We start from the raw sequence: 72,089 nt of genomic DNA on the forward strand, positions 1-72,089 counted from the left end.
GGGGCTCTGCTTGGCCAGCGGGCCGCCCCTCCATCCTGGCTCCCTCCCGCCAGTCCGTGGAGCATGCACTGCCTCTCCGCCCTTCCTACCCTCTTCCGTGGGCCTCTCGTCTGCGCTGGGCTCTGGATACTCCGTTCTGCTGGTCTTCTGGTGGTTTTCTGGGTTAGTTAGGCAGGTGTAGGTGGAATCTAAGTGATCAGCAGGACGTGCGGTGAGCCCAGCGTCCTCCTACGCCACCATCTTCCCCGAAAGTCTCTCTTTGGTTCATTTTGATGGGAGTTCTCTGTGCCTCCTAGATATGGTTATCTGTTCCCTTCCCTAGGTTAGGGAAGTTTTCAGCTATAATTTTCTCAAATAAACCTTCTGTCCCCTTTTCACTCTTCTTCTTTTACTGGGACTCCTATAATATGTTATTTTGTTTGATGAAGTCACTGAATTTGCTGTGTCTATTCTTGTTTTGCATATTTTTTTTCTCTCTTTTATTTGGCTTGATCAGTTTCCATTACTCTGTATTCTGTGTCATTAATTCGTTTCTCTGCTTCTTTCTGTCTGTTGTACATTCCATCAAATGTGTTTCTCATTTTGTTTATCGAGCCCTTTATCTCTATTATGTTATTTCTTATCTCTGTGTCAAGGGTCTCATTCATGACTTCCACTCTTTTTTCAAATCTAGTGAGTATACTTATGATCATTACTTTAAATTTTCTGTCACACATATTATTTATACCTCTTTTGCTTAGATCTCTGGCCATAGCCTTGTCCTGTTCCTTCATTTGGGATAAATTCTTCATCTTCTCATTTTGTCTGAGTCTCTGTCCCTGTTTCTGTGAGTCAGGAAAGTCAGCTATGTCTCCTCTTTTTGAGGGTAATGGCATTAGGAAGAAGAGGTCCTGTAGTGCCCTGCCATGTAGTGCCCCTGATCCTCAGAGCCTGGCACTTCTGGGAGTGCCTCCAATGTGTGCTGTGTATGCTATGCTGTTTTGTCCTGGCCCCTTTATCCTTCAGGTTGCTTGTCTGCAAGACTCTTTGCCTGCTGTAGATAGTGTTTGATACCTGGCCTGAATGTAGTACATTTCAATTAAATGTGCTCTGGTCTGCTTGTTAAATGAGACCTGCCACCACTGCCAATGGAGCTGTGTTTCTGCAAAACTCTGGTGTCTGTAGACTCATTGTGAGCAGAGATTTGGGCTGGTCTTCTAGGGGAGGAGGCCAACTGCCCTGGACTAAAGCAAGCATAACTAGAAGGGGCAGTTTCAGTGAAGCATTGGGTGTTGGGGCTTGGTGTTAGCAAGTTAGGTAGAAGTGTTGGTGAACTCATTCTCACTGGTGTTCTGATGCTTATGCTAAGGGATGGGGCGGGGAACTGGAACTGGCTTGTTCCTTTGTTGCTGGAGGTGTCTATCCATGAACTCCATCTCTTTGAGACCTGCTGCAAGATAAGTGAATAACCTCCCCCCTGTGTATCACAGGCATTCTTTAGATCACTGTTTCCCTGTTGTATGTCTGTGGGCTGTTTGCCTGCCTTCTCTCCAAGAGCAACCCCAATGTCCTATGAGGTCTCCTAGAGCCAAGCCCTTTAAAACTCCAGGTTTTAAGCCCAGCTGGTTGCAAGAACTCATGAAATTCAGTCCCTCTTGCTTTCCAAGTCAATTGCTATGGAGATTTGTTTTCTCATTGTGTTCCCCTGTGTGTTAGTCCATCACTCACCCTTTTCTGTGACTGTGGCTCCCTCCCCACTCTAGGGGCCATGATCCATTTCTCTACCAAACCACATATTTGCACTTCCTACCTTCTTTGATGTGACCTGTTCTCTACCTTTAGTTGTAGAGTTTGTTCTGCCAGTGTTCAGGTCAATTTCTGAGATATTTAGGATGATTCAATAGTTATCTAGTTGTATACATAGGATGAGGCAAGCCTAAGGTCCCTCTACTCTACCGCCATCTTCTGACCAGGATATCCTTGTATATTTAAAGGTGCAGGCATGAAGCTGCTTCAGTTTCCCTTTAGGAAATCATTATATGCTCAAAGTAATAGGTAAAGCCAGCTTTCCATCTCATTGAGTATCTTTGGAAATCTGGAGGGACCCTAATCTAGTGAAGTAAGGGGTATCTGTTAAAACCATGATTTAATCTAGTTTATTTTTCTTTCTCTCATGATAGGCTGATTGTATATGTGATCACATGCAAAGGAGTGTTAATACAGTGGCGAACTCTCTGCTATGTGCTCAATTATTTATTTATTCATTTACTTCTTGAGCAAACATTTATTGAGTGTCTGCTGGGCCCTTAGCAATATTAGGCTCCAAGGATCTAATATTGCAGTAGCCAAATATCCAAACTTTATAATGCAAAGAGATGCATTTTATATGAATATAACAGACATCCTACCTTCATTTTTGGTATCATCTACCTTCTGTAAATGTTTGTCAATAAAGAAGCAACATGTACATTTCAAGCAAATAGTTGCTTCCTCAAGGCTGATGTGAGAGGCAGAATACATCCAAGTAGCAGAAGTTCTCTTATTTATTAGAGGAATAAAGTCATTGGCCAGGATCTGAGTAGTAATTCCCAGCTATCTCTGTTAGCTCTGCAGGAGGATCTTTGCCTTTAGCACTGACAGATCAAAGAAAAGTGCAGCTTTAGCAAATCACCTAACCATTGTCTCGCAGCATCCTGATTTCAAATTATAAGGGAAAAATCATCACTATATAGATAGCTTTGAATGATTAATATCAGTTCTTTTATTTGTCCTATTAAAGTATCTAAGACTCAGGCATGAAAACAAGAGTTAATGCAGAAAAATAATACAAAATAGCAGAACTTGTTTAGCATTTTATACATTTTCATTCACCTAATTGTTTATGCATTCAGTGAGTGTGGATGGGTTGAACATACTTATTTTATTAGACACACTGTAGAGCAATAGAAACTGAGGCTCAGGGCTTAAAATTTAATTATTCTAAGTCACACAACTAATAGGTGGTGCAGCTTATATTTAAATTAGGTTTGACGAATCCAAGGCCTGTGATCAAAATCTATCCATTCTACTACTTTGAAGTGGAACTGAAAATAGTAAAGCTACAGGTATAATTTTGAGATTTGCTATTATTTTATAGGTTGTGATTTGAAAACTTAGATCTAGATTCAAAAATTCATATGTATAGGGCCAGTGGTGACACAGTGTATAAAGGAGGGCTGATAGAATCCCAGGCCCTCTTGAAATATCTTGTGGGTTAGAGACATGTATAAGAGAAACCTTTCACCTTCCCTTCAACTCTCTTATAGGAAGAGCAACAAGGCAAATATAATGTTAAAGTGTTCCCTGTCAAGGAGACAACAGAGAGGAAGGGACTGTGCTAAAATGGTTATGTGCAAGTGCTGTTACAGAGGAGCAGACATTATGACAACATGAAGCGCTTTTGTCACCAGATCATCTCATTTTTCCACAAGAGCCAAAAATAGATGTTGTAATGTGAAATTATGATTTCAGAGGCAGTATAGCACAGGGCATGTTTTAGAGCCTGAGACCCTGCATTTGAATAGTAGTCTGTGACTCTTTGGGGTTACTCTACTGCTCCATGTTTCAGTTTTCTCAATTGAAAATGGAGCTCAGAATAGTGCTGTCTCAAAGTCTATGAAGACTGAATCATGGTTGTTATGATGACCTGCATAGTTGTGGCACTGTCTACCTTGTAGGATTGTGTGAGGACTAAATGAGTAACATTCATGTAAGGCCCTATATAGTAAGCCCTTAATAATGTGCTTACTTAAATGTGTTACATTAATGTGTTACTTAAAGCTATCATTATTTGTAATGTTTAATTATTCTCTTAGTTATTTTTTTAATTATAAATACAATGTAGGCCGAACAAAAAAATTTACCAATTTGCAATCTTGATTAAATCTTATAGAAATTCTTTTATTTCCACTACTTTCCACATAATTTATATAAATATCTACCAGGAAGTTTGTAGTTTCTGGATTAAGCTCTTATTCCTAAAAAAAAAAAAACCCTAGCTTTTTATAGGTATGATGCTTATACTTTCTATGATACATCACTTTTCCCACTTGAGCGTGTTTTCACTGTAAAAGTAGAATTCTTAATTTAAACAACATAACTCTTACTCAAGTAGCACCATCCTTTGTTGGATTGTAAAGGAAATTGGACATAGATGGTAATGGAGAATCAAGAGAAGCTCACTCACATAAGAAATAAGAAGTTTTTGGAACAACATACACTAGGTGTGTATTTGGGAAGGCAATGGGTATGTATGTAATTTGTAATAGCTTCTTGGCCCAGCCATCTTTAGGTTCATATCTAAGTTTTATGAAAATTAGAGCGTTTGTAAGCAAAAAGGACTGAAAAATTATAAATTGTCAATCTTAAGCTACAGAATCAGAGTGTACTATAATGCAGCATAGACCAAAGGAGAGGGAAGCAGCCTTCTCCATTTTGCTAAAGAACACCATGGAGGTTTAGCATCTTAGTGGTGCCAATGACTCGACTGTAGAAGGAAATTACAGTGTCTGGTGGACTAGGAGGTACTCAGTGATAACTGACAAGAGATGATAGTTACTTGGCACACATAGCAGAATCTGGAGGACGCCAAGCAATTCAGCATCTGTGCATAATAAAAGAAGATCTTTTTCTGAGCATACATGATACCTCCTGAAATCTCCCAGAAGCAGTTGTGAAGACTTTGCCATGGAACTGGAAGTCCTTTGAAAGAAAAGGAATAAGAACAATATGAAATCTATTGCTATTAATGAGATTTTACTCCCATTAAGAAGCTCTTTAAGCTTGAGGAAGCTTAAACTATGCTTGTAACATATTTTATAAGTTTTATTTCAAGGTAAATATATATTTAAATTACAGAAAATCAGGGCATGAAAAGACAAACAACTCTGTACAATTAGATACATCTTTTGCAAGCAGTTAATGTTTATACATTTTGATCACTTCCTACATTTTAAACTCTTTCTATAATTTGCGGTACATTATCTTAAGCTCTAGATTGATATTACATAACTTAATGTTTGTATTTACTATTTCAGAGTAAGTTTTTTTTTTTTACATAGTACCTATGTGATATTTAAGTCTTCCATTCTTAAAGCCAGTAGAGTCAGTTCAGTAAAGTTTATTTCATTTTTTTTTCCTAAAAGAGTTCTACATGTTCATTTCTCAATTTGTGTAGAACAATTGTCCTGTGTAATTTCCCTTCACTGCACTTGTTTTTTTTAAATTTTTTTAATGTTTATTAATTTTTGAGAGAGAGAGAGAGAGAGAGTGAACAGGGGAGGAGCAGAGAGACAGGGAGACAGAATCAGAAGCAGGCTCCAGGCTCTGAGCTGTCAGCACAGAGCCTGATGCAGGGCTTAAACTCACAAGCTGTGAGATGAGCTGAAGTCGGACGCTTAACGACTGAGCCACCCTTGTGCCCCCACTGCACTTGTTAAATGATGAGATTTTTATTGTTTACAGCTAACCACTTCTATACTTTGGAGCAGCTTTCTGTACTGTAAAGCCAGAACTAGTTAAGTTTTAAATTATGGATAACTGTTGGTTATACACATTGGCTACCACCTGTCTTTGCTTCCTTTGGCAATCGTATGCTCTTTCTGGCAGTGTTTCTCCAAGTGTGGCACTCAGACCACCTGCATCAGAATTACTTAAGTTGCTTGTTAAAAACACAACTTTCTGAACTTATCACAGACTTCAAAAAACAAGTTCCCTTTGGCTTTTCCCACTAAAGTTTTTGAACCACTGCTACTGGCTTTATTGAAGCTTCTCCTTCTATGTTTTAAAAGGGATTTCTTGGAGCACCTGGGTGGCTCAATCTGTTAAGTGTCCAACTTTGGCTCAGGTCATGATCCCATGGTTCGTGAGTTCAAACCCCACAGTGGGCTCTGTGCTGACACCTCTGAGCCTGGAGCCTGCTTCGGATTCTGTGTCTCCCTCTCTCTCTGCTCCTCCCCTGCTAATGCTCTGTCTCTCTCTGTCTCTTCAAAAATAAATAAACATTAAAAAACTTTTTTAAATCATGAAATAAAAAGGGATTTCTCCCCTTTTGAAAATATGCAATTTAAATTAGCCCATACATTTTTATCCCTAAGTACCAATGCTGAATTTAAGTCTTATAATTCAGTGGAAATTAGCAAGAGGCTCAAGATGGTAATATAAAAGCAAAAGACAAATTAGGAAAATGAAAAAAAATTAATAAAGTGTCCTAAGCGTTCATCAGAGAAAGAGGCATAAATATACATTGGGGAAGAATAACCAAGGATTCGTGAAGGTAGCATCTTATATGGGACTTGAGGTACTTGGAAATTTAGATGTGGACATAAGGGTGGTCCACCAGGAGAGCAGTGGAGCAAAGGCACAAATGTGGACAGATGAGGAGGATAATCAATAGCAATTCATAAGTCCACTCAGCTGAAGCAGAAAATACAACCATGAAAGTCGTGGGTGACAAGGCTATAGATACAGGTTTAAATGTTATTGTGGAGAGTCTTGGAGGCCATGCTGAATAGTTGGCTTTTTTTTTGGCCCTTCTGAATTTCCACAACATTATGTGAGGGCTGTAGATTTAAGGTTTGAAGCCACACATTTGTGCATTGGAAGATAGGTTTTCTGATTTAATTAGCCATATTTACCAACTCAAATCAGAAGGGAGCCACACAGAGGAGAACATTTCGGCAAATTTCAGTGTAACTTCTTGGTCTCCAGGGAACCTAAGGAGGGCACACAGCATGCAGATGACACTCTCTTTATAAGATAGGGCCTTGAAAGTCCTGACAAGTTGAGTTCTTACTATATTACAGTCATTTTAAACTTTGGTATTGCAGCATCATTCATTAAGAGCTTACACAGTCTATGTGTTTCCATTGAATAGTGTGCTTGAGAAACAGCTTGGTCTTCTTTTGGGCTAAAGTCAGTGTCATTGTACTACATTTTCATCCTGGGCATGAGAAGATTGCTATATAAGGAGAAAGAGCATCTAGGGCACAGAATGTTTTCTTCCAACATGCTAGAAAATCACTGTCTTTACAGCACACTGCCTAGCACATTTAATATCTTCTTGGATTTCTGATCCTGACTTTCATCAAAAATTTGTAATAAGCCAATTTCCCTGTAATATGTTATCTTAGGAGGTATCTGGAACCTGTGGGACCTACATGGAGCAGTTAAGTAGGAAGAACAGAGAAGCCAGCCAGGTCAGCTTTCCCTGGATGACATTGCTGGCCTCCAGAGAGGCTGGTGTGAGGACTTCAGGATGTGTGTTAAGGTTTTGAAAAGATAAACATTGGCCAGCAGATAGAGAAAGATCCAAGGAAACCAAAAGCTGGCCATCACTCAGAGGTGTGCCCAGTCTTTGGGGGATACTACAGAATCCTACAGGAGTTTCTGGGACATGAAAATCATAAAGATAGCTCAAGTACAGGTGTCAGCATAAGAGCTAGAGGTTGAGTTCAGAGCAGAGAATCGTTTTTAAGCTTACCTGGAATTTGCACATACTGAAGTACCACTGTGCATTCCTGACCATGCTCATATATGTCAGAGATAACATGGGCCTGAGTTAGTTAAAAAATCATTTATAAAATGAGTCCACTTGGATGGATGGATGGATGATAAAAGTGATGAGCATTAAGGAGTACACTTGTGCTGAGCACCAGGTGTTGTATTAAGTGTTGAATCACTAAATTCTTTACCTGAAACAAATACTACATTGTATGTTAACTAACTTGAATTTAAATAAAAATTTGCAAGAAAAATGAGTCCATAAACTCATCTTCTAATTGAGTGTGTGTGTATGTATATATGTATGTGTACAAATACACACATATATATATGTGTGTGTGTGTGTATATATGTATGTGTATATATATGTATGTATATATACACGTATGTGTATATATATTTATGTATATACATACATATGTGCATATATATGTGTGTGTGTGTGTATACACACACACACACACACACATATATATATATGTATATGGAAATGAGGGGAGAAGTGGAACTCAAAGTACATATTGATTTTGGATATTTTTAGTGAAGTGGGGACTTGGAGGGAGATTTGGACTAGAGATATATACTTGTAATGAAAATCTTTAAATTAAGAAATACATTGAAACCTGCCATTTTCTGTTTTGGTAGTATTTTTGGTAGCACTACAAGTAGAAACACCATATCACCTCCTCCTAAATATAACCACATCTGCAGCATGATTGTTCTATGGATAGTCTGGGCCATAGGACATTTGTCCTTTTTTCTAAAATTAAAGTCATTCCCCCTTGCTGGAATACTATATTTAAAGGCAGTGTGCAGTGCTATTGGAATGCACATCATTAATGCGAGAGATGTCACCTTGGCCTGCACTCCTACATACAGTAAATTAATTTGGTATCTGTCTCTCAGCTACATCTCTTTACATGATTCCCTCATAGGGTGAGAGAATGATGTGTAAACTTCCCTTGACAGCCGACCTCTCATAGAATTCCTCACACACTGATGTATTTGACAGAATTAGCCACCTTAGTGAAGTTCACATACACAATCCACCCTTTTCCACAATCTGCCCATCACTACTCCTACTGCTGTCTACAGGGACTACTACATTGTAGGCTGTTCCCTGGCTGGCATGCAAATGCTCCTGCCTTGGTCTAAATGGGGAATTGACATAGATGACAATATTTTGCTGCAAGCTGTGTGTGAATGTGTCAGGTGATATTGGTTTTATGGAGAAAGTCCTTTTCAATCTACCTAGTCAACTCCTTAGGACACTCACAGCTGGGGTAGGCAAGAGGTTTCCTTCTAGAAACTGCTGAACATGAACTCTCCTCTTTCAGCAACATTTATGTGGCCATCAGGGCAAGAAGTGCTTGAGTTGCCATAAACATGAGAACCAGGAAAGAAGAATGCATAGGCTATAAAGAAAGGGAGCATTCAAAGAAAGGCTGATCAACAGCTTGAAATGTCAAGCATTCCCAGGTCATAAAATATCCTTTAGGTTTAGCAATTATAAAGTCATTAAGTAATGTATGAGGAGTAAAAGGGAGGTAGGAGTTACCTTGAGGAATGACTGAGGAAAAGGTCATGAACGCAGTGACTACTTTCTAAAGGAAAAGAATAAGAGATGAGAGACAGAGGGAAATGGTAAAGGATGTGATTTTTTTTTGAAGCAGCAACTTGAGGGAAAGAGTAGTTCAAGAGTAATCTAGTGAATATTAATATGAGTCTTTCATTGTTTTCATTCAGTTTCTATCTCATTACCTCCATCAACAAATATCTTTGAGCAAAGATCTGTCATATACTCTTAAATAGCAGAAAACTCTCTGTTCTTTATAGCTACAGAGTGTTATATTCAAACTTCTAAAAGGATTAAGTATTTTTTTCTCCTATGACTCACAGGTTGGCCATGCCCTTAAGTTGCATCACTTACTAGAAATAATATCAAGCCCCTGAGTGTTCACAGCTCCTGAAGTTTCTGTACTTCTCTAAATTGAGGGCAGTGGTTCTCCCTCCCTTGCCAGCCCCTGCTCTTGGTTTTGACACATTCCTTCATTGGATGGTATGAGACACACAGTTTTAAAACAAACAACCAGAGACAGAACATTATTATGTTTTTTTCTTATTCTGATGTTAAAAGGGTAAGTTCTTGATGCCTAGTTTAAAATGATCATATTTTTAAATTTTATTTATTTATTTTGAGAGAGAGAGAACCAGCGGGTAAGGGGCAGAGAGAGAGAGAAAACCAAGCAGACTCCGTGCTGACAGTACTTTATGCCATTGCGGGGCTAAAACTCACGAACTGTGAGATCGTGACCTGAGCTTAAATCAAGAGTTAGACACTTACCCAGCTGAGGCACCCAGGTACCTCTAAAATGATCATTTATCATTAACCTATTCCACTCCAGGCATTATGCTTTTGCATTTTTTTAAATCTCATTTAGTTCTCAAAATAACCCCATATGAGAGTAATTAGTATACCATTTTGATAGAAGGTGGTTGAGTCCCAAGGAATGTAAAAAAGTTGTTCAATTATACAAAACTAATAAATAGAAGAGCAAGAATTAAAATTCACTAAATATAACCACTTAAGCATAGTACCTGACATATAGTGAGCACTGAAGATCATGCTTTATTAATTCTATTTCTAATAGCTTTTGTAATCCATATCCAGTGTTCTTCCATTATGACAATTTTATTCCATTCCTACACAACTGTTCAAAAAGATAAAGAATCACTTACATGATATCAAGACTTAATAAATGTTAGCCAATAATCTGAAATTAACAGTTGAGCATCAGGAAGAATGTCTGAAATAGAATAAAACAATGAAATTGGGACATAGTGATAGATGCCCTTTCCACCAGTACCGGTACCAAAATTGAGGTAGAGGTTAGTTTCCAGTAGTAGATTTAATATAAAATCAGTAACTTCTCACTTTTGTTTGATAGATGGTGTTGGATTTTGTTATAAGGTGTGTACAAAAACAGTGAGGAAGACATGGACTTTTGAAATTTCTCTACTAGTCATTTCCTGAATGTGAGGGTTCTGAATTCAGTTGCTTTGAAAGTCCTTTGTCCACATGATTACTTCTAGGTGTTTTCTTTTTTCTTGTTGTTTTTTGTTTTTGTTTTTTTGTTTTGTTTTTGCATTGAAAGAATAGCTATGAGAACAAATGAAAGGAGGTGAAAGGAAAAAAGGTATAAAAATATGTTATAATATTGTATATTACAAATGGATGAAAAATGAGCTAGAAAGAGACTCTAGATTTTAAGGAATTTTGATTGTTACCTGGAGGAAATAATGTTGGTCAATTTTGATAATGCTATTAAAGACCATTACTAGAAAAAAAAATAGAGAAGATAATAGTTTTAAGATTTCCCAGTTAATGAAAAGCACAAAGCTCTGTAATTGGAATCAAGGTTGTTTGAGTCTGAAGGTGGCTCTGAACCAATACACTGCCCTGAATTTTTAGTCCTTCAATAATCAATTCTCAGAGACTACAATCACCTTTTGGCTCCTATTAATTATCGTCTTAGCAGCCACAGACAGGAACAGTATGCCATTATGGTTTTCACAGCATGCATGATTGCCTTGATGCTTTCTAACCCAAGCAGTTCTTTACCCTGCAGCATATTCCTTTCTTCCATCTGTAGCTGAGTGGTTTCAGAAATCCCCATGAGAATTGGCCCCTGAATTTGTAGGTGTCAGTAATTAAGCTATCTATTCCAGCTGCAAACAATTGGACAGTGTGGGTAGTAGAAGGGCATCATCCTTCTGCAAAGCATGGTCACAGTGAGAAGAGAAAGGTCAATGCCTCCTGGGTGATTGGCCATGCACTGGGAAGCTTGCCTTATCCTAGGTTCACCCCATGATTTTCTCATCCATCTTGTATTGTTTTTTTTATAAGAAGGTGGTATTTGCTGCAAACCACCTGGCATATAAGTTGCTTTTGGATTTTTATAGTGTCTATACATAAAGAACAAGTGTTCTCTGTATCTGTCATCAGTACTTTATGCTATAGAATTATACTGGGCACATGCTGATTCTGTTATAGCCTGCACTTTATTGTATAGGTTGTTGCTGACCTGGATTGGGGTGCTTTCATGTCACTCATAATTAATTATACATTTCCATGGTTCCTATCAAAATTATTTCTGTCTGTAACCTTTGGAATAGAGAACATTTCTTACACATTTTTAAATTTTTACTCTGTTTAATCATTGAAGTGTAGCTGCAGAAGTGATAGTTCCTGCAAAGTATAATATGGGATTATTTCACAATGTATGAGCCTTTGTGCATCCTGTTTGTTAGTTTTAGGCATTTTTGATAATGCACTCTTCTGTACTGATTGTGTCCCATTATCATTGTATCTCCAACATCTAGTATATGTCTGCATATTTGCATATAGTAGGTACTAAACACTGTACACTGAATGAATGAATGAATGAATGAATGAATGGAGTTCATTGATCAAATGTCCTTGTTTTCATAATGCCTTTCCAAGTAGTGCCTGATTTCTGGTCTTTTCATTTTGATTTTGAGCTCCTTACTTTATTTAGTCAACACAAGATGTATTTTGTATTTACTGTGTGTCAGTCACTTCCCTCAAAGGAATCATATCTCTGGTAGATTGTGTGTGTGTGTGTGTGTGTGTGTGTGTGTGTGTGTGTGTGTGTGTGTGTGTAAGAGAAAGAGAAAGAGAAAGAAAGAGGGAGGAAAGGAGAGATTCAGAGATTGAAAATAAGTAGGACCATTGGGCAGTGCGTAAACAGACATGTAAAACAGTCACAACCAGTATGTAAATTAAGTACAGGTGCCATGCAGCACAGACAGGATATTAAACCCAAAACCAGAACTATGAATGACTTCTTGAAAGAGGTGATTCCTTTTAAAAAGGTGAAGTGTCCAGTACAAGGCAATGTGGAGAGAAAAAAGGAATTACTGGCAGAGTCAACAACACATAGAGATGTGAGCAAAGCATACAAGTAGTGAAGTATGGCTGCTCGAGGGAGGTGTTGGGTGAGGCCTGGGCATTGCTAATTCTTAAACACCTCTGATACCACCATGTGCCAATCCAGTATCATTTTCTTGCCTACAATAAATAGCCCCCTACATGGTTTCCCTGATTATTATTATTAGAAGATTATTATTCTTCTAATAGTCTCTTTGCACAACAGCTGCCTGAGGGACCTTTTTAAAACACAAATCATGTTACTACTTTGCACAAAACTCTGCGTGGCTGACCATCTCATTGGAATGAAATCAAAAGCCCTTAAAATGGCCTATGAATCTCTTGATGCTCTGGCTCCTGGCTTGCCTTCTCTTCTTGCCTCCTGTCAATCTTCTCATGCTCACTCCTTTCCTGTCACATGTGAGATTACCACTATCTTGAGGGTATCAAACAGTCTCCCAACTCAGGATTTTTGTACTTGTTCTCTCTTCTTAGAACATTCTTTTTCCCAAATAGTCCCAAGACTGTGTTTCTACTTAGATGTCACTCAGGGACATCACTCAGGAAGACTCCCTGGCCACACTATCTAAAATTATACCCACCTTCTATTTTCTTATTTGCCTTTGTTTTCTTTGAAAGCCTAACAGCATATCACTACCTCACATTGCACTGGATACATATTTGTTCATTGTCTGCTCCCACCCCATTAGGATGTGTTCAAAATGAGGATAGGTGTATCACCTGCTTTGCTCACCATTTTAACCCCAGTTCCTAGTGTAGTCTCTGACATATAGGATCCTCAAATCCTATTTGTTGAATTAATAAGCATCAGTAAATGAATGAATGAGAATTTGCCTTTTTAAAGAACCTCTTCTACATGATTATTATACACACTAAAGAAATTGGATTTTATCCTGAAGGTATTGAGGAATTATTGAAGAATTCTAAGCAGGAAGTTACATGACCAGACTTTTATGTTGGAAAGATCATTCTATCATCAAAGAGGAGAATGGATAGAAGGTTTTTGGAGTAATCCAGGCAAGAAATTATAGAAATTTCTAGAAACGTCTATAGAAATTCTATAGAAATTATAGAAATTTCTAGAAACTTCTATAGAAATTCTATAGAAATTATAGAAATTTCTAGAAACTTCTATAGAAATTCTATAGAAATTATAGAAATTATGAAAAGAAAATGTGAAAGTGATGAAAGAGAGGAGGAGACACTTTAAGGAAAAATTCAATTGATGAAATTAGCTGGCCATCCTTAAATCATTTGGGTGCCCTGGTGAAAGAGTAGGAAATGTAGGGTGACTGGTTTGCCTGGGACTCTCAATTTTAATACTGAAAGTCTGGCATCCTGAGGAAACCCTCATTCCTGGGTGAGACATACTGGTTGATCACCCTAAAAAAGTCAAACATGCTTATAATACATAATCCTTTCCCTAGTCTGCATCTAAATAGTGGCCAAGATTCCCAAATGAAATATTGTATTCTCTTAAGAATCACTTCAAATCCTGTGTTCTCCTAAATATTCTTCACCTTGACCTCCTCTTCCACTCCTCCCCCACTTCACCATGCCAAAGCCTTATCTCACCTTACTCTTCTGAAGGACCACACTGTCTCTTCTTAATCTCCTAGAACAAGTGACCTAATTTGCTTTATATAATGTTGACCATTTTGCACATTTACCTTTTAGACTCAAAGCTCATGCAGGGTAATGGCCATGCTTTATTCATCCTGTTACCCTTACCCAGCCATGTAGTACAGCTCTGAGTTCATGTCTGTTCAAAGAATTGATACAGGCATGCTTGCACACCATGAGTTTGGGGAAATAGAACGGAAGGCTGACAGTGTTGGTCTCCGCTTGGAAAAGGGAACTGATATGATCACATTCAAGTGGCTACTTGGAAACATCAATTGAAGACATGTTGGCCACCATTTCTAAAGGAGGGAATAGAAAATAGAAGAGTTACCATTATTCACAGACATGATTCTTAGTATAGCCAGGGCCTGCACATCTGGTCCACATGAATACTTACTTTGTGTGATATCTGTGGCACATATACTCTTTTCTAAAGGGGTGGGAGGACAAATATTGTAAAATGGGTGTCAGAGTCTTCAGATAAACAAAGATACATATTTTAAGCCTATCCTCATATGGAGCAAAACATACCACATGGAATATAGGGGTTGACCATTGCCATGTTGGCCAACAACTTCGATTGGAATTTTGTAAAAATAAAGTCCCTAGAGAATTACTTTTCAGATAATGCTGCTTCACTGGCAAATGTCACATTAACACTAAATACTTCCTCATTCTAATGAATACATATAAACTTTTCAATTTCATATTTCTTCAAACCCTAGTTATTATGTTTAAGACCTGATATTATTCCCTTGTAATTAGATAACATGCCTTTATACTTACATTTATTTATAAAGCATGGAAACTAATTGAGAATGTCAAAGTAAATGCAAGAGTGGCAGTAGCCATTTTTTATGACTTGAACAGTCTTGCCAAAATACCTCACACAGAGTAGGAATAACACAGGAACTTTAGATCCAACACCTGAAAATTCACAGGTAAAGAGTATAAATAGTATATTCTTTTTGACTATTTTTCATCATGAGGACTACTTATTTTTTTTATTAGTTATTAAGATGTTTTTACATCAGGTGACCAGATACAGCTTCCTTAAGCACAGCCAAATGAGCCGCCTGCTTCAAGCAAAGCCAATATTCTCTTCTTTGATCCCAAATTCTCCCACAACTTCTCCTCTTATCTTTTCATGCTTTCCTCTTTTGTAATGAAAAAGAGTTATTTATTATACACAGTATTCATCTTGCATTGTGGTAACTCTCTGAACTGAGTGAAATCCCAGTGTCCCTACGGCTCCCGTTGACAGGCTATGAACATTGGATCTGCAGGAAAAAAAATTCCCAAGAATATCCTTCAGAGTTAGGATGAATATTGCCCTGACGTAGCAGTAGATTGGACTTGTTCAACAGTGGACTAAGTCCCAGGTGTTATAATGTTACATGATTTAGGATGCTCATATATATGGGATGATCCGTTGGGGCTATGCAAGTCCCAATTTATATCCTAAAAATAATTTAGTATTCAAGGAAACATCTTTAAGATTAAACCATGAAGACCAATGGTACCTCCTGATCCAGAAGGGTTTCATTCTGGAACATAGAAAATATTACTTTTCTCATTATGTTTCTTCAAAGTTTTTTATACGTTAGGATATTCTATTCACTATAGACATAATGGCATATGGATGTCATATGGATCTGTATGTGACAGTGTGTTTTAATGCTATGTAGATAAAAATAGTAAATAGAAGAATGAGAATCCAGCACTGGACCACGGTCCTAGTGATTCTATGCACTCACTCTTCATACTCATGCCAAAGCTAGAATATATAATTGTGATTTATAATCATATTTACTTAACACCTTTCTAAGCAGCCCTACTTAGAAAGAGATGAATGCACTTAATGACCTTTGAGCCTAAGCATTCAATGATTAAATCAAATAATTCTTTAATTAAATCCTTTTGAAAAGATGATGTAGTGTCTTCAGCAAGAGGCTCTGCATGGCCAGGCAGACTGGCCTAGAGTTTGTACCACACTAGGGAAGGTACTGAAAGTCTGTTACTTTTGACTTAAGCATCCCCCTTTCCACAGGTGGGGCATTGTTTTAGCTGTTTTGAGGGGCTCAAATATAAAGTAGTGGCACATGTTTTTCTGTTGTACTCACTGAAGATCTTTTTTTTAATGCTTATTCATTTTCGGGGAGAGAGAGAGAAGGGGAAGGGCAGAGAGACAGGGAGAGAGAGAATCTCAAGCAGGCCTGTGCTGCCAGTGCAGACCAATGTGAGGCTCTAACCCACAAACCATGACCTGAGCCAAAACCAAGTCAGCAGCTTAACTGGCTGAGCCACCCTGGCACCCCTGAAGATCTTTCACAACGATGACAATTGCTTGCCTGCATAGAGAGCTTAAAATCTACAAAATTCTTTTAAAGTCCTTGTATCCTTTCTTCTCTTTTGTAGGGCTAGGCAGATATCTGCATTGCAGTTTTATAAATGAGAAACTGAATACATGAATGGTGATCTTAACCAAATACGGTAAATATCCAGTTAGTTAGCATGAGTATGGAATATGTTGTACTATGTTCTGTATATATAGTAGGTCAGGCATTGCTTGCCCAATTTCAAAATATATTAATATATGTAGGAAAAGTGTAATGACCATAATTTAAATCTCATTGGTAGAAATGGGAGGCTAAATATACAAATTTCAAAACAATAAAAAAAGAGTGTGTTGAGTAAGTGGACTCTGTAGGACCCTGCTAGACACAGTGTTCCATAAAGGCTTCTAAAGAGGTCTAGGCTGTGATAAAACAATGGTAAACTCTTCATTTTTTAGTTATAATTTTATAAAATTGATTTCCCTCCAAATGTCAACAAGAGATTTTTCAAAATAATTGAAGGAATGCTTAAGGAAACTGGTGGATTTCTTAAAAGCATCTGAATAGAGAATGGTTTGAAAGGTTCAACTGGAAATGTTCCCTTCCCATGGAGAGCATCAGCTCTTCACACAGGACAGTCAGGTTGGGCAGTAGTTTAACAGAGAGCATGTACTCTCCAATGCTGTGTAGAAAAAGAGCTTGATAAAATGGATTATCTTCCAAATAAAATGTCCTTGGCTGTGTACAGAATTCTCCGGTAGTGTTTTGCCTCCCTTGTCCTCAATCTAACCTCTTACAACTATAGACACATTTCTACCAAGATAGTGTCTCAAATTTCTAAATCGGCCAACACACACTTATTAAATACCACTCTGTGCAGAACACAGTACACAGATGTTGTCATGGTGTCTCAAAGGAAACTGTCACTTTTCTTTGCCATGTGTTCAATTTTTTTAATATGAAAAATCTACTTACATAGCTCTAAGATATATAATACGTTCAATTACTAATTTTCAGTTTCCTCAGTGAAATGATCATATATTAAAGGCAAATATTAATTAAATAGTAGCTGAATTTTTTATTTTGTCCTACAGGATCTGAAAAAAATTTCAGAGAAATCCATCTACCATATACTGAAAATGTCAGTCCAATGTTTTAAAATATTTACAATCTTTCTCTAAGAAAATGATTAGGATGGAAATACCTGAGGCACTTTAAGAAGTTTTAGGATTGGAGGAAATATAGGAGACTACAAACAATGCTCTCTTGAAGGCAATGTGAAAATGTAGAATAATTTTTCTCCGGTTACCTAGATACATTCTACAACTTCTTCCCCCTTCCCCAATTGATTCAAGTCTCTCTTGTTGTTCTCAGACTGAAGGTCAATTAAAGGATTTGCCAAGAGAAGTTATTACATAAGATCCTTCCAGAAACACAAAGGGGTTGCTTGAGGAACCTGGGTGTGGTACAGAGAATCAAACCACTTAAAAATGAGCTTTCTTGGTGGTCCTCATGTTAGATTTCCTCCCCATTTGTAACTATCAAGATCAACTGCTTCTGCTTACTTGAAGCTGGCATGTTATTTTCAGGAGATACAAAAAAAGATTATAATTTTCTTTCTATGTGTGTTTTTGCTGTGTGTATGTTATACTAACGGCCTTTATGAAAACTAAATGTTCTCAAAGACTCCCTTTCTCCTCTGAACACTTGGCAATATTTTCATCAATCCAAAATAGACATCAAATATTATCTCATCTGTGAAAATTTTCTGGAGTCTTCTCCAGTGTTCCATCAAGTCACTGGTTCCTCTAGTCTCCTGTAGCATTCCATATCCACCCCTACCATTTCTAACTCATTATAATGTGCATATAAGACTCCTCTCACGGACTAGGAGGTCCTAGAGGGCAAGGACCACTAGAGCATTTACCCGATCTATGTTGGCCGGACAAACAAAAGTGAACACATTTTCCAATTCATTACATATATGTTTTTATCTCTCCCTTAATTTGGACTTTCTCTCCAAAGGCCCTGCTTCTTGTGTTGCACATGGTTTATCACATGCATCAAGAGATTAGGAACATTAAGCAGGTGACAAATATCAACAATGAGCTGGGGATTTATTGTAATCAACCAATATGCTCAGCCTTGTAATTGCTCAGAGCTTTTTGCTCCATAATTATATGGTTGCCTCAGTGTAGCCATTCAATGATGTTATAATTAGTGGGTAATTAACGAAAGCATTTGCCAAGATGCTGCAGAGCATGAAACTTGTGTGCAGGTTGAAAACATGAGGATTGATAAACTACTTAGTCAACAGTTTTCTAAAAACACTTTAGCAGATCCTTTTCAAACCTCTGCAATTCTAAACCCCTTTCTAGCTTGCATATTCTGTACCCTGTTCCACAAGTTGTTTTGTTTGCTCTCCCAACCTGGAATGGGGCCATCTAAGTCCTGGCTTACTACATCTTCCACCCCTCCTATATTACCATACATGCCTTCTTCCACTTCACAACACAATATTTACAGCAATTTCCAGTTTACAAAGGGTTTTCCTATTTGTGACTTTAGTTGGTATGTGAGATGGATTCTGCAAAGCACTGGCTCCAACTTAGAGATAGAAAAAATGCTTAGAGGGCTGAAGCCACTTGCCTTAGTTTAAAAGGCTTTTGGTAAAAGCAGACCTATCTCAACACTGAACCTCTTTAGACTCTATACTAAATGCTGTTCACAACTTACTTTGCGTAAAATGGGGCATATTAGGAGTAGAAGAGGAGATTGAATTTGGGAGAGAAAGAAAAAAGGTAGAATGAAAAGTAAAAGTGAGAGTTAATGCTGAAGGAAGATGATAGAGAGTGCTGTTGATACCTAACAAAATACCCCAGAGCATTAATCAGTACATAACCACATGCTGGATGCTGGACATCCTCTTAGGCGTCAGTTTCCTCATCTGTTAGAGAACAGTACTAGTAGTATCCGACTCATAACACTGTTTGGAAAAATAGCTAATTGAGATAATGCATGTTAAGCACTTAGAGTGCCAGATGCATAGTAAACTCCAATTATTGGGGATTCTTAGAATGTGACAGAGAGAGGGGCAGGGGTGAGAGAGAAGAGAAAAAAAAGGAATTTACGGGGTTTGTGAGGCAAAATGGGACCTGCCCACTCAGTGCTTCCTAAGGGAAATATGACTGGGCTCCTTGGTTCAGTGAATCAGGGTTTTGGGGCCAGAGCACATATTCTCCAGTATGGAGATGGTTGTTCCTGCTTACTAGGCCTGGACCCCTTGGGTGTTTGAATCCAGTGGTTTAGCCTTCTTGTTCTGATTCCATTACTGAGCAATCTTCTCTTTAGGATTTAGTTTCCCTCAGAGCCAGGGAGATAATGCTCTCCAAATGCCAACACATGCATCTCAGTCCAGGAGGCATCTATTTCACCACTGTAAATTAAAAACAAAGTTTATTTTGTGGGTGCATCATCCACAGTGACAGCTGGTTGCGCAGCTCTCTTTTTATTGGCTTTTTTTTTCTTCCTTCTCACCTTTCCACTTTCTTCTCCTGGTATTCCTTTTACTTTCTTATTAAACTACTTTCCCTGCCATCCTTGTCTCAGGGTCTGCCCCTGGAGAACCCAAATTATAACATTCACAATACTACTCCCTATCTTTCTGCCTTTCATCTTGGCCTCCACCTCTTAGGTTGCTTCACAGAGTAAAGCATGGAGGCCTGACCAACAGGAGGAATGATGTTATGTGCACAAGGGTCATGATGACATAGGAAGAAGAAAGCCATCCATTCAATTTTAATTCTGAAAAGTCCTGGGAAGAATTCTTGTCTGCCATGAAGTAGGTATCAAGGGAGGTGTAGTACTTTGCTTTTCTTGGCCTGAGTGACAAGCTCAGACAGGAGGGGCAAGTTACTGTGACTAGCAGCCCTGTCAGAAATGTGGAGAGTGAATGAGGAGCAATCCCCAAAAGAAAGGGAAAGAGAATCACTGTTACCAAGGGAAGAGACAAAGTGTACTAAGCAGGCAAAAACAATAGATGTCTGGTATAGATATATAAAAACATAGTACCACTCACCAACTGTAAGTCAGCAATAATGATACCTTGTCACCAACCAGAAACCAAGGGGAAGAACTGTCAAGACAGGATGTCTAGTCCCACTGTACCCCTTGATACATGCATCCCAAAGCCCTGCCTCCCGGTGACAGGGCATCAGAGTAAAACACAGCCGAGTAGTCTATCCTCATTATTGCCTAATTGTCAGGTGTTGCTGGTGAAAGAGCCACTTGGACTTGGAGTCAATAAAACTGTTTTAAGCTCCTGTCCATTCTGAAGCCATGATGTCCTCTCTTTAAGCCTCAACTTCCCATGCATACAGGTGTTTGAACTGAATCTGTAAAATCCCAGCCCTAAAATGCTGAATTCCTGGGAACTTTGTAATGCCTGTGTTCCAGAATCAAAATTACACCAGCGGGTACCAGATAAGAAACAATTTTCTTTCTGTTGTGATTCTTATTAATATTGGATAATGTATATTGATACTGATTAAAAAGGTTTTTGATTTCTCATACTTAAATACAGAGTAAATCCTCAATTATAGCTTTATTTTATAATTGGTTTTACTATTGCCTATCTCTGTCTGCCTAACTCTGTCTTCCCTACTGTAGTCAGATCATTGGAAAACAAAAAGTGAAAGGCAATAAATCAGTTTTCTTACTGAAACGGACTTCCCCTATTTAGTTCCAATAGAAGATAATCATTTTATTTATTACTTAAAAATAATAATAACGATATAACTATAATAAAGTACATAATTTATCATAACTGCCTTGAATGTAAATAGACTGAACATTCCAATCAAAAGACCTAGGGTGGCAAAAAGGATAAAATGCAAGACCCATCTGTATGCTGCCCAAAAGAGACTCACATCAGATCTAAACACACCTGCAGATTGAAAGTGAAGGATAGAAAGCATTTATCATGCAAATGGAAGTGAAAACAAACCTGGGGTAACAATACTTATAGCAGACAAAGTAGACTTTAAAACAAAGACTGTAACAAGAGACAGAGACACTATGTAATCACAAAGGGAACAATCCAACAAGAAGCTACAATAATTATAAATATTTATGCACTCAACATAGGAACGCCCAAATACATAAAACCACTAATAACAAAGGAAATAATTGATAGGAATACAATAATAGTACTTTGCTTTAACACCACACTTACATCAATTGATAGATCATTCAAACTGAAAATCAACAAGGAAACAGTGGCTTTGAATGATATAATGGACCGGATGGATTTAATAGATATATTCAGAACATTCCATCCTAAAACAGCAGAATACCTATTCTTTTCAAGTGTACATGGATCATTCTCCAGAATAGGTTACATGTTAGCCCAGAAAATGAGTCCCAAACAAATTTTAAAAAATTGAAGTCATGCTATGCATCTTTTCTGACCACAACTGTTCTGACCACAACAGATGCATTTAAACATGTATCAATCACAAGAAAAAAACTGGAAAGAGCAAAAATACATGGAGGTTAAAGAGCATGCTGCTAAACAGTAAATGGGTCAACCAATAAATCAAAGTAGAAATTAAAAAATATGTAGAGACAAATGAAAATGAAAACAGTCTAAAATTTGGGGGTACAGCAAATGCTGTCCTAAGAGGGAAGCTTATAGCAATACAGGCTTACCTCAAAAAGAAATACATGAAACAGCCTAACCTTCTACCTAAAGGAATTATTAAAAAAACAAACAAACACACAAACAAACAAAAACCCAAAGCCAGTAGAAGAAAGGAAATAATAAAGACTGGAGCACAAATAAATGAAATAGAAACTAAAAAAAAAAAAAAATACAAAAGAACAGATCAATGAAACCAGGAGTTTGATCCTTAAACAGATCAACAAGATTGATAAACCATTAGCCAAACTCATTAAAAAAAATAGAGAAAGAAAACATAGAGAAAGAGAAAGATAAACCATTAGCCAAATTCATTAAAAAAAATAGAAAATCAAAAGTGAAAGAGGAGAAATAAAAAACTGACACTGCAGAAATATAAAGGATATAAGAAAATATTATGAAAAGTTATAAAAACAGAAGAAACAGTAAGTCTTGGCAAGGATGTGGAGAAAAAGAAACCCTCATGAATTGTTGGTGGGAATTCAAATTGATGCAATCAAGGTGGAAAACAGTATGGAGATACCTCAAAAATAAAAAATAGAATTACTGTATGATCCATTAATTTCACTAGTGGGTATTTACTCAAAGAATATGAAAACATTAATTTGAGAAGATAGATGCGCCCTCATGTTTATTGCAGCATTATTTACAATAGCCAAATTATGGAAGCAGCCCATGTTCACCAATAGATGAGTGGATGAAGAAAATCTGATATGTATATAATGGAATATTGGTCACAAAAAATAATGAAATCTTGCTATTTGCAGCAACATAGATATGTCCAGAGGGTATAATGCTAAGTGAAATAAGTCAGTCATAGAAAGACAAATACCCTGTGATTTCACTCATATGTGGAATGAAGAAAGAAAAAGACAAACCAAAAACAGACTCTTAACTATAGAGAACAAACAGATGAGGGTATAATGCTAAGTGAAATAAGTCAGTCATAGAAAGACAAATACCCTGTGATTTCACTCATATGTGGAATGAAGAAAGAAAAAGACAAACCAAAAACAGACTCTTAACTATAGAGAACAAACAGATGGTTACCAGAGGGGTGGTTGCTGGGGGTATGGGTGAAATAGGTGAAGGGAATTAAGAGTACATTTATCATGATGAGCACTCAGTAATGTATAGAATTGTTGAGTCATTATATTGTATACCTGAAAGTAATTTAATACTGTAGGTTAACTAAATTGGAATTTTAAAATTAATAACAAATAATGAAATATCAAACTAATCCTAAACGACATCTACAGACTTTCACACATTTTTCATCTAGCTTTTACTAATGTTGACATCTTACATAGACATGATACATTTATCACAGCTAGGTATTTGTACAAATCTATAAGCTAAACTACAGACTTTATTCACATTTTGCCAGTTTTTCCATTAATGTTCTTTTGTATTTAGGATCCAATCTAGGATAGCATATGTTGCATTTAATCATCCTATTTACATACTCCATTCTGAGAGTTTGATGGTCTTTCTTGGTATTTCATGACCATGACACTTTAGGAGAGTACTAGAAAAGTACTAGAATATATATATATATATATATATATATATATATATAATAAAATAAATATATATATATATATATATATATATATATATATATATATATATATTCCTCTTTTGTCTGGGCAAAGTGAGGTTTTCCAAAGTTTTTTTAGGTTACCTCCTTTCCTCTTGCTTCCTTCAGTATGGTTATTTCATAAATTTACAGAACAGATGCATTTAAACATGTATCCTATCCTAGATTCTCCCAACATTTTAGGGGGATTTTAAAATAAATTACATACAGTAAAAGGCAGTAATGTGTAGTTCTATGGATTTTAATAATTGCACAGAGTCATGTATCTACCACCACAGTGCCATGTGGAATTGTTTCATCATCCTAAAAATTCCCTCTGGCAACAACTGATGTGCTTTCCATCCCTATAGTTTTGCCTTTTTCAGAATTTAATACAAATGGAATCATATAATATCTAGGCATTTAGGTCTGGCTTCTTTTAATAAACAAAATGCACTTACAATTTACTCATTTTGGTGCATAAATCAATAGTTTGCTCTTTTTTATTCTAAATAGTAATTCACTCAATGAGTGTATTACAGTTTGTTTATCCACTTACCTTTTGAAGGATATTTGAGCTGTTTTTAGTTTTTGGAAAAATGAGTAAAGGTGCTAGAAACATTGGCATACAAGTTTTTGAGCCGACCAAAGTTTTCAATTCATTTGGATAAATTCCAAGGACTAGTAATGCTCAGTCATATGGTAAATGTATGTTTAACTTTATAAGAAATTGGTAAACTATTTTTTCAATTTGTGGCTATATTTTGCATTTCAAATATCAGTGGATAGGAGTTTCTATGGTTCTATATCCTCACTATGACTTATAATTGTCAGTTTATTGACTTCAGCAATTTTAATAAGTGTGTAGAGGTATTTAATTATATGTTCTATTTGTAATCTCCTAATAACTAATGATCTATGCATCTTTTCATATGCTCATTTTCCAATTGTGTATCTTCCTTGGTGGTGAGCAAATTCAGATTTACAACTTTTTATTGGTTTGCCTTCTATTTTTGAATTTTACATATTTCTTTTACAAAAAAAAGTAAATTATATACCCTTTAGCAGATGTGTGATTTACAAATATTTTCTCAGTGTTTATGTTTGTCTTTTTGTTCTCTTAAAATGTCTCTCACAGACTAAAAGCTTTGGTAAAGTCCAATTTGTTTTATGTTCTTTTATGAATCATGCTTTTGAAGTCATATCAAAAAACTAATCAGACTCAAGGTTGTATAGATTTTCTCCTGTTTTCTTGTTAAACAGTTTTTAGCATTACCTTTTACACTCAGGGCTATAATCTGTATTGATTTAATATTGGTATAATATGTAAGACATATATCAAGATTTATTGTTTTGTAAATGGTATCCATTTTTTAGCACCATTTGGTGGGAAGATTATTCTTTCTCCATTAAATTGTCTTTGTACTTTTGTGAAAAATAAGTTCACCATATTTCTTTTGATCTAGTTTTGAGCTTTCTATCTTTTTAAATTTATCTCTTCCTTTATGTTCAGCATTACTGTGCTCAATTACTGCATATTTAGTAAGTCTTAAAATTGAATAGTGTGGGATCTCTTCTTCTTTATTTATAATTATTTTGGCTTTTCTAGTTACTTTCGCATTCTCTAAAAAAATTATAAGCCATACCATATGTATCTATAAAAAGCTAGTTGGAATTGTGATTGGAATTGTATTCAAACTATAGATAAACTTGAGGAATTTGACTTCTCAACAATATTGAGTCTCCTAATCCATGAAAATGGTACATCTCTCTTTGAATATTTTCTTTAGAAAAATGTACATTCAGGTCCTTTGCCAATTAAAAACAAATCAGACTATTTGTGTGTTTGCTATTGAGTTGTATGAGTTCCTTATATATTTTGAATATTAATCTATAATCAGACACATGATTTGCAAATACTTTCTCCTATTCTGTAGTTTGCCTTTTAATTTTCTTGATTGTTTACTATACAAAAACTTTTTAGTGTGGTGTAGCCCTACTTGTTTATTTTTCCTTTTGTTGTGAATCCAAAAAATCATTGCTGAGACTAACATCAGGGAGCTTTTCTCCTATGTTTTGTTTGTTTGTTTATTTGTTTCCCTAGGAGTTTTACAATTTCAGGTCTTATGTTAAAGTCCTTAATCTTTTTAAGTTGATTTTTGTGTATGATGTAAAATAAGGATCCAATTTCATTCTTTTACATGTGAATACACAAATTTCCCAACATCCTCTATTGAAACAACTGATTCCCTATTGTATAATTTTGGTGTCTTTGTCCAAGATGAGTTGACTGTATATGTGTGAGTTTATCTCAGAGTTTTCAATTCTGTTCCCTTGCTCTTTGTGTTTGTTTTTGTGCCAGGACCATACTTTTTCTTGACTGTTATAGTATTGCAATATAATTTTTAATCAGGAAATGTGATGCCTCCAACTTTTTTCTTCTCTCTGAAGACTACTTTAGCTATTCTTTTGTGTTTGTATGCAGATTTTAGAATTGCCTTTTCTGCTTCTGGGAATAATGTATTGGAACTTGCCATTAGAAAAATGCCATTGATAGTGATCACATTGAATCTATAGATCACTTTGTTTATTATGGACATTTTAACAATATTATTTTTCCAACCCATTATTACAGGATATCTAATTTAGTTGTATCTTAAATTTCTTTGTTTTATATTGTTTAATATTTTTCAGTATATTTATCTTTCACCCCCTTGGTTAAGGTTACTCCTAAGTATTTTATTCACTTTGATGCTTTTGTAAATGGAATTTTGTTCTTAATTTCTTTTCAAATCATTCATTGTTGGTGCATTGAAACACAACTGATTTTTATATGTTGACTTTGTTTTATGCACCTTAACTGAATTCAGATATTAGTTCTAACAGTGTTTGTGGTGGAATCTTGTCACGTACAAAAAGATAATTTTACCTCTTCCTTTCTGATTTACAGTTTTTCCCCTAATTGCTATGGCTAGTACTTCCACTACTTGGTTAAATAGAAATGGTAAGAATGGATATCCTTGTCTTATTCCTGATCTTAAGGGAAAAATTTTTAGCTTTTGCCATTTAGTACAATGCTAGCTGTGAGCTTGTCATACATGGCTTGTTATGTTAATGTGCATTTGTTCTATCACAATTTGTTCAGTTTTTTCATGAAAGAATGTTAAATTTTGTCAAATGCTTTTTCCATACCTACTGAGATAATTACAGGATTTTAGTATTTTATTCTCTTAATTTGGTGTACCACATTTATAGATATACATATATATGTGAAGCCATTCTTTCATCCTTGGGACAAACTTCACTTGTTCATGGAGTATAATCTTTTTAATGAGCTGTTGAATTTGTCTTACAAGTATTTTTAAGGCATTTTTGCATCTATGTTTGACTTGTAATTTTCTTTTTTTTTGTAGTATCCTTGTCTCACTTTGGTATCAGAGTAATGCTTGCCTCCTGACATTAGTTTGGAAGGGTTCTCTCTACCTCAGTTTTTTGGAAGAGTTTGAGAAGGATTGATATTAATTCCCCTTTAAGGGTTTGGTAGAATTCACCAATGAAGCCATCTAGTCCTGGGCCTTTTTTTGTTAGACTTTTCATTACTAATTCAGTCTCATTTTTTTTATAGTCCTGTTTGGACTTTCTATTTCATTTTGCAGTCTTTGTAAATTGTATATTTTAAGAATTTTTCCATTTATCCAATTTTATCCAATTATTAACATATAATTGTTCATAATAGTCTTTTATTCTTTTTATTTCTGTGGTATCTGTTGTAATGTCTCCTCTATCACATCTGAATTTCAGTTTTCTGTTTGTTACTCTAGCTAAAGTTTTGTTCATTTTCAAAAAAAAACAAAAACAAAAACTCAGGGATGCCTGGGTGGCTCAGTTAGCTAAGCGTCCGACTTTGGCTAAGGTCACGATCTTGCAGTTCATGAGTTCTAGCCCCACATCCGGCTCTGTGCTGATAGCTCAGAGCCTGGAGCCTGCTTCGGATTCTGTGTCTCCCTCTCTCTCTGCCCCTCCCCAACTCGTGCTCTATCTCTCCCCCTCTCTCAAAAATAAATAAACATTAACAAAAAAACTCAGTTTTTAAAATCTATATATATATTTTTTCTCTATTTGATTTGTTTCTTCTCTGATCTTTGTTAATTCTTTTTGCTCTGCTAACTTTCGGCTTTGTTGTAGTTTCCTTAGTTCTTTGAGGTGAAAGTTATTTATTTGAAGTATGCTTTTTTCTTAATAAAGGCATTTGTTTCTATAAACTTTAGACTCTCTTAGACTTGTTCTTGCTTCATGTTATGTGTTTTGTTATATTGTGTTTCATTTTCATTTGTCTCAAGTTCCTCCCCTCCTCTTTGATTTCTTTATTTACTCACTGCTTGTTGAGAAATGTGTTCTCTCTCCCTTTTAAAATTGAGGTATAGTTGGTGAACAATATTATATTAGTTTAAGTATAAAACACAGTGATTCACAATTATATACATTATGAAGTGACAACCGTGATAAATCTAACAACCATCTGTCTCAATATAATCTTTTTACTATATTATTAACTACATTCTATATGCTGTATATTGTAACAGCTCTCAGTTTCTCCCCATGAAGATAACATTAGCTGTAGGATTTTCATGGATGGCCTTTGTTATGTTGAGCTAAGTTCCCTCTAACCCTACTTGGTTGAGAGTTTTTAATCATGAATGGATGCTGTACTTTCTCAAATACTTTTTCTTCATCTCTTGAAATAATCATATAGTTCTTATCCTTTATTTTATTAATATGGTGCATCATATTGATTTCTGAATATTGAGCCATTCTTGCAAACCTGGAATAAATCCCACTTGATTGTGACATATCTTTGGATTCAGTTTGCTAGTATTTTATTGATAAATTTTGCCACTATGTTCATCAGAGATATTTGCCTGTAGTTTTCTATTGTAGTCTTTATCTGGTTTTGGTATCAGGATAATGCTGGCCTCATAAAATGAATTTGAAAGCTTTTCTTCCCCCTTTCTATTTTTTGGAATAGTTTGAGAAGAATAGGTATTAACACCTCTTTAAATGTTTCATAAAATTTGCCTATGAGGCCATTTGGCCCTGGACTTTTGTTTATTGGGAGTCTTTTGATTAATGATTCAATTTCTTTGCTTGTTATAAGTCTGTTCAAGTTTTCTATTTCTTCCTACTTAAGTTTTGGTAGTTTATATGTTTCTAGAAATTTATCTATTTCTTCCAGTTGCCAAGTTTGTTGGTATATAGTTTCTCAAAATATTCTCTTATAATTATTTGTATTTTTGTAAAGTTGGTTGTTATTTCCCCTCTCTCATTTATGCTTATATTTATATTGGTCCTTTCTTTCTTCTTATTAATAAGTCTGTTAGATTTTTATCAGTTTTATTACTTTTTTCAAAGATACACCTCCTGGTTTCATTGATTTCTTCTATTTTTTTATTCTTAATTTCTTTATCATTTATTTCTGATCTAATATTTATTATTTCTTTCATTCTGCTGACTTTTAGTTTCATTTGTTGTTCCTATTCTAATTCCTTTACATATAAGATTAGGTGGTTTATTGGAGATTTTTATTGCTTCCTGAGGTAGGGCTGTATTGCTGTATACTTCCCTTTTAGGACCACTTTTGCTGCATCCCAAAGGTTTTGGGCCATCTTGTTTTCATTTTCATTTGTTTCTATGTTTTGTTTTATTTTTTCTTTGATTTCCTGATTGGCCCATTTATTGTTTACCAGCATGTTTTTTAACTTCTATGTAGTCCAGTTCTTGAATATTTTTGATGAAAATTTGATGTCATCTTTATCTTTGTCCCTGTGTGCATAAAGTGTCTCCCACCTCTCCCAGTCTGCTTTTAAAGATTTTCTCTTTCTATATGGTTCTGAGAAGTTTGATTATTATGTGCTTTATGGTAGTGTTTTCTAGATCTTATATTTAGAGTTTGTTGACCTTCTTAGGTCTGTAGATATGAACATTACATTAAATTTTGAAAATATTTGGCCATTATTTCTTCAAATATTTCTTCTTTCCCTCTCTCCTCTACTTTGGAGACTTCGTGTAAATGTATATCAGATTGTTTGAAGTTGTTTCACAACTTCAGAAGAGTCACTGACACTCTTCATGTTATTAGTTGGTTTTCCTTCGTATGTTTCATATCAGATAGTTCCTATACTATGCCTTAAAGTTTATTAACCTTTATTTATGCAATGTCTAATCTGGCATTAACTGTATCCAGTGGATTTTTCATCTTAAACATTGTAGTTCAAAGTTTCACAAGTTTGAAACTCTTGATTTGATCTGAGTCTTTTTATTTTTTATTTTTTTTACGTTTATTTATTTTTGAGACAGAGAGAGACAAAGCATGAACGGGGGAGGGGCAGAGAGAGAGAGGGAGACACAGAATCAGAAGCAGGCTCCAGGCTCTGAGCCATCAGCCCAGAGCCCGACGCGGGGCTAGAACTCATGGACTGCGAGATCATGACCTGAGCTGAAGTCGGATGCTTAACCGACTGAGCCACCCAGGCGCCCTGATCTGAGTCTTTTTAAATAACTTTGATTTCTCTAAGTTTTGAACATATTTAACACCACTATAGCAACTTTTAAAATGTTCTTCTTTACTAAAATTAATATCTGCTTTATCTACTGGTTGCTTTTGATTTGTTGATGATTTTCCTTATTATGGGTTATGTTTGTTTGCCTGTCTGACATAACTAGTAATCTTTGATTGGTTTCTAGACGTAATGAATTTTACTGTGCTCCATTTTGAGTATTTTTGTATTTTTGTAAATTTTCTTGAACTTTTTCCAGGTTGTAGCTAAGTTCTCTGGAAGAAGGTTTTTATTTGTTTATTTGTTTGTTTGTTTTTCTTTTGACTCTTGTGTGAAATTTTTTAGGAGATACTGACACATTGCTTATTCTTCAGATGATTACTTCTCACTTACTGAGACGAGATTTTTCCGTTTGTGTTATCTACTGCCCCATGAATCTTAGGTTATCCACTACGGCTAGTAAAAACAGGTGCTGTTCTTAGGCCTGTGTGAGTACCAGACACTGTAACCTTTAATCTAACTGTGTGGCTCTTTTTCTATCCTTAAGTAACACACATCAGCTGATCACTACTCTGCTGATTATTTGAGGCCACTTTTCTGAAGATCTCTAGAGATTCCTTCCTGTGTAGCTCTGTCCTCTCTGGAACTGTATTCTATGAACTTTGGTGGTCTCCTGTTTTCCCCAGATCTCAACTCCATCTCCTCATGTCACATAATCTTTCAGCTCTACCTGGATTCCTCCTCCCTGTGCTGCAGCCTGGAAACTCTCTCAAGGCAGTAAGCTGTAGCAATCTCAATTGTCAGACTTAACTTAATTTGTGTCCAGTGTCTTACAAACCCTTACTTTTAACATTTCCTTCCTTGCTTCTTTTCTTCCTTCCCTTTCCTCCTTATTTTCATTATTTCTTTTGTAGTTCATGAGGGAATTACTTTATTGTTGTCAGAAGCAAACTTCTAAAAAACCACTTTTTAATTTCATTTTGAAATAAAAATTGAGTATATTGAAAAATTGTATATATTTAAGGTAAACAACGTGATGATTTGATATTCATAGTAAAGTAATTGCTACAGTCAGATCATTATGCCAGTTGAAATAAACCAGAGACAAAAGGAAAAGACACTACATGTTTTCATTTTATGTGGAATCCAAAAAAATCTAATACATAGAAGTAGAGAGGAGAACTAGGATTGTAACAGGGCAGGCAGGTGGGAGAACTAAGATCTTGGTCAAAATTTCAAAGTTCAAGTTATGTAGAATGAATAAGTCCAGAGATGTAATATACAGTATGATGATTATAATTAATACTGTATTAATATTGGAAATTTGCTAAGAGAGTAGATTTCAGGTGCTCTCATTACAAAGAACCATTATTCATTTTTTTTAACCTTCTCCATTGTTGCTTTGTTTTTAGGGAGTTGTTTTCTGCTTCTTTCTTTGTTCTCACTTTTGGTCAGTTTACTCTATTTTTATTTTTCTTGTGATGTGGATACTTAGTTCATTAAGTTTTATTTTCTACTGTAGATATTCAATAACATTTTTCATTAGTTTGATACATCATGCTTTAAATACTGTTCAGTATCAAATATTTTCTAAATTATATTATGATTTCTTTGATCAATTATTTTGAACTTTATTTTTTAATGTTTTTATATGTGAGTTACTTACAGTTTTTTTATTGGATTCTAATTTAAATATTTTTTAACAGGCAACACAGTCAACACTGTTGAATTTCCTTGGTAATAACTGAGACTATTTGTTATCTAGTCTTATTTTGAGTTCTTCACTGATCTTTCATAAACATTTTATTGATATAAATTATTTGATGGTGAATCCTAACTTAAATATAACTGAACACTGTAAACTTTAGATTGTTTTATTATGTTACTATGGGAACTCAATAAATACTGAATAATCATATGCTAAGAGAAACAATAAAAAAGTACAATCTAATTATTTTTTTAATGTTTATTTATTTCTTTTAAGAGAAAGACATAGCAAGTGGAAGAGGGGCAGAGAGAGAGGGAGACAGAGAATCTCAAGCAGGCTCCATGCTGTCAGTACAGCCTGAAGTGGGGCTCGAACCCACAAAATGCAAGATCATGACCTGAGCCAAAATCATGTCAGTCACTCAACCGACTGAGCCACCTAGGTACCACCAATCTATATTAATAGCACACTTTGCTTTATTCTGTTGAATCATTTTGAATTGTTATATTAGTTTTAATTAAAATAACAACAAGGTTGCCAGCAGATAAAAAAGAATCAGGATACAATTTTAAATGCTATAATAGAATGACTATTCTTACTGTATTTGTATATGTTGCATAAGGATTTTTCTTACAGGAACAAGGCAAATTCTTCTGACGTAATGTTTTAAAGAAATTTAAATGTCCTTCAAAATATATCAAATCAACTATTTAAGTTATAGGTCATATTTACTTTAGCCTACAGAGATCCTCCTTTTCTTTCCATCCCAGAAACCCTTGAAGAATTTGAATGAATTTTATATACTCACCTATGTTTAATGACATGAGATATTGGGCATGTCTGTGTGCTTAGAATTGGTTTTCTTTTAAGTAAAATAGTTTGGATTTTATAATTATAATGCCTGAAGTAGGTGTATTATAAACAGTATGTGAAATATAGACTTTATTTGCACAGTGACTCTGTCAAGTTGAATTTGACAGGACCAGCCAGTTTAAGTTATGAGTTCCTCCAGCACTGGAAAATATTGCCTCTTTGAGAGGCTGTGAAAAATCATGAAGAGCCAAAAATTGCATCCAAGCCTTCTAAATAAAGAGCTGTCTTTTTTTATTATTATTATTGGATGCAAATAGTGAATGCGGTGGTCTTATTGTAGTATGGAAGATAATAAAAACTCTTCTTTGTTTGGAGACAGAAGTCAGAATAGAAGACTACATCTTACGTGGCCTTTATATTGGTACTCTCCTGTGTCTGAATTGAATCAATCTCTCTCCCTGTCTCTTTTGCTTTGGGATACAGCTAAAAAATATGCACCAAAAATACCTTAGGTCCTGAGTCAGCAAAGTAAATAACCAGCGTTTAGTACTTTGGTTCAGGAGTGGACACAAAGGGAAACAACAATTAAGAGGCTACAAGCTATTTTTATGAATCTTTTGAGAATAACATCCCAGGTAGTTAAATTCACTCTTCTATTGGGATTATATATAAATTTTATAGCTTTTCCTGGGTGGCTGGAAATAGAGTATCCAGGAATAGGTCAAAGAACATGAAAACAAGAGAGAAATGTGTAAATGTGGCCTGCTACTAAGGTCAAAAAGGATAATGAATTCAGCTTCTCAGAAGTAGACCGGAGGGCATAAAGTCTGCCAGTCTCTCAGATATACTTCTTCCTTCTTAGTGTCTTCCATATAGATAGTTGAGGAAGTAAAACCAAAGATCTGTTAGGATGTTATATACTGCACCACTCTATAAATTTCTTGAATACAAAGATTGCTTATTTACCTTTGGACCTGCCATATTCCAAAATCATTCCAAGCAAAGAATAGGAATAATAACAATATAATAACAATATATATGTTGGTAAATTGAATAAGTATAGCAGCCACATACCAATTGCCCTAAAAAATTTTTTTGTTATTTAGATTTGCTGTTTCTGTTAAACTTCTCAGACAAATTGATTATGAGCACATGCCAAAGTGTTTTTCAAACTTTTCATGAGAAGAGAGACTCCTTTAAAAATATTTCTGTCCTGGAACAGACATTTTATAGGAAAGAAAAATTGCTATATAATTATTGATATGACAGTTTTAAAAAGCATATTTCTGTTAAAATATTTTTAGGATTTTACTCAGCTTGATGGCAACCTTAGCTTCCAGAATTTTTTAATCTCATTTAGGGCTATCAAAAATTACTCAAGTGTTTTATGAGAAATCCTAATTACTTCCTAGATGGAGGTCATGAATTATATCAAACAAAAACATTCTATATCAGGCCAAGTTTGGGAAACAATTCTTTCTCATTTATTAAAAAGTGGATCAAAACCAAAGTAGGTTAAATAGCATTCTTTTATTAAAATGAATTTGGATATAAGTTGGTTGGTAGTTGGCTCCTCTCCTCTGGCCAGCCCTTTTTCTCAATGAGAACATACTATTATTATCTTTGCCAGAGAAGGAGAGAGGAGATATGGTGGGAAGATCATGGCTATGCAGAAATTGATAGTTAAGGAAGCAGAGCAGAAATATTTAGATCATCCATATTTACCTACTTCCCTTTTGTTAATTTTATAGCATATAGAATTCAGGGGAGGAGAGTGAGAATGGAAATGGGAATTAAAAAAATAAATGATTTATTAAAAAAAAAAGTCTTGGAAGAGGAAATGACAATAGTTTCATTATAACCATAACTTAACCTTCTACAGTGTGGTCCAGTAAAGAAAATTAAATAATCTGAGAGCCAAATTGTCTTTCCTTTGTAGGTATTGTTTTTAATTCATGCTACTTTTAAGAACTCTGTCTTTGATTCTTTGCAGTTTCACTGTGGTATTTTTGCATTGACAGTTTTTTTAAAGCTTCCTCAATCTGAGAAGTGGTATCTTTTCAATTCTCAGCTGTATCTTCTCAAATTTTGTTCATTGCCCATTTCCCCTGATACAACAATTTGGACTTAATATATTGGAACATCTCAGCCTTTCCTTCATGTTTCTTATCTCATTTTTATATTTTCTATCTTTTCATATCTCTGGGTTACACTGTGAGCAATTTATTCAGCTCTATATTCTCGTTCATGAATTCTCTTGTCCAGTCTGCTACTTAACCCAGTTGTCACATCAATATTTCCTATTATTAACCTTTTTTTCCAAATGTGTTTGGTCAATTTTTACAGTCCTTGGTGCCTTCATAATTTATGCAATTCCTTTTGTATCTTGTTAAAAATATTAATAGAATTTCTTTATATTCTGAATCTGATGATTCTAATACTTTCAGTATTGAGAGGATATATGAATCCCTGTTATTTATGCTGAATCATACTCATACTTCTTGTGCCCTTCTATGCCTAGCGTTTTGGTTTTAGGTTCACACTTTGGAAACATTATTGTAATTTTGTGTGTGTGTGTCGCCCAAGAGAGGATTTGTGTTTACCCGTTACAAGAATGTAGTGTAAACCGCAATTTGGGATGATTGAAAACAAAATCTCTAGCATAGGCTTTCTTGGAATGCATAGGTTCTATAAATTCATTTCCTAAATCCACATAACTGCACTTATGATCAGCATTTTCAGGGGAGACTTTCTTTAAATCTTATCTAGAGCAAAGGCTAACACAATCATGTTTCTCAGTTTTCTTTCTCTATTAAGTGTGTGTTGTGTGTTTTAGCTCATCTGCTAAGAGTGCTGCCCTTCAGGAATCGTGGCTTTATATAGAGGATTCCAGTTTGACCTCTCATCTTCATTAAAGCTTAATCTTCATCTCCTATCTGTGACAGCAGCCATTAAAATGGAGGCTGTGGGCCACAACTATAACAGATGCCTCTAGTGCTCTGGTCCCCGTTTTGAGTTCATGCATCCTTAACATTTCTGATTAATTTTTTTGATTGTAATCAACTCAATCATATTCTAACACACACACACACACACACACACACACGTGCTTATGCTGTATTCATTTAACCAAGATTACTACTTTGGGGCATTTTCTCTGAGCATCTCATCAGCCTTATTGCTAGAAATAGAAATCTACAGTGATAACTCTGCTTTTACATATTTTCAATCATCCTGAGATTTCCCTTTGAGGAACTATGCCTTCTTTGCTATTTCAGCACCATAATCATTCTGCATAATAGTCATAAAATAATTGATAGTTTGATGAATAAATTGATGAGTGAATAGATGAATAAAAAATAAAGAAAATATTGTCCCATGGGCTTATGTAATTTTTGATGTATGATACCTGAAAAAATATTCATGAAAGATCTTGAGGTTTGAAAAATAGTTTATATTTGTTCCTGATGAAGATGATTGATAGACTTTTTATACCCTCATATTTGCTCTATTGAAGTTTTCAGGCATAGGGCACTATGCCTAGTTAACTCTACAATTAATTCCTAGCAGAACAAAAACAAATACTCACTGTTTTATCTATGGAAAAAGTTAAAAATGATTAGCAACTTGTTAAACTTAAATTTCCTACTTTATATAGAATATATAATAACAGTAACTACATTAATAACAAGTAAATTGATTAATTTCAAAATTTGTTATCACATAAACTGCTGAGTATTTATTGCAATATGAGTACAATATTTTCTTGCCATTAAATATTTCTGATATAAAATCCTTTTTAACAATTTGTTAGTTTATCACTGGAAATAGAAGTAGTACTTTATTTCTAAAAGTTTATTATAATTTAACTATTGTTTTTTCCTTTCTTTAGCTTTTCTGCAGTCTTGTCATTTTCTATAATACATCTATCAAGTTTAAAAATATTTAAAATCAAACTTAGGTTAAGCCTGGCTGGGTAAATAATCCTGGACAACAGCAGGTTTTGCATATAAATGTAAGTTTTATTAAAATTCTGGGTTGCATTACCATATTCCACAAACTACCTTGGGAATGTCTGAAAGCTGGAAGTATTTCAAAGATGTCATTGTTTTGATACATTAGTGCAAGCATAATTTGGGGAATGAAACACCATTTGTGAGAGAGAATGATTTCTAGAAATGGAAGAAATGCTTTCTCTCATTTTACACATAGAGTGATTTTTAAAGGTTCTTGCTTTTCTAAAGAATGTAAAGTGCATGTAGTAGGGCACAATGAATCATCAGAGTTGTGGGTTCTTAAATAGTTACTTATACCTAAGGTTAGGGGCAGGGGTTTTGTTATGACACAAATCTGGATTAAAATCTCAGTGTCTCCATCTTATATAGCTGTATGAATTGGATATATAACCATCCCTTAACCTACTTTTGCATCTCTGAAATGAGTATGATCATACCATCCTTACAAGGTGAGCAGAGGGATCATTGTAAAAATGAAAGTAAAGTGCTTACCAACAGGTCTAGCACATATAAGACACTCAACTTTGTAACTTAAAGGGTTGCTATGAGGATCATGTGATATAAATCAAGTAAAACTGTTTTGACAACACTGAATCACTATACAGATGTATTCGTGTTTTAATAATCATTAAATTAGGATGATAGATTACTTGCCTTAAAAATTATTTTTATACAAACTCAATTTTTCAGAAAAAGCAAAACATTTTAGCATTTTGGTGAACCAAAAAATCCTTGTGCTATCTTCTTGTATATACCAAAATAATAGTTTATTGTTATTCTGTACATCAAGTTTTATCAAAAAATTTTAACGAAAATTCTGTGTACCTGATAGTAGAGATTTAGAGAATAAATACATATCTAGGAGACACTATTTGCCTGAGGAAATCAGTAGGGAAGCAGAAAACCATTCTAAAGACAGGATAAAATATAAGCTCTAACAGGAATAGAAACAACGTGATGGAGAACCATAAAGGGAGGTAAAATACATTTTGATTCAGGCAATAGGGAAAGCTTCAGGGAAACTGCTGAATTTGAGCCAAGTCTTGAAATAAAAATAGCACGTCATATTGCCTGGGCAAGAGTGGAAACATGACAGGCTGTGTGCTCAGCTTAAGCGACGGCACCAAAGTTTGCATGCAGGCAGTGTGCTTGGCACAGGCCAGGCATCTGATGGAGTTGAAGAGTACTGTATATGAAAGGTAAAGCTGTCATTGAGGAGGCCCATCTACCGTTGGCTTGGAATTTGCCAATACTCTGAATTTGGCTGTTGTGAATTGGCGGCCTCTTTCCAAGGCACTTCTGGATCAGCTCTTCTTATTTCCAGAATGTCCCATGATTGCAGTGCAGTGCAAATTCTCTGTGGAAACTAGTCACTAATCTCTCCATTATACAAATAAAACAAGAGAGAGTTTTTGGACCCAGCTCAGCCACTTTTTCCCACTTCATTTTAGCTGTACCCACAGTGGATTCTGTAGTCTCCTGAATAACCATGAAGTCTTCAGGTTGTTTAAAAGACTTTAAACATTAGTCACTTCTCAAGGAAAGGGCAGATCTAACACTCTAGAGATGAGACCAGTGGCTTTTGGCAGCATAATGTACAGGCAGGTATGGAGAGGACAGCTCAGAATCAACTGAGAGTCCTAGTCTGGATCAGAATTGGGCCCTGCCATTATTATTTTTTCTCTGCAAAGAATTGAATAATGAAATGAGCAGTGAATTGCCAAATTGAGTTATACAGAGGTAGAAATGTAAGGGCAGCTTTGGGTTAGGGCTCCAGAATCAGAAGAATGTAGACTCACTAGAGATTACAATACAGATTAAATGTACACAGAAAAGAAGAGGCCACCTTTCAGTGACATTCAGCACTTACTTAAAGCTGTACTTCAGCTTTTGAAAAATATGCAAAACTGACAAATATGGAACATATATTTAATTATGCTTTAATTTAAATTTTTAAGGGGTGCCTGGGTGGCTCAGTTGGCTGAGCATCCAATTCTTTATTTTGGGTCAGGTCATGACCTCAGAGTCATGGGATAAAGCCCCACACTGGGTTCTGCTCTGGGTGTGGAGCCTGCTTGAGTGCTTGAGGTTCTTTCTGTCTCTCTGTCCCTCTCTTCTTTCCTCATCTACCGCATTCATTCTGTCTCTCTCTCAAAGTCTTTAAAAGATGTGTGTATAAATGCTTATTTTATTGTTTTTTCTTAGTGTATAATTATTTTTATTAACATTCGTAAATAATAGAAAATATCAAAGTTTAAATAATGATTAAATCATTAATGATATATGTATGGTTGAAATAGCATACCATCATTTAATTAAAATTTTAAAGGTAACATACCCACGTAGATAAATGTGAAGTGAAAACAAAATAGAAATTGATATTTACATTGAGATTACCAGGATGAATGCATGCAGAAAATAATAAAAAGCATAGGAAATAAAATACAATGTGCTGTTTGATAGGCGAAGGCATACTTCCTTATTTCCATTTATTTTATAATCCTATTTTTGTAATCAACATTGAAAAATCAATCCTTGTTTAAAATGAGAGAACATTTCTGAACTCAATAAAGGATGTCTGAAATACCATACAACATTTTTAATTAGATAAGAAGGTCTCTCCTCTACTTCAACTTCAATTCACTTCCACCTGAAAATAAATCTGCGTAAGTATTTGCAAGGGAATTAAGATACCAGGACAATGAAGAAAGTTTGGAAGTGCATGCTGGATAGAGGTGGAGAGATCTATGCAATACAAAAAAAAAAATTCAAAGAAGTATTTCAGACAGAGAACTTACACTATATTTAAAATGTTAATGTTATGGTCAACTAATCTTTGACAAAGCAGGAAAGACTATCCAATGGAAAAAAGACATTCTTTTCAACAAATGGTGTTGGGAAACCTGGACAGCAACATAGAGAAGAATGAAACTGGACTGCTGTCTTACACCATACAAAATAAATTCAAAATGGATGAAAGACACCTAAATGTGAGACAGGAAACCATTAAAATCCTGAAGGAAAACACAGGTAAAGAACTAGTAAGAAGGAGAACTTCTTACTAGAAATATTGCCAAAGACAAGGGAAACAAAAGCAGACATGAACTATTGGGACTTACCAAGACAAAAAGCTTCTCACAGTGAAGGAAACAATCAACAAAACTAAGAATCAGCCTACAGAATGGGGGAGGATATTTGCAAATGACATACCTGATAAAGGGTTAGTATCCAAAATCTAAAAAGAACTTATCAAACTCAACACCCAAAAAACAAATAACCCAGTTAAGAAGTGGGGAGAAGATATGAAAAGGCACTTTTCCAAAGAAGACATCCAGATGGCTAACAGACACATGAAAAGATGCCCAACTGTGTTCATCATCAGGGAATACCTGAGATACCACTTCACACCTGTCAGAATGGCTAAAATTAACAACATAAAAAAAAATAGGGGTTGGTGAAGATGTAGAGAAAGGGGAACCTCTTGCCCTGTTAGTGGGAATGAAAACTGGTGCAGCCACTCTGGAGAACAGTATGGAGGTTCCTCATAAAACTAAAAATAGAACTACCCTATGACCCAGCAATTGCACTGTTAGGTATTTATCCAAAGGATACAGAAATACAGATTTGAAGGGGTACAGGCACCCCAATGTTTATAGCACCATTATCAACACTAGCCAAATTATTGAGAGAGCCCAAGTGTCCATCAATTTACAAATGGATAAAGAAGATGTGTGTGTGTGTGTGTGTGTGTGTGTGTGTGTGCGCACGCACATAATGGAATATTACTCAAATATCACAAAGAATGAAATACTGCCATTGGCAATGATGTGAATGGAGCTAGTATGTATTATGCTAAATGAAATAAGTCAGAGAAAGACAAATAAAAATATTTCACTCATATGCAATTTAAGAAACAAAACAGATGAACATATGGGAAGGGGAGTAAGAGGAGAGAGGGAAACAAACCACAAGAGACTCCTAACAATAGAGAACAAACTGAGGGTTGATGGAGGGAAGTACGTGGGGGATGGGCTAGATGGGTAATGGGTATTAAGGAGGGCACTTGACATCATGAGCACTGGGTGTTGTATGTAAGTGATGAATCACTGTATTCTACTCCTGAAACCAATATTGCACTGTATGATAAATAACAAAATTTTAAATTAAAAAATATATAATACAATGTTAAATATGCTGATTTACATATTTCAAGCATTGCAATGGAATTCTATGGGGTTATTTTTAAAATGTTGATGCATATCATGAAGCATTGAAAGTAAACCAACAAACCAGACCTCTAAGATAGAAGCAGGAAAAGGAGTTTTCCCTTCAATAAGATACTTGTAAGGTGGTGATAAGCAAGTATTAACTTGTGAAAAAAAAAAGAGTATGGTGTTTTTATTCCTTTGTAAACAGAGAAAGGCCACTGGATTATGATATGACAGTGAGGTATGAAAGTACTGAAAGAGCAAGGGAGAAGAAGACATTGTCTCAAAAATTGAGGCCAGAAAGAAAATAGAGAAAAAACTGGAAAAGTCAGTAAGAAAGAAAATAAGGAGACATATAATTAGACAATAACATAATGAAGATGAAGAATTTATTACCTGTGATTCTTGGGTGAGAAAATAATGTCTACATCATAGACTAAAAAGTGAGAATAAACAGGGATCCCTAGTGGAGGAGAAGCATTACGTCATTGGGTATGGAAAGTAGCAACAAAAAAGTGTGTGTGTGTGTGTGTGTGTGTGTGTGTGTGTGTGTTGAGGTGTTCACCCAAAAGCAGATATGTAATTACATTTACATAGTTGATGTACACTGGAATAAGAAGAAAATCCTTCGTATTTGTATAGTACTTCACAAATGAGAAAATATCCTTCCAAGTCATAGGTAAATTTACTATGACTGAGGTGGGGTAAAAAAATATACCAGTGGCTCCTTGAACACTGATGAAAGTAGTTACTGAGTCAAGTGGTCAAAGTAAAGATGAATTATAAGCAGTTGATTGACTTTTCAAATTCACAGTCTAGCTTTTAGAATGATGTAATAAACTATTGGAACCAGCGCCTGATGTCTTTAATCTGCTGTTGCTGCTGCTTCTAGCTTATGGATTGAACTTGAAATTGCACCTGGGGTAATAGCAAGCCAACTGTACCGACATTGATTCTCCTCATGCTCTGCTTCAAAATGTTCCTCTCTTCTGATTACAGGGAGGTTGGTTGTTTTCCTTCTCGGAGTGCTGTGTGAGACAGCTCTTACAAGGTGTAGCAGGTGACTTGGGTGCCCCTGCCAAATCCATTTAGTCCACTTGACATCAGCACAGATGTAGCAGGCAACTTCATCATGCTGCCAACCTCTCTCAAGCACGCCATCTTCCACATTTCTCAGGCCTCTCTCTGCTCTGCTCTGACCTCTAGTAACACCAAAATTGGCTATCCTACCACATCAAACTCCAAAACTGCCCTTAGCCATTAGTGAGCTATAAAGTAAGGTTTCAAAGCCACATCCAAAGAGACCTTGCCTCCAGACATTATAAAGATGATTGGAAATATGAACAATCAGAAAAATATCTGACCAGAATGTTTGTACAGTATAAATGAAGCAGAGAAGAATTTATAAGGACTTCATTTTTGGCATAAATAAAACGTACGTAAAGCTCAAAAATTGTTACTAAAATGACTACAAATGAAGTTTTTATTCCCAAATTAAAAGAGAATTTAATATTTAAAAATAAGGAAGGTGATTGCCACAAAATGATTCTTATAATGATTTTAATCCTAAAATAATAGTTGGATTTATGCTGAGAAGTAGTATTAGAAAAATCAAAGATAGACATGGGACACAGGGAAGAAGTGATCAGAAGAAAAATGTCAAAAGATAAAAATATTAGAGGGGGGATACTGAAGAAAAGACAGCAAACAAAACAGGACTAATAGCAAAAGAAAACACTTAAGGCTGGTAAAACTAAGATTTACATTAAAAAAAACTAAAAGTTATCACATTGAAATATCAGCAAGCAGCAATATCTCACTGGTTTATTGAGTGTGGTGAACCTGAAGGTCTCATGCTAAAAGAAACGCTACCATTACCTACAGAACAAGTTCTGCTGACGTTTCTTCTGCACACTTGGATGAAATCAAGCAAATCCCACTTGGGATTGGTTCCCAGTCAGCATTGGTTCTCAGATGCTAGTCTGATTAAAATCACCCAGGTTTCTAGGCCCTTACCCTAGAGTCTCTCCTTCAGCAGGTCTGGAGTGGTCTGAAGACCACGTATTTCTTATTTTCTTTAATGTTTATTTATTTATTTTGAGAGAGAGAGAGAGAGAGAGAGAGGGAGAGCATGAGCAGGGGAGGGACAGAGAAGGAGAGAGAGAATCCCAAGCAGACTCCTCGCTGTCAGCACAGAGCCTGACAAGGGGCTCAGACTCACGAACTGTGAGATCATGACCTGAGCCAAAATGAAGAGTTATTGGCTTAACCAACTGAGCCACTCAGGTGCCCCAAGAGTGAGTATTTCTAACAAGATTCCACTGATCCTGGTGCTACTATAGAGGGTGGAGGGACCGCACTTTGAGAACTATTGCATTAGGGTTTCTGGTTATTTTCAAGTAATTAGTAGTTACATTTTTCAGGTGTTAAAACATAAAGAATTACCTATAATTATAGCTTTACTTCTTTATCTGATTCATAGCTTTTCACCCACCCCCACCAAACAACAGCAACAACGACAAACAGCTTTGGATACAGTTTGGCTTGGAAATGTGTAGTCAGAGTGAGTGGTATGTTAGGTTTCCTTGTTCCTTTTGGATACACCCTTATTCTACTCAGTACATGCTGCTTTTGCCCCCTCGGGCTTACTAAGGGGAGGACAGGCATAGTCTTATGTGCTAATGCGTCATTAGTGGGGTTCACTGTATGTTGAATGTCAAATGTGGATGCTTTTTCACCTGGAAGTACAGGCGACTCCAAGAAGCTTGTTCAGAATGGGGTGGTGTCACCTCAGTCTAGTCATATCAGCTTCCCCTCAGTTCCTGGCTTCCTGCTCAAAGGTTCCACGACTCCCTCAGCTGTATCACATTTCCTTTCAGTCCCATTTTACAGCTGAGAGGTGAGGTGGGGTGGGAAATGAGCTAGGAGTCAAAAGCCTCTCTCACAAATTTGTAGTCAGTCCTGTATTGTCTTTTAGTGTTTTCGGACTTTGGCAATGCTTCCGAAACTTCAACATATTCTGGACAGATGAATTTTTTTTTCAATATATGAAGTTTATTGTCAAATTGTTTTCCATACAACACCCAGTGCTCATCCCAAAAGGTGCCCTCCTCAATACCCATCACCCACCCTCCCCTCCCTCCCACCCCCCATCAACCCTCAGTTGGTTCTCAGTTTTTAACAGTCTCTTATGCTTTGGTTCTCTCCCACTCTAACCTCTTTTTTTTTCCTTCCCCTCCCCCATGGGTTTCTGTTAAGTTTCTCAGGATCCACATAAGAGTGAAAACATATGGTATCTGTCTTTCTCTGTATGGCTTATTTCACTTAGCATCACACTCTCCAGTTCCATCCACGTTGCTACAAAGGGCCATATTTCATTCTTTCTCATTGCCATGTAGTACTCTGTTGTATATATAAACCACAATTTCTTTATCCATTCATCAGTTGATGGATATTTAGGTTCTTTCCATAATTTGGCTATTGTTGAGAGTGCTGCTATAAACATTGGGGTACAAGTGCCCCTGTGCATCAGTACTCCTGTATCCCTTGGGTAAATTCCTAGCAGTGCTATTGCTGGGTCATAAGGTAGGTCTATTTTTAATTTTCTGAGGAGCCTCCACACTGTTTTCCAGAGTGGCTGCACCAATTTGCATTCCCACCAACAGTGCAAGAGGGTTCCCGATTCTCCGCATCCTCTCCAGCATCTATAGTCTCCTGATTTGTTCATTTTGGCCACTCTGACTGGCATGAAGTAATATCTGAGTGTGGTTTTGATTTGTATTTCCCTGATAAGGAGCGACGTTGAGCATCTTTTCATGTGCCTGTTGGCCATCTGGATGTCTTCTTTAGAGAAGTGTCTATTCATGTTTTCTGCCCATTTCTTCACTGGGTTACTTGTTTTTTGGGTGTGGAGTTTGGTGAGCTCTTTATAGATTTTGGATACTAGCCCTTTGTCGGATATGTCATTTACAAATATCTTTTCCCATTCCATTGGTTGCCTTTTAGTTTTGTTGGTTGTTTCCTTTGCTGTGCAGAAGCTTTTTATCTTCATAAGGTCCCAGTAGTTCACTTTTGCTTTTAATTCCCTTGCCTTTGGGGATGTGTCGAGTAAGAGATTGCTACGGCTGAGGTCAGAGAGGTCTTTTCCTGCTTTCTCCTCTAGGGTTTTGATGGCTTCCTGTCTCACGTTCATGTCCTTTATCCATTTTGAGTTTATTTTTGTGAATGGTGTGAGAAAGTGGTCTAGTTTCAACCTTCTGCATGTTGCTGTCCAGTTCTCCCAGCACCATTTGTTAAAGAGACTGTCTTTTTTCCATTGGATGTTCTTTCCTGCTTTGTCAAAGATTAGTTGGCCATACATTTGAGGGACTAGTTCTGGGGTTTCTATTCTATTCCATTGGTCTATGTGTCTGTTTTTGTGCCAATACCATGCTGTCTTGATGATTACAGCTTTGTAGTAGAGGCTAAAGTCTGGGATTGTGATGCCTCCTGCTTTGGTCTTCTTCTTCAAAATTCCTTTGGCTATCCGGGGCCTTTTGTGGTTCCATATGAATTTTAGAATTGCTTGTTCTAGTTTCGAGAAGAATGCTGGTGCAATTTTGATTGGGATTGCATTGAATGTGTAGATAGCTTTGGGTAGTATTGACATTTTGACAATATTTATTCTTCCAATCCATGAGCAGGGAATGTCTTTCCATTTATTTATATCTTTTTCAATTACCTTCATAAGCTTTCTATAGTTTTCAGCATACAGATCTTTTACATCTTTGGTTAGATTTATTCCTAGGTATTTTATGCTTCTTGGTACAATTGTGAATGGGATCAGTTTCTTTATTTGTCTTTCTGTTACTTCATTATTAGTGTATAAGAATGCAACTGATTTCTGTACATTGATTTTGTATCCTGCAACTTTGCCGAATTCATGTATCAGTTCTAGCAGACTTTTGGTGGAGTCTATCGGATTTTCCATGTATAGTATCATGTCATCTGCCAAAAGTGAAAGACTGACTTCATCTTTGCCAATTTTGATGCCTTTGATTTCCTTTTGTTGTCTGATTGCTGATGCTAGAACTTCCAACCCTATGTTAAACAACAGCGGTGAGAGTGGGCATCCCTGTCGTGTTCCTGATCTCAGGGAGAAAGCTCTCAGTTTTTCCCCCTTGAGGATGATGTTAGCTGTAGGCTTTTCATAAATGGCTTTTATGATCTTTAATAATGTTCCTTCTATCCCGACTTTCTTGAGGGTTTTTATTAAGAAAGGTTGCTGAATTTTGCAAAGGCCTTTTCTGCATCCATTGATAGGATCATATGGTTCTTATCTTTTCTTTTATTAATGTGATGCATCACGTTGTTTGATTTGCGAATGTTGAACCAGCCCTGCAGCCCAGGAATGAATCCCACTTGATCATGGTGAATAATTCTTTTTATATGCTGTTGAATTCGATTTGCTAGTATCTTATTGAGAATTTTTGCATCCACATTCATCAGGGATATTGGCCTTTAGTTCTCTTTTTTTTACTGGGTCTCTGGTTTAGGAATCAAAGTAATACTGGCTTCATAGAATGAGACTGGAAGTTTTCCTTCCCTTTCTATTTCTTGGAATAGCTTGAGAAGGATAGGTATTATCTCTGCTTTAAACGTCTGGTAGAACTCCCCTGGGAAGCCATCTGGTCCTGGACTCTTATTTGTTGGGAGATTTTTGATAACTGATTCAATTTCTTCGCTGGTTATGGGTCTGTTCAAGCTTTCTCTTTCCTCCTGATTGAGTTTTGGAAGAGTGTGGGTGTTCAGGAATTTGTCCATTTCTTCCAGGTTGTCCAATTTGTTGGCATATAATTTTTCATAGTATTCCCTGTTAATTGTTTGTATCTCTGAGGGATTGGTTGTAATCATTCCATTTTCATTCATGATTTTATCTATTTGGGTCATCTCCCTTTTCTTTTTGAGAAGCCTGGCTAGAGGTTTGTCAGTTTTGTTTATTTTTTCAAAAAACCAACTCTTGGTTTCGTTGATCTGCTCTACAGTTTTTTTAGATTCTATATTGTTTATTTCTGCTCTGATCTTTATTATTTCTCTTCTTCTGCTGGGTTTAGGCTGCCTTTGCTGTTCTGCTTCTATTTCCTTTAGGTGTGCTGTTAGATTTTGTATTTCGGATTTTTCTTGTTTCTTGAGATAGGCCTGGATTCCAATGTATTTTCCTCTCAGGACTGCCTTCGCTGCATCCCAAAGCGTTTGGATTGTTACATTTTCATTTTTGTTTGTTTCCATATATTTTTTAATTTCTTCTCTAATTGCCTGGTTGACCCACTCATTCGTTAGTAGGGTGTTCTTTAACCTCCATGCTTTTGGAGGTTTTCCAGGCTTTTTCCTGTGGTTGATTTCAAGCTTCATAGCATTGTGGTCTGAAAGTATGCATGGTATAATTTCAATTCTTGTATACTTATGAAGGGCTATTTTGTGACCCAGTATATGATCTATCTTGGAGAATGTTCCATGTGCACTCGAGAGAAAGTATATTCTGTTGCTTTGGGATGCAGAGTTTTAAATAGATCTGTCAAGTCCATCTGATCCAATGTCTCATTCAGGGCCCTTGTTTCTTTACTGACCGTGTGTCTAGATGATCTATCCATTTCTGTAAGTGGGGTGTTAAAGTCCCCTGCAATTACCACATTCTTATCAATAAGGTTACTTATGTTTATGAGTAATTGTTTTATATATTTGGGGGCTCCGGTATTCGGCACATAGACATTTATAATTGTTAGCTCTTCCTGATGGATAGACCCTGTAATTATTATATAACGCCCTTCTTCATCTCTTCTTATACCTTTAATTTAAAGTCTAGTTTGTCTGATATAAGTATGGCTACTCCAGCTTTCTTTTGCCTTCTGGTAGCATGATAAATAGTTCTCCATCCCCTCACTCTCAATCTAAAGGTGTCCTCAGGTCTAAAATGAGTCTCTTGTAGACAGAAAATAGATGGGTCTTGTTTTTTTTTCCATTCTGATACCCTATGTCTTTTGGTTGGCGCATTTAATCCGTTTACATTCAGTGTTATTATAGAAAGATACGGGTTTAGAGTCATTGTGATGTCTGTATGATTTATGCTTGTAGTGATGTCTCTGGTACTTTTTCTCACAGGATCCCCCTTAGGATCTCTTGTAGGGCTGGTTTAGTGGTGACAAATTCCTTCAGTTTTTGTTTGTTTGGGAAGACCTTTATCTCTCCTTCTATTATAAATGACAGATTTGCTGGATAAAGGATTCTCGGCTGCATATTTTTTCTGTTCATCACATTGAAGGTCTCCTGCCAATCCTTTCTGGCCTGCCAAGTTTGAAAAGAGAGATCAGTCTCGAGTCTTATAGGTCTCCCTTTATATGTGAGGGCACGTTTATCCCTAGCTGCTTTCAGAATTTCCTTTTTATCCTTGTATTTTGCCAGTTTCACTATGATATGTCGTGCAGAAGATCGATTCAAGTTACGTCTGAAGGGAGTTCTCTGTGCCTCTTCGATTTCAATGCCTTTTTCCTTCCCCAGTTCAGGGAAGTTCTCAGCTATTATTTCTTCAGGTACCCCTTTAGCACCTTTCCCTCTCTCTTCCTCCTCTGGGATACCAATTATGTGTATATTATTTCTTTTTAGTGTATCACTTAGTTCTCTAATTTTCCCCTCATACTCCTGGATTTTTTTTATCTCTCTTTTTCTCAGCTTCCTCTTTTTCCATAATTTTATCTTCTAGTTCGCCTATTCTCTCCTCTGCCTCTTCAATCCGAGCCATGGTCATTTCCATTTTATTTTGTATCTCGTTTAAAGTGTTTTTCAGCTCCTCCTGACTGTTCCTTAGTCCCTTGATCTCTGTAGCAATAGCTTCTCTGCTGTCCTCTATACTGTTTTCAAGCCCAGCGATTAATTTTATGACTATAATTCTAAATTCACTTTCTGTTATATTATTTAAATCCTTTTTGATCAGTTCATTAGCTGTTGTTATTTCCTGGAGATTCTTCTGAGGGGAATTCTTCCGTTTGGTCATTTTGGATAGTCCCTGGGGTGGTGCGGACCTGCAGGGCACTTCCCCTGTGCTGTGGTGTATAACTGGAGTTGGTGGGCGGGGCCGCAGTCAGACCTGATGTCTGCCCCCAGCCCACCACTGGGGCCACAGTCAGACTGGTGTGTGCCTTCTCTTCCCCTCTCCTAGGTGCAGGATTCACTGTGGGGTGGTGTTGCTCATCTGGGCTACTTGCACACTGCCAGGCTTGTGGTGCTGGGGATCTAGAGTATTAGCTGGGGTGGGTAGGCAAGGTGCACGGGGGCAGGAGGGACAGGCTTGGCTCACTTCTCCTTTGGTGATCCACTTCAGGAGGGACCCTGTGGCAGCAGGAGGGAGTCAGACCCGCTGCCGGAGGGGTGGCTCCACAGAAGCACAGAGTTGGGTGTTTGCGCGAAGCAAGCAAGTTCCCTGGCAGGAACTGGTTCCCTTTGGGATTTGGCTGGGGGATGGGCAAGGGAGAATGCGCTGGCAAGTGCCTTTGTTTCCCGCCAAACTGAGCTCTGTCGTCCCGGGGCTCAGCACCTCTCCCTCCTGTTGTCCTCCAGCCTTCCTGCTTTCCGAGCAGAGCTGTTAGCTTATAACCTTCCAGATGTCAAGTCCCGCTTGCTGTCGGAACACACTCCGTCCGGCCCCTCCGCTTTTGCAAGCCATACTCGGGGTCTCTGCTTGGCCAGCGGGCCGCCCCTCCATCCTGGCTCCCTCCCGCCAGTCCGTGAAGCATGCACTGCCTCTCCGCCCTTCCTACCCTCTTCCATGGGCCTCTCATCTGCGCTTGACTCCGGAGACTCCATTCTGCTAGTCTTCTGGTGGTTTTCTGTGTTATTTAGGCAGGTGTAGGTGGAATCTAAGTGATCAGCAGGACGTGCGGTGAGCCCAGCGTCCTCCTACGCCGCCATCTTCTCTGCCCTCTGGAAAGATGAATTTAACATCTTTTTAGTATAAAATATAAAATGCTTAGATATGTTGTGTATATTAACTTAAAACTATAAATTCTATAAAAAAAATATCCAATACTATGTTATCTCCCATGAATTAAAATTAGACACCCAACCTCTATCTTGTAGTCGTTATAGGAATTACATTCCCTTTTGCAGTGTACCATTATGTAGAAAGAAAAATGAGAATAAAACTTTTAAAATGAGAACAGGACTTTGAATCTGTACTACATAATGATTGCCACTGTTACCCTAATTGTCCGAGCTCCCAGACATCCCTTTATTCTGGTAGCTTTTTGATTCTAAATGCCACACGTTGGACACTAAAGGGCTGTTTGATGATGTGAGAAACTTGGTGCAGCTGCTCCTTAGGAGTCTTAACACTTTCCCTAGGGTACTGGCACATAGGGGATAGAGGTACCTTGGGGATGGAGTGACATCACAGTCAAGTAGTCGTGCATGTTGGTATGGGATAACTTGCTAGTGGACAGTAAGGCATGGGGCGGTCAAAGGACATGGTGCTACGTTCATGCTTTACTTACAACGGTGATGATAAAGACTGTTAGTTTAGGTAACTTTGTGACTACCATGGAGAGTTCACAAAATGAAAACACTAAATTTAAAGACTTGTACTCCCCGACACAAGTCATGGGTGGAGAATCAGAAAGCTTCTAGATTATTTCTAAAGGAATCCCTTATCATTTTTAGCTACAAGCCAGACATGGCCAAGGGGAAAGTCCAGAACTTTACTGTGCAAGTTACAGTGTTGTCAAACCATTTGATCTCAATCTTGACAGGTCTTTTATGCTAAACTGAAGCAAACAGGAAATAGTGGAATCCCAAGACTTGGGATGGGGACAAATTTGGGCCTACACAAGCATGGTTGAGAATTGTTTTGTTTTGTTTTTTTTTAATTCCAAGTTAACGTATAGTGTAATAATGGATTCAGGTGTATGACTGAGAATTTTTAACTGAAAATTACTGTGGGGTGCCTGGGTGGCTCAGTAGGTTGAGCGTCCAATTTCAGTTCAGGTCATGATCTCGCAGTTCATGAGTTCGAGTTCCACGATGGGCTGTGTGCTGTGTCTCCATCTCACTGTACCCCTCACAGCTCATGCTCTGTCTCTCTCTTTCTTTCTCTCAAAAATAAATAAACATTAAAAAATTTAAAAAGACAATTACTATAAAATCTTTATTACCTTTGGAAGCAGCTCTGTTTCCATCTCCATGAGAGAACCAAGCTTTTCTAGCAAAGAAATTCTTCAAGGACTTCAAACAGGGATTCTTTCATAGCGAGGTTCAGATTATCTTCAGGACCCACACTCAACATACATTATTGCCTCCAGATCCACAAATAGACATATTGCAGCATAGCCCCAGTGAGATATGTGGTCCATCCAAGGAGAAAATAGCATAGACACTGAAATAGTACAATATCTTGCCAATGTGTATCTGTAAGAACAGAGTGTGTATGGAAATGGTTTGGAAATGTGTATGGAAATGGTTTCTAAGGCTATTGGTCCAAAGATGACAAAATGGAAAGTTGACTTAAGCCTATTTTATTGGTGTATTACTCATCTGGAATTTGTGGTTTATTTTATTTGGCTCACACATGTGATTGTGGGCTTTGCCTAACAGGTGACGTACAGGAAAGAGAGATGGTGGAATTTCCCAAGCATACTGTAGAGGAACTTTTTTGAAAACCCAAGGAAATGAGGATGTTGGGAGCAGAGCTTTCATGCGTAATCTATTCAGCCACCTCCTAATCCTAGGAAAACCTAGGACATTCACTTCATGATGGCATTAGAGAACAAAAAATCAGCATCTATAAAATGTTCTTTAGAGCCTGTCCTCTTAAGGCCAGAGATGAGCATGGACAGGCCAGTATGTAATGAGGTTCCCCAATTGTAATAAGAATAACTGGTAGAGGTGGTAGCATTTCACAGGTGGGCCTGATTTTAAAAAGCGATTAACTGAGTTGATGTGTAGTGTTTCGTCTTTCAGGCTTCCATATTGGGTAAGTATCAGTTGATCAGGGGAGGGAACCCTATGAATGAAATAGAGGGGCAGCCTCTACTTACGTAAACAGGTGAGTTCTAGGTTCAGTTAGAAGAAGCTGGACTCAAATCACTATAGTGGTGATTCATAGCTTCTTAATCAGTTTACAGACCCAGACTTCCTTAATTAAGAAGGAGGCTGATCCTGGGGCGCCTGCGTGGCTCCGTCGGTTGAGCATCAGACTTTGGCTCAGGTCATGATCTCACAGTATGTGGGTTTGACATGTCAGCTGAGCTGACAGCTCAGAGTCTGAAGCCTGCTTCAGATTCTGTGTCTCCTTCTCTCTCTCTGCCCCTCCCCCACTCATGCTCTGTCTCTCTCAAAAAAAATAAATAAATGTTAAAAATTTTTTTAAAGAAGGAGACTGATCCTTTTGCAGTATGACCACAAGTGTATGGTGTAATTCTTCCTCAAAGCCTTTGTGACCTGTGGCTATTTAGCAGGGTGTGTGCATCTGAAAAAGGAAACATTTTCAGGTTTCCTGGAGGTTATTCAGTACTGAATTCTAAATAAATCTAGTTCCTAACCACTCTCCTTTTCCATTTAACACCATGGCCACTGATGAATGTGTGGCTTATAGATATTAGAAGATGGAAAGTGTCTTGGCTAAAATCCATCTTAGTGTGCATCCAAATGGTACCAAAAAATATCTGTGGTTATTTTCCTAGTTTGAGTATATATAGTAATCTACCTATCTATCTCTATCTACCTAATAACTGGCAGAATTCCCACATTGGTTCCCTGATCCTTGAAATAAGGGCTGTTATGTAGGAAAGATCAAATTCACATTCCTGGTGCTCACCCTTTGCCATGATAGTAAATTAAGAACAACATTATTTCTGAAGGAAGTGCAGAAATTAGTGTCACTTGACAGTGCCTTGAACTTTTTCCAAGTATTTACTCCTGTCTCACCTGTATTTAAATTGCCAGTTTGACCAAGCCAGTGACATAGCGATCTTGGGTAGTGACTGTGTGTGGTCTTAAATCAGAGGACATGTTGATTTGACTTCTTGCAAAAGCCTGAGACAAGGATTTGAGTGTAAGAGTTTATAGGAGAGGTGATCTCAGGAAACACAGTATAGGAAAGTAGAAGTGAGATAGGGAACTTTATTATTTTAATGTGCATTAATGGGATGAGGTTACTGCTATGGACAACTGGGGCTTACTTCTTTCAGGAAACTTTTGAGGGACGATGTAACTTAGAATTGTCCAGCAAAGGATTAGGAAGCTGGAATGTTTATCATTAATCTCAGTCCTTCACTGGTTGAGAGTTTTCTTTGGTGACCTTGCATGTCATATTTTGAGGCTGACTTGTGCTTGGGCTGAGCCAGCTCTTGTGATCCCAAGGAAAGCACTCAGGCCAAGAAACAGAAAAAATACATGTGTTTGACTTGAAAGCCATTAGTGTACAAGAAACTGCAGTTACATGGAAACTGAAAAAGTGGATTAGGGGATACAATCTGGGGTATAAACAGCATCTGTTACAGGTAAGGATGTCAATAAGACACCCTCCACTGCTGGTATGCAGCATTAACACATTTTAATGTGCATTAACATGGCAGGTAGTTATTTTCTATTTCAACCACAGATACCCTGGACAAGACTAATATACTAGCTTTCAAGAATCTCTCCTCTTTCCTCCCTCTTTCTTTGCCTTTAATAACAATCCTCTAACTCCTTTTTCCTCTAACTCCTTTTTACTAGTTGGATATGTATAATAATCTCTTCAATTTGTTTAAGCCTTTAAAAAACAAAGCAAAAACTAAAACTGCCTCTGATGTTTAGCATCTTTTGTTCTTCACCTTACAAAATAGATCAGCAAACAGTAAAACACCCAAATCTCTGAAGCAAGGAATTAATTACCTGGCTACTATTAATGAAAAAAAGTATATACACAGGTTAAATTTTAAATGTCATCCTATTCTACATTTTCTCCCTGTGTTCTGCTAGTATCATTTTCACCGTTCCCTCAAGATTTGGCTGGGCATGGTTTTCACATGATCAATAGTAAATGAATACAAAAGCCTCTAGTAAGAACAGTAAAACCTCATCCAGCTGAACCTTGGGAACATATTCAGGAGTTTTATGTGTACAGAATGTAATTTAAAAATATCTCACTTCTGGGGCATCTGGGTGGCTCAGTCAGTTAAGCATCAACTCTTGATTTCAGCTCAGGTCATGGTCTCATGACTGTAGTATTGAGCCCCGTGTTGGGCCTTTGCATAAGGAGTAGAGCCTGCTTAAGATTCTCTTTCTGTCTCCCTATGCCCCTTCCCTTCTCACCTGCTCTCTCAATCTCTCAAAAAAAAAAAAAAAATTCCTAAGTGTTTGCTCTGTTCCAGGCATTGTGCTAAGTACTTTGCATGCAACTAGCTCTTTAATCCTCACAAAAATTCTATCGCGTAAGTGCTATTGTACCCATTTTAGTGTCTAGGAAACTGATAATCAGAGGGGGTCAATAGTTTGTCTAAAGTCAGATAATTGGAAAGTGGCAGAAGAGGATCTTGGATCAAATTCTTGGTCTCTAGTGTCACCTTTTCTTATGCTGTTATATATCTATGCAAATGCCTAGAGGTTGAAGAGATTAGCTTTTGGTACCAAAATTCAAGAGGCTCCTCATTAGAGTGTGTCATGGTGATGAGAAGTTTAGGGGAAGCTTAATGCAGTATATGGGTGGTACTCATTGTGTGTTTGTATGTATTTGTGTGTGCATGCATGTGTGTTTACATTTGTGAGAATCAGGGCATAGTCAGACCATAAAAGTTGTCTGGGACATGGGCTAGAATTCAGGAATGGGATGGGCTCCCTCTTTACTTAGTCTCTCTCCATCGCTGACATTAGGCATGCTGACAGTGTTGGCAGAACTGAGGCAGATTTCAGTCTTCTTCACTATGCCTCCAGAGGTGTTGGGATACTCTATTTTCTTCTAAATATTTATTAGTGAATGAGTGAGTGAGTGAGTGAGTGAGTGAGAGAAACCAAGCAGGGGAGGATCAGAGAGAGAGGGAGACACAGAATCTGAAGCAGGCTCCAGGCTCCAAGCTGGCAGCACAGAGCCCAGTGTGGGGCTCAAACTCCAACTGTGATATCATGACCTCAGGGGAAGTCAGACAACTAACAGAGCCACCCAGGTGCCCCAAGGAATATGCTTTGAAAGAGCAGAAAGAATGGATCAGAGAGACACTGATATGGGTTAGTAGAAGCCAGGATTCCACAGGGAGTCATTAAACATCCTCCAAATTCATCTCATCCCAGCACATTTCAAATGAAGAAAGGAAAATATATTAGGGCTTTAGAAATACACAGAATATACATAAACTATATGTATTTTGGAATATTTTTGGATGACACATTAATGTTATAAAGAGGTTAAGTCTTCCAAAATGAACTTACAAATATAGTCCAGTGTGAATCAAAAGTGTTTGGTAGGAGAAGGACTTCTGGTTATGGTTGTAAGAGGTCAGTGGGTAATGCCAACTAAATAAGTAAACAAACAAACAAACAAGCCATAATATTCAAAAGCATTTCAGGGCACAATAAATTGAGCATAAGCAGTAGAAAAAAAGAAAATGTTTGTTCTTGAAAAATCACAGAGACTTTGAGTCAGAACAGTGTGTGTGTGTGTGTGTGTGTGTGTGTGTGTGTGTGTGTGTCTGTGTATGTGCATGTGTATGTGTGGCCTTTTGAATGAAGCTACTCTTATCTATCTGACCCACACTCCACCCAATGTCTGCCCTCCCCCAAGTTTGGTTGGTGAGAATAGCAATTTTACCAGTATGTAGTTTACCATAAAACCCAGAAACTTTACTGTCAATAGAGTGGGCTAAAATTTGGAGGTGGAAAACAAAAATACATGTTTTTTCTAGTTAAAAAAATAGATTTGGAACAAACAGTAAAAACCTGTATCTTTGCTATCCTAATGTTGTAGGCCCTGTTGAAGAGAGTAGCAAGCAGATAAGCCAGCTATTTTTAATAGGGAGATTCTAGAAATGAAAACACCATGGTAAATCTGATATAAAGTCTCCACACATCAGGCCAAGTAGAAAACTGCATGCACAAGAAAGAACCAAGTGATGGCAGTAAAAAGTGAAGGTCAAGGGAGATATGAAAAGTGGCTGCAACTTTGACTATATCCCCCAACCCATACACAGTTCACTTGGCAGAGTGTGGAAACCTTACGGGGTTACAGGTCGTTGAGCACAATCTTTGCCAAAGTTATTTGCTGCTCACATATGCAGACACATAGGTAACCCTTAGGAACACTGGTTATACAGTAAAAGACTTTTTTTGTAAAAGTAACTGAGCAGAGACATCAGTGGTTACATACTATGGGAGTGATAGATTTCACAGTTAAGTCTAGGCAGTTACTAAAATAAAACCGAAATCTTCAGGAAAATAAAGTGTATTCAAGTGTGTCTATAATGTACTCTAAAATGTCTATTTTCAGCAACAACAATATTAGTATGCAAAAAAATAGGAAAGTGTGACCCATACTCTAGGGGAAAAAAAGTTAATAGAAACTGAATGAAAGGGAGATATGTAAAATATATATGTATGATATATATTATATACATATATATACACATATATATACATATATATACCATACATATATGATATATGAAATCATATATGTATGATACATATGAAAATGACTTGATGAATAGGAAAGCTTAATAGGAAAATAGAAACTATAAGAAAGAATAATGTGGAAAATAGAGAGTTGAAAACAAAAACAACCAGAATGGAAAGTGTAGTAGTAGATGAACTCAACAGAAAGTTTTAGATGTCATAACAAATAGTCAGTGAATTTGAAAATAGAACACTAGAGAATTTCCCACCCAGAAAATACAGAGAAACAATTGAAAGAAAATGGAGAGAATCTTAGAAACTTGTCAGATAGTCATAAGCATCCCAATATACATATGAAAGAAGACACAGCATGAGAAAAGTAATTAAATGGTGCTGGAAAAAACTGAAGAAAAGATGGGTGAAACTTAAATTTTTAATTAAAAAAATTAAGCTATCCAAGAAGCTGGAAGAATATCTAGTAGGAAAAACACAAAGACACCTACTTCTAGACAAATTACAGCTATGGGTACTAAAAGACAAACATAAAGAAAACATTATTAACCTATGTTTCCATATCGAGGAATTACAAAAAGAAAAATCAAATTCAAGGGAGAATAAGGAAATAATGAAGATCAGAACATAAGTAAATGAAATAGAAACCAAAAAGTTTAAAGAAAATGAGTGGAAACAAAAGTCGTTTCCATAGAAAGATCATTAAAAAGAGTAATTTTCATCTAGTTAGACCAAGGGGAGGGGGAAAGAATGTACAAATTATCATCAGAACTAAACTGTATCCCAATTAAAAGATTTGCAACAAAAGTTATAAACAACTTAGTGGCAGCATGTTACATAACTTAAATGAAATAGATTCCTAGAAAGACACAAGTTAGCCAAATTAATTTTTAAAAATAGAAAAATTGAATAGACTTCTGTCAGGCAAAATTAGAGAATCTTTATTATAAGTCTGAATTAAAAGAAAAAAAAACACCAAGCCAAATGACTTCATTGGTGAATTTTGTCAAAGTAATTGGAAGTATTAATACCAATCCTGTGCAAACTTCTTCAGAATTAGAGCAGAAGGGACAATTTCCTAACTCACTTATGAGACCAATATTAGTCTAATAAAATAATTCACAAGAAAGTGACATCATATATATGCCATCAACATTGATGCAGAAATTTTCAGAAAATATTAGCAAACTACATCAACAGCATTAAAAAAACCAAACCAAAACAAAACAAAACAAAAAACTATTCATCATGACCCAAGTGTGATTTATGTCAGGAATACAAGCTTGTTTTGTTTTTTTTTTTTTTCAAATACCTGAAAATAAATTAACAAGATATACTATATTGGTGAAATGAAGATTAGAAGCCATATGATTATAATAGATATTGAGAAAGCATTTAATAAAATTCAACATTCCTTCATGGTAAAAACTCAACAAAACATGAATAGAAGGAAATGGTTGAAAGGACAATATCCATAGGTCTCTGTGTTTTAGCAGCAGTTATCAATGTGAGTTAAAATAGTTTGTCTTTGATTCAAAAGTCTCATGCTTTCTGCCAGTATCAATTAACTTGTGGCAGGCTAATTTATTAGCTTGAAAACTTGCTAAAATCTTAGACCCTTTGCAATTCTTTAAGGGTATTTTCTCAATCTGTTAAAGTATGTCTAACATTAACCTACAAATAACATCATGCTTCCTGTTGAAAGACTTAATTCTTTTCACTAAGATCATCCAACGACCCAAAGCTATCCATTATGGCCACTTCTACTTGGTACTGTCCCTGAGGTTGTAGTCAGTACAGTAAGCAATGGGGGAAAAGAGGCATCAAGATTAGAAAGGAAGAAGCAAAACTTTGCTTATTTCAAGATAATTTAATTTCTGTGTAGAATGGCCTACAGATTTAAGCCAGGGGGTGGTAGAGGGTTAGGAGCTACTAGAACTAATAAATACATTTAGAAAAGTTTAAAGATCTAAGACCAATACACACACACAAAAAAAATAAATTGTGTGATTATATACTAGTAATAAATAATTGGAAATTGAACATATGAAAATAATACCATTTAGAATAGCATCAAAAATATGAAGTACTATAGGACGCATGTGAGGAAAAGACAAGACAAATGCTGATTCAAGAGGGTCTAAATAAGTGAAGTGTTGTGCCATGCCAATCAATCAAAAGTTTCAATGTATTTAGATGTCAAATCTCCAAATTGATACATAGATGTAAGGCAATTCCAATCACAGTATCAGAAGGCTATTTTGAAGGTTGACAGGCTGATTCATATTTTTTGTTGAAATGGAAAAGACATATAATAGAACAACTTTGAAATAGAACAGTAAATTTCAAGGACTCCTATTATTTCATCTCACATCTTTCTATAGAGCTAAAATAATCAAGGATAGTGTTGGTGTAAAGACAAATTAATCAGTGAAACAAAAGAGAAAATCCAGAATTCCCAGTCTCCTTCTATTTTATGGTCTTGACAATTTTTCCATGTTCTTATATCCACAGCTAAGATTTATGTGAAAGGATATACAGCAAAATCAGTGAAGGGAAGAAGTGCATGGAGTAAAATCCAGAGGAATCCAGGCAGAGTCTTCCAAGAGTCCTCTTCCACTAGAGTGACACAGGATACACACAGTTCCTCAGGTATTTTGTATAACTTTCAGTTGATATTTCTTCATGGCTGGACTGTATTTATGGGATTTGGGGAATAATACCAAAGAGATAAGTACCTTCTCATTGCATCATATCAGTGCGTATATCATAATGACATAACCATATGTTTTCTTCAGCGAAGTGTTTGAATTGACATCTTTAATATATTTACTCCTTCTATCAAAGAATGTGCTAAATCTTGTCAATTATGCTAATATTATTTTCGATCTCTCCATAGCATTTGGAATATTTTTGATTTTGAGAATTTCCTCATATAAATAGAACAGATGTTTTAATAAGTTTATTCCTGTGTAATTTATTTTTATTACTTTTTCATACCATTTTATCTGTTAACAGACTATTATATGTCTAAAGAAAGAACACTAATTTTTGCATATTTATTCTTTATTCAGCTACTGGATTATTTTATAGCTTATAATCATTTAATTGATTATTTCTAATATTACAAATATACATACAATAAATAGGTTATAGCATTACCACATGATGAAATATTATATTTCTTTAAAAAAATTTTGAATGCTATGATAATGTATAAATAAACTGTTAATAAGAAGTAAAGCAAAACAGAAAATGATGGGTTTCAAGTAGGGTTAAATTTACTTGGGGTGCTTACCAACAATGTAGACTACTGTCCTCACCATCCCAAAGCTACTGAGTAAAAAACTCAGAGGGACAAGACCCCGAATCCTGCATTATTAATAAAATTTCTGGTGATTCTGATATGCATAGACAATTCATAATAAAATATGATTTAAATATAATAGGACATATATAAAAAAGAATTTTTGTATAGTAGTGAATTCAATAATGATTTTCTACAAACTCTTTCAGTGTCTGATCTTCATGCTATCTCTCAATTTAAAATAAGATTTGGCAGGATCCCGTCAATAGTGTAAGGAATTAATCAAATAAATTATTTCTACTTCATTTTTAGCAGGAAATTAAAAGGTCTTTTAAATCTTTATTTTAAAAAGCTGAATAGAGCTGTGGTGTTTTGGAACATTTTTTAAATCCTTGTGGTTTTGAGAAAGGCACTGGCCCTGCGGAAATAGGGCTGTATTGCTGGCTTAGAGGAATCAATAATAACGCACCTGAAAAAAATCAGGATTATTTAAATGATGTGGGAGGTCCAGTGCAAAATGCAAATATGACTCCTTTTGTACAAAAATCATGAAGAATTTTAAGACCACGGAGCATTAAACCAAGTACAGGATTCTTCCAAGCATAGATTCCTTTGTGACTCTCCAGGTTGCATACTTGTAAAGCTGGCTCTGCACTTAATATTCTAAGAGCAAGTTACAACTTAAAAAAAAATTATAGTCTCAGCTTTTGTAGTCACAGCTTACTCACTATCATTTATTTTTTGAAACCATTATGCACAGAGTTCTGAACAAGATTGCAAATGGTAAGTCCTTACAACAGATATTCATTTTTCAAACATTCTTCCCTCAGGTGACCTAAATTACTGTATTTCTTTTTCAAATATAAAACATTTCTTGCATAGTGATTTAAACTCATCCCATGGAAATTTTATTGCTTCTCTAAATAATCTTCAGAAATATTTTAATGTATCTATATAGCAAAATCATGAAATAAACAAATGCACATGAGGGTGATGATAAATGTATATTTTAGAATGTTTGGAAAGAGAAAAGTCATTTTTAGTCCGTTGGTACTGCTTTAAAAAAAATTCAGTTCTAGGAGACAAAGACTATTTTATTCTCTCAAGAATATTCATCCTAAGGGGCGCCTGGGTGGCTCAGTTGGTTGAGCATCCGACTTCGGCACGGGTCATGATCTCACAGTCTGTGAGTTCTAGCCCTACGTGGGGCTCTGTGCCAACAGCTCAGAGCCTGGAGCCTGTTTCAGATCCTGTGTCTCCCTCTCTCTGACCCTTCCCCATTCATGCTCTGTGTCTCTCTGTCTCAAAAAAATAAATAAACGTTAAAAAAATTTAAAAGAAAAGAATATTCATCCTAAGAGGTTAAAAGGTTTGAGCCTTAGAACAATTTTGACTCTCTCAAGTTCCCTTCACTATAGGATTCCTTCCAGTGGAGGGAGAAATTATTTCTTATTCACTATAATGTCATTAGTGAAGCTTTTTCATGTGAACTCTTTTACCACTGGTATTAAATCCTGGTGTCTTTTGAGTAATAGGGGAAAGGCTTTTTTAAATCTTAGAGTTAGGTCCTTTTGTAGTTCTTCTGAATTTTGTGTCTTCAGAAAATTAGATAATGAGGCCTGGTTCACAAAAACTATACTCTCTCACACCCCCCACCCCCGCTCCCATGCACATTCAGTGTGAGACTAATATAGTCTGGTTTTTAACTATAATGGACATTATTATATCTTTGAATATTCAAGAACACTTTCATTTAATGGTAATGTGTGAGGGAGTAATTTATATTGTCTTAAGTTACATCTCTAAATCCTCACTGTTCACAAAATCCCTGTGGTCTTGGGACAATGTATTATAGCCCATTCTGGCTCTCCCTTAAAGATTTAATTCAGCAATAGGAGTATCCTTTGTGGGTTTGTTATTCTTTCTTTTGTTTTTCATTGAATGTAGTGAAAAATGAAGACATATACTGAACAAAAGTAATTTGTAAAATTGAATTCTACAATCATGCCATTTGTCTACATAGAGAACTCATGTTTATGTTATTAAATGTAATAGTATTAAAACATCCCTGTAGTCATTCTATGAAATGAGTATCATTCCCATTATACTGAAGAGGAAACAGCCTCAGAGAGGACAACAGGACCTTAGGTAAAACAGGAATACTTTCCTTGAACCTTGTTCTTCAGCCTCCAAATTCCAGGATTATTCCCCACCTACCAGCAGTTCAGCATATAGAAGAGTATATAATGTTTCCTCTTCACTACAGTTTTCCCAATATCTCCATGTATTTAGGTAGTTCTATCACAGCTCCTCATTTTCACATTTCTCCCCAAAGAGGAACTGGATAGTTTACCTTAGTTATGTTTGATCTAATGATCTTGCTGTTTAATTATGCCCATTAACTTTTCTTACTACATTCGAAACCCAAGTCACACTTTACTTCTAGAATTATTTTCTAAATCCAAACTACATGCAGTTCTTTTACATGAAAGAACATGATCTATATTAAGTGAAGGGGTGGCAATCAGTTGTGTTGAAAAGGAAATGACTTTAGAAGCAAAGCAATTGGATTTATGACTTACAAATGGTGTGATGTTTTATAAGAGATACTATACTTCAGTTTTCTTAACCACTAATGGAGCTAATGCTTACCACATAGTTTTGTGAAGATTGAATAAAAAATGATGTCTAAAATGTTAAATAGTAATTGGGACATAGCGAGTCATTAGAAATATTATTTTCTTTTTAATTTTTTTTTGTTGTACATCAATGAAGTCTTACTAGCTAATATCAACACAGTACATTCACAGCACCTGCTATCTTAATCTAGCACTTTAACAACTGATGCTCGTCCAACGGATGTTTTAACAAATGATTATTGCCAATACCACGAGGTCCTGCAGTATATTTTAAATGAAAGGAAAACTCCCATGTGTGTTGTGCAACAACCTCTTCTAAAACTTCATGTAAAGCAATGTCAGCCTTGTGGTCAAATCAGAACAACAGACATATTTTGTTGGGCTTTGACAGTGTTTGAAAATTTTTTTAAATCAGTGATCAACACTTAAAAATTAGGATATTTCTGATTTATCTTACTTAAATCATCTGAAAAATTTGAAATACGGATGCTGCCTCCCTTTTGGGCAAAAAACAGCCAGAATTCCTATGTAGCTGATCCACCTGTTTGGGACATGTCTTCTCCATGTCTCTGTGTTCCCACTTCTGCCTATTTTCCTGTACTCAGACGTGTTCATTCATTTACTTGCTAGGTAATTAATTCTTCCCTCTGAGTCCATACTAGAAGAATTGTTAACATTCATATGCCTGATTGTAGTCTCCATGCTGCATTGTAGATTTTCTATCATGCTCTTAAATATTCTTTCAGCCTCTTTTATCTGTCCGATACAAAAGCCACTTTCACACTGTTAAGGGTTTGTTACGGTGGCACTCTACTCCCAGATACCAAAGTCTGCATTATTTTCCTGTTGCTATTGTAACAAATTACCACAATTTTAGTGGCTTGAAACTACACAAATTTATTATCTTTTGATTCTAGACATCAGAAATCTGATAAATTTCACTAGGCTAAAATCATGTTGTCAAATGAATTGCATTCCTTCTGTGGCCTCTAGTGGAAAATCCATTTCCTTTCATTTTCCAGCCTCTACAACCTTCCCTAATTCTTTGGATCATTGCCCTCTTCATGGAATCAAATTATTTCAACCTCTGTTTCCTTTATCATATTCTCTATGACTCTTATCCTTCTGCCTCCCTCTCAAAAGGATCCAGGATAATCATCCCATCTCAAAACTCTTAATACAGTCACATCCCTTTTGCTATATAAGGTAACATATTCACAGGTTCTGGGGATTCATGTGTGTACCTCTTTGGGGTTTATTATTCTGCCTGCTATACTTTTTAAAAAGTGATTGAACCCTCAGTGCCTTACTGTTCATGGTAAGAGTCATATGCCCCTTCAAGAAAGCAAAGTGTGGTGGCCTACCCTTAAAACTGTATTGGTCACACAGACTGGGACTCCTTTTTGGAAAGTCTCTTCCTTCTGTGGCCCAACAATTTAGGGTTCGGTTCTTTGGGTATCCCTTGTCTGCCCCCATCATAATGCAGAGTATCTTCCTGAAGTTATTATAAATCATCACCTTTAACTTCATTTTTAGGAATCCTCTACTTTTCTCAGAAAGAATGAGAGGCAGCATTATAACTTGCTTATGTTTTTATCATGCTCTTTGAAAGGAATTCTTATATGGAGATCCACTCATCTAGAGAGGGGAAATATAACCCAGCTCTAAAACCCACCTGTAAAAAATAAAATAGTCTTTAAAAATAAAACTCATGCACAACTCCATTAATGAAAGTATTTCCTTATAATGTGTTGCATTGACAAATATATCACTGACACCATTAAGGGTAAAATATATTACAGGAGGCATGTATTGGAGGGTGGGAGAATGCATTGATGTTACACTTGCTAAAACCTCTTGAGAGAGGCATTGCCTGTGTCTCATTGATGTGGGGTGATCATTATCTTTCTGAATCTAAGAAGTCCATTGTATGAGACATTCTCTCTCAGCTTCACACTCTCGTCTTGGCCTATCCTCAAGGAGCGTACAATTAAGGTAACATGATTGAACAAGTCTTCTTCAAAACCATTTATACTAACCCAGAGCTGAGAGAACCAAGACTACATGCCACCTTCATACAAATCAGACCAACTTTAGTGTCTAGTAATTTTTAAATTGTATACAAGTTTTCAGAATCATTAATTTTTTCAGTCATCGTAATGAAAGGGTAATGAAGTATAGATTTCTTTGTCAGTATCAGAAGTTTTATATTTAGTGGCTAAGGACCAAATTAATAAGTAATTTACTTAAATTTAGCTTTTGGTGGATAAATGGAATATAAAATAGGAAAATGGTGACAGTACTGAAAACCACATTGTCATTTTTTTCAGTGCTATTGTATTTTATAATTACTCTGTTACCTCCCAGGAGTTTATCTCCCAAGTGCTCATTGATGCTTTTATTTACTTTTAGATACTGTAAAGACCATGGAATTAGGTACTTGTTCTTCTAGAATCCGAATTTCCAATCCTCATTCTTCCTAATGCAGGTCTCTTTACTGATCAGCTTAATGTCTAGCTAAGTAACTATAATAAACAATAAAAAAACAGATTTGGGGGAAGGAAATGTAACTTTGTCCAAATGTATAGTTTCCTTTCCAAAAATCTGAAGGTTTTTTTAATCACATTTTACACTGATTGTAAAATTGTTTTAATTATTATAACTACTTAGGAAATGTGAACATCAGGGACCTTCCCATTTTCTATTGTTTAATACATATCTTGCAGTGTAACATCAGCTCATTAATATGGATGAGATAGGAGAAAATAATTTTTTTATGCCAGCAGTTGAACATAACCCTCATTTGCTAGGACATACTATTATACATCAGAGAATATCAGAATATAAAACACTGATTTTACTACTAAAGAATTGGGTGAGATTCTAAAGATGAGAAAAATAAGTAAATCTAAGGCTGACTTACCTTACCCCTCAAAATATTTATGTAGGTACTTAGAAAAAATATATCCTTTCTTCTAAGGGAAAATAATTAACACAATCAATCATGTTCTTTTTATAGCCTATGGATACAGATTTCTAGTATAGACTGTGTTCATTTAAAACTTTTAAAGTTTTCAGTGTAAAATAATCCACTAATGTTAACTAGCAAAGGGAAAAAATAGAAACCTGTTCGGGATTATTTCAAGTGTGTGTCCCTACTAATATTTTAATATTATAAAATTATGGAAACAGTGAAATTATTCTTGATCTAGACATGGGATGAATCAAAAAGCAATGTATCTTTTATGGTGTAGAATGGACACAACTACCCAAAGTTCAAAACTGAAGGAAAAATAAAACCCTATCTTAATACAATATGGAATAATGTCCAGAGTTCTTGTTATTTAGTCATATATTGAGGGGATGATTAACCTAAGGACACATACAGAACAACAATGACAACTAAAGAGGCTAGACATTTGATACAAATTAATTAGTGAAGGAAACTTTAAAAACTTTGTTAATGACATGAAAGGTATTATTAGCTTTCCATACAGTAAAACCAAAGGATATGTCTTTCTGCTTAAAGGAAAAATAACAATAATTTTGAGAGTATATTTACAATATTACTTTAAGCATAAAGACGGTCTTGTATTCTGGGCATCATTCCTTTGCATCTTCAGATCTCGTTTCTCTTCATTTTCATCCGGCCCAGGGCTGGCCTATAGGGATGGCATTAATAATTTTTTTTTCCTTTTGCTTCCAGATAGGTTTTGTCAAGGAGAATAGGGATGGATCACATGCAGGAGATAAGAGAGAAAGAGTGATGTCAGCATATTTGTTCTTTTGGCTCCTTCCCTTCATAGTCTCCTTATGCTGGTTGTTATGTCCCTACCAAAATATCTCAGCCTGAGACTCTCTCATTCCATCCCTCTCTACTGACATTGTAGTTACCCTCCTTCCCTTTACTTTTCAGGTCTAAGAGTGATATTGGTCTCTAATGTTGCTAGCCTACTAGCCCAAGTATGAGACTCTTTTTTCTTTATCTGTTCGCTATTACTACAAATACGTCTTGTATTAAACTGCCCTCATATTATCTTAACTTGACGCCCTATATATTTGCTTCTAAGACTCAATCTGAAATATCAAGTGTGTGATCATATGGCTTTAGACTCACTCAGACACTAAAAAATAAGGATGACATGGCTCACCTTAATTGTCTCTGAGTCCCCGGATCAGAAATTTCCAAGAACAAGAATGAACAGCTAAAAAAATTATTCCAATTTCTTTATGTAAATATTTTTACATGTTTATCATCTAAACAAGAATATTTGCATACATATAGTGTGATCTAGTTGCAAATGTTCCAAAACCCTTGTGAATGATGCATGCTTAATAGACGTGAAAATTAGTTGTTGTGGACAATTTGGAGTATCAGGATGGACGCACCCCAAACTGTGGTTTGAGTATAGATACCATACATACACCAAGGGAGTAGTAAAAGGTTTATTTCTTACATAATTGAGACTTTTCTGGAAGAACGGGGTATGTCTCCCAAAAGGCCCAAAAATGGTTTAAGAAGGTAAGGAAAGGAGACTGGCTAGGGGGTTTTATTATGGTTAGGGGCTGAAGCCAGGGTTAGGATCCCCAGGTGGTCTGACAAGAGGCTTTCATGGTTCAATCTTTTCTAGTGCCAAAGCATCTATCAGCTTTGCCAATTGTATGGCAAAGGACAAGAAGGAAGGGAAAAGTTTAAAAGCTGTTAGCAGTTAAATATTAACACTGGAGTCAAATTCAGTAGTAGATTAGCTGGAAACTCTTTTAATCCAAATATATTTTGCTTCAGCATCATTTCCTTAGTCTACCTCATAATACCAAACCTACAAATCAAGATCTTTTGTTAAAAAATTTCTTTCAGAGAATGCCTTTTTTTAGACATGCATTAATTCTTTCAAAATTAATAGTTATATTTTAATAAGCATCTTCCTTATAAAATCAGGGAAGCAAGGGCCAATGCTTCCTTTGTTCAATATTTCATTCAAAAAATAGAACTTCCATTTAGAATGTTGAAAATTATCAAGAATATCACTCCCACACTAAAGCAAAAAAAAAAAAAAAAATCCAGACAACTTGCAAATTTTCCATTTTCTTGATCCTGTCAGAGAACTGAGTAACAGGGCCATAAGCTAACCTGAAATCTAAGGATATATAGGGACTTTGAAGGAGAGATAGAACAGGAACATTTGTTTCTCTGGGTAAGATGCTTCTGCCCATCAGTAGAATCCAGGTAAAATTTTTAACAAATTGTTAGAGGCTAAGTGTGGGCTAGATAGATAATATAGAATATCTAAGGTACACAGACTTGAAGGAAATTCAGTATTTGCAGACCCACTTGTAAGCCATTTTTAGAATGTTCATGGGATAGCCTTTTTCATGATACAGCCCTGGGAGAGAAAGAGCAACAATTATAGGAAAGTCACAAAACTCCATCCTCTACCTCTTCTCCCCTACCTCTCCTACAGAAGAGTTTTAACAGCTCAAGGAAGTGCAAAAACATACAAAAAACGACAACAACAAAATATTTGTCACAGGGAACTAATGAAAACAAATAGCTGCTAATAAAAGGGGCAAAGTAAGACTTTCTATCCTGTGGAAAGGGTAGCAATGCATGCTGGTCCCAAACCAGTAGTCCTACTAGTGGAACAGAACCCCTGAGAACACCAACCCCTAGGGACCAGGGACCTAGTTAGTGCCCTCCTGAGATTTAGGCTAAATCAGAATAAAAGTGAACATCCCTTCTCTGCATTCCACTATCAGACTAAGAAACATGAAGTAATAAGAAACAGCAATTTTCTGTTGGGAAGAAGCCCAGAGCATATAGGGAGTATACAAAAGGAAAATGAAGATGAGCAGATACTGAGATAAAACCACTGACAACCAACTCTTACCCTAAAAATGAGGTAATAGCAGTGGAATTTGAACTCTGTTCTAAATTGAAGTAAACCATAGTAACAACAAATCCCAAACAGACATCAATTCCTGAATAAATTGACTCAATTTCCACACTAATAGCATAATAGTAGAAAAGTAAGCCCATTTTCAATTCAATAAAGTAAAACAAAACTATCTCAATCTATCTCAGTTTCTAGAGTTCTACACAAGGTATCTATCGAAAAATAATTGTAAGGCATACCAAAAAACAACATGCTGTCAAATTAAGAACGACATCAATAGAACTAAACTCAAGATAAGACACAGATTTTGGAACAGTGAGACAATGACTTTAAAATGACAAAGTAAATATTCCAGTTACAAAGATGTATAAAGTAAAATATCAGATAGGTATTGTGGTAGTTCTGTATGTCAGCTTGGCTAGGTTATATTCATTCAAATATCGGTATTACTATGAAGATATTTTGTAGGTGTAGATGTAGAAGCTCAGAGAACACCAAGCAGGATAAATAGAAAATAAAACACAATACCTAGGCATATCATAATGAAATTGCTACAAATCAGAGGCAAGGAGAAAGTCTTAAAGAAAAGCAGAACAAAGAGAATATAGCTAACATTTCATCAGAAACCATACAAGTCAGATGATATTAGAGGGACTTACTCAAAATGCAGAAGGGCCAAAAAACTGTCAATTGAGTATTCTATACCCAGCAGAGAAGATCTTTCAAAACACAGAAGAAAATATTTACTTTTACAATTATTTACAGGATTTATTACCAACCTGCCAAAAAAAAGTATTAAAGGGAGTTTTTCAGATAGAAGGAATATATTCAGACAAGAAAAATTACCAGGGATATGGAAAAATATTACACAGTGATTAATGGGTCAATGTTTTAATGGAATATCTTTTACCTTTTTTTTTTTTTTTTACTTTTAACCTATGTACCTTGTAGTTAAAATAATTTCTTGTAGACAACATATAGTTTGTTGGGTCTTGTTTTTGTTTTTAAGTCCATTCACATAATCTGTCTTTTGATGTTATTAGATTATTTATATTTAATGTAATTACTGATATGTTCTTATTTAGGGATACCACATTATTTGTTTTTCCGTTTTCTTTCATGTTTGTTCCATTGTGCCCCTTTCCTGTCTTCTTTTATATTAAGTGAATGTTTTATTATCTCATTTTAGTATTCTATTTTACCTATTGTGATTTTGACTATATATATTTGTCTTATCTTTTTACTGGTTGCTCTAGAAATTAAACACACCTAAAATTTCACAGTCTTATTAGAATTAATATTTTACCACTTCAAGTGCAATGTAGCAATCTTACTACCATATAAGTGGTGATAGTAGTAATAATCTTTGCCCTATCTCCTTTATATTCTAGTTGTTTGTCTCTCTAAATATATGTATGTTTTGTGTGTGTGTGTGTGTATATATATATATATATATATGTAATATATATAATATATATTTAATTATAATATACACAAAACATATATATAATATATATAAAATAAAAATGTTATATTTATTCACATATAACATATACATATATAACAAATTATAAACCTAACAAGACTGTTATAATTTTTTGTTTCCAACCATGACACATATTTTAACAAAATTAAGAAGAGAAAATAGTGTATTTTACTTTTCCACATAATTTGTGTTGTATTATCCCTAAAGCTCTACATTTCCTTCTAGATTCATTTTGCTCCCACCAGAAAAACTTCCTTTAGTATTCCTTAGGGCAGGTCTCCTAGAAACAAATTGTCTTAATTTTTCTCCATCTCCATCTGAAAATGTCTTTATTTCACTTGCTTTCCTGCAGAATATTTTCACAGAATATGGAATTGTTTAACTTTTTTTCTCATTATTTACAAAATCATTTCCCCTGTCACCTGACTACTGTGGTTTCTAAAAAGAAATATTCCATCCTCCTAATCATTTCCATATACATAATGTAGCATTTGTCTCTGAGTTCTCAATATTTTTCTTTGTTAGTTTTTAATATTTAGAATATAATATATCTAATAATTTTTCTTTGTTTATCTCCTTTAGAGTTAACTGAGTTTTTTAAATCTGTAATATTATTTATATCTCTTTTACCAACTTTTAAGGAATATTTGGCTCTTCTTCATATATTTATTTGGTATTGTAGTCTTTCTTCTTACCTTCTAAGACTCCAATAACATGTATGTTAGACATTTCCTTATTATCTTGTAGATCCCTTAGTTTCTATTCATTTTTCTACATTATCTACAATCTTTTCCTTTCTGTTCAGATCAGTTAATATCTACTAATCTGTATTTAAGTTCAAGTTCACTGACTCTTCTGTCATCTTCATTTTGCTACTGAACCCACTTCAGTTGTTCAGTTTTTCAGTTAAATTTTATATTTGGTAATATCATTTATTTCCCTCCTGAGACTTTCTCTATTTCCATTGATTTCAAGGTTATTCTGTTTTACTTCTTGAGCATGTATATAATAATTGCTTTTAAAGTCTTTCATAATTACAATAGCTGGGTTCTGTCAAGGAATGCCTCTATTGGTTGTCTTTTCCCTTGAGAATGATTAAGATTTAATCATTTCTTCATGCATAAGTTTGGATTGCATTCTGGATGTTTGAATACTGTGTTATAATATTCTTGATATCACTTAATTGCCAAGGAGAATGTTTGATTTTAGCTGGAAATCAATGCAGTTAGGTTTGACCCACAAGTTCTCCACCCATATTGTGGCAATTCAGTTTTCTAAGTGTTTGCCATATCATTTATATCTGTACCACATGTACCTCATTCAGTAGGTGATCTGGGATGTGGATGGTCCTGTGCCTGTTCATACCTTCCTCAAAGCCTTTGATAGTGCTGTTACAGTCATAAACATGCATGTCAAACTTAAGGGTGATCCCAGGTATTTGTATACAGCATTATAGTATCTCTTTCCTGAGATCCTTTCTTCTCTGTGATTTCTCTGATACTTTCTAGCTTCTACGTCCTCTTTCTGGGTCTTCTGGCCATAAACTGGACCTTTAGTTTCCCCACTCATTGATGCAGTTACTGCTACTGTCTCTGCCTCAAGCAAAGGCATATTGGGGGAAAAGCAGTGTAGATTCTCTCCACACTCTCAGGACAACAGTTCCTGTGGTCATAGAAAACAATATCCCCTCTCAGAGTTGCATGTGGTTGCCCAGTTGCACTGCAATCATTTTGTTGCTGCTTCTGCTGCTGTTGCTGCTATTGCTGTCTTGAAATACCCTGAAGGTGGAAGTAAGAGAGAACAACACCACCACCAACAAAATCCAGTTTCCCCTCCATTTTTTCTGGCCCTTAAGGTGCCCTCTTTCTTGTTATTGAGAGCAGAGATATTGCTTTCTTTTGGAACTCTTCCTGTCTGCATCCTTGAAAGAGTTCTGGGTTGCGTGTTGACTTTGAATACAGAATGCAAGAAACTGGAGGAAAAAATGAGAATCACTTCCAGTTTGTTTTAACTTCAAGTTCTGGTTTCCTTTTCCCAATATACAATGGAACATATATTTTTCAAACACTATCCAGAGATAGCTACTTTATGCATGAGGTCTAGGGTTTGGGAGGCAT

This window comes from Lynx canadensis, chromosome B3, assembly GCF_007474595.2.
Source record: "Lynx canadensis isolate LIC74 chromosome B3, mLynCan4.pri.v2, whole genome shotgun sequence".
Lineage (NCBI taxonomy): Eukaryota > Metazoa > Chordata > Mammalia > Carnivora > Felidae > Lynx > Lynx canadensis.